Source organism: Saccopteryx bilineata, chromosome 2 (genome assembly GCF_036850765.1).
Source record: "Saccopteryx bilineata isolate mSacBil1 chromosome 2, mSacBil1_pri_phased_curated, whole genome shotgun sequence".
Taxonomy (NCBI): Eukaryota; Metazoa; Chordata; class Mammalia; order Chiroptera; family Emballonuridae; genus Saccopteryx; species Saccopteryx bilineata.
Window position 1 is genome coordinate 343,811,594 of NC_089491.1, and position 68,995 is coordinate 343,880,588.

At 51.7% G+C, this 68,995-nt stretch overlaps 3 protein-coding genes and 1 pseudogene across 7 annotated transcripts; 1 reads left to right on the forward strand and 3 right to left on the reverse strand.

Moving 5' to 3' along the window:
* Positions 1–5,706: 5,706 nt before the first annotated feature.
* On the reverse strand, positions 5,707–31,413 carry TRPV5 (transient receptor potential cation channel subfamily V member 5). The gene is made up of 15 exons (XM_066255290.1): positions 31,109–31,413; positions 28,723–28,820; positions 28,508–28,630; positions 27,971–28,108; positions 27,603–27,701; positions 27,280–27,455; positions 26,383–26,529; positions 24,594–24,806; positions 13,711–13,797; positions 13,536–13,612; positions 13,146–13,311; positions 12,884–12,950; positions 11,034–11,302; positions 8,014–8,120; positions 5,707–7,288 (listed from the first exon to the last, which is right to left on the reverse strand). Exons 1-15 carry the CDS (start codon positions 31,234–31,236, stop codon positions 6,997–6,999), a joined length of 2,187 nt encoding a protein of 728 aa, XP_066111387.1. The 5' UTR covers positions 31,237–31,413; the 3' UTR covers positions 5,707–6,996.
* Positions 31,414–31,563: 150 nt separating this feature from the next.
* Positions 31,564–36,427, forward strand: LLCFC1 (LLLL and CFNLAS motif containing 1). Of its 4 annotated transcripts, none has more exons than XM_066255291.1 (5): positions 31,564–31,748; positions 32,155–32,220; positions 35,031–35,212; positions 35,328–35,448; positions 36,007–36,427. In XM_066255291.1, the coding sequence occupies exons 3-5, from the start codon at positions 35,177–35,179 to the stop codon at positions 36,183–36,185; spliced, it is 336 nt and encodes a 111-aa protein (XP_066111388.1). In that variant the 5' UTR covers positions 31,564–31,748; positions 32,155–32,220; positions 35,031–35,176; the 3' UTR covers positions 36,186–36,427. The 4 variants fall into 4 exon arrangements, with proteins under 4 accessions (XP_066111388.1, XP_066111389.1, XP_066111390.1 ...); XM_066255292.1 differs by lacking the exons at positions 31,564–31,748; positions 32,155–32,220 and adding exons at positions 32,463–32,548; positions 34,787–34,833; XM_066255293.1 differs by lacking the exons at positions 31,564–31,748; positions 32,155–32,220 and adding an exon at positions 32,468–32,548.
* A 284-nt stretch (positions 36,428–36,711) lies between these two features.
* KEL (Kell metallo-endopeptidase (Kell blood group)) lies at positions 36,712–59,880 on the reverse strand. 2 transcript variants are annotated; one of them, XM_066255297.1, is made up of 19 exons: positions 59,834–59,880; positions 59,226–59,307; positions 58,778–58,922; positions 58,314–58,490; positions 54,329–54,453; positions 53,913–54,059; positions 50,505–50,567; positions 50,223–50,411; positions 49,838–49,986; positions 47,791–47,920; positions 41,256–41,366; positions 39,743–39,841; positions 39,455–39,532; positions 38,968–39,068; positions 38,685–38,795; positions 38,491–38,558; positions 38,098–38,267; positions 37,660–37,755; positions 36,712–36,971 (listed from the first exon to the last, which is right to left on the reverse strand). In XM_066255297.1, the coding sequence occupies exons 2-19, from the start codon at positions 59,247–59,249 to the stop codon at positions 36,810–36,812; spliced, it is 2,145 nt and encodes a 714-aa protein (XP_066111394.1). In that variant the 5' UTR covers positions 59,250–59,307; positions 59,834–59,880; the 3' UTR covers positions 36,712–36,809. The 2 variants fall into 2 exon arrangements, with proteins under 2 accessions (XP_066111394.1, XP_066111393.1); XM_066255296.1 differs by lacking the exon at positions 59,834–59,880 and having other exon boundaries at positions 59,226–59,344.
* Positions 46,280–46,440, reverse strand: LOC136327741 (U2 spliceosomal RNA; annotated as a pseudogene).
* Positions 59,881–68,995: the final 9,115 nt, after the last annotated feature.

Here is a 68,995-nt window from a genome sequence, read left to right on the forward strand (position 1 = left end):
GAAGACTTGGTGTAGAGAGTAGCGCCCCATTTACCTGCGTTGGGACTTGTCCATCTGTCCACACAGGCAGATGAGAGAGCGACGAGGGGACAGGTCCCCCCGGGAGTCCAGGGGCCCTGGGTTGGTATGCTGTCCTGGGCTTCAATAGCACCATCTCTCTGAAAACCAGCTTCCCTGTCTGTGACAGGAGGACCGTCACCCTGCCTTATTTACTCCACAGGATTGTCATCAGTGTTAAAGATAAGGGACGTGAGAAAACTTGATGTGCGGTGCGGTGTTATGTGAGAGCTAGTCATCTGCTTCATGATCTTTGCTTGGGTGGGAGTATTTGAAACCAAATACATCCCGAAAATAACTTTCTGTGGGGGGACTGTGGAGCTGCCACGTCTAGAGGGGCTCTGAATCTTGTCATGGAAGGCGCACAGGGCTGGAGGCCAGACCAGTTTGGGTCCAAAGTCACACTGCTAATTACTAGTCTGGGGCAAGTTAGCCTACCTCTCTGGGCCTCCGTTTTCCGTCTACAGCATGAGCACTGTCACAGCCACTTGACCTTGGGCCAGCTCCTTACCCTCCTTGGGCCTCAGGGGCCTGTCTGGAGAAGTAGACTAGCAGCAGCTGGTGGTGAGGCGGAGATGGGACCGGTGTGGGAGGCACCTGGCCCCATGGCAGGTGCACAGTAACAGCCTCTGTTCTTACTCCCTGGGTCCCCTCTCCTGCTGCTGGTTTGAGGTCTTGGAGCCCCTTCAATGACCAGTGTCCCCGCCCATGGACAAATCCGCCCTGACAGCCAGAGCAGATCCATCCTCAGACTGTTAGCACCTGCCCTCACCCCCTAGCTCTCCCACAGAGACTGTTGAACTCCCGCCCCGTGTCCACTGTGGAAGTGAGTAGGGAGGAGATAGGGTCTCCAGCCTGTCCCCACACTGGGTGCAGTACCATGTCACTCTTGGCCCCAGCACAAGAAGATGGTGCCTGGGAGGTATGAGCTCCAGCTCAGACCTTGAAGCTCAGCTCTACTGCCAAGTTCTCTCTTGTCTTCCCAGGGAACCTGGCCTCACCCGGCCAGGGCTGGTGCCAGCCCCCTCCAGCCCCCTCCCCCTTTCTCCACGCCCCTTGTGTACAGAATAGCACTGTGGTGCCATCGCCCCTTTACCTGCCCGTCGGCCTACCTTGCAGATCCTCAAGGCAGAGGCTCAGCCCCTCTGTGTCCTCCTGGCTGCCTGCCAGGCATCCGCATGGGGGTGATCTGTGCTGAGGGAACTGCAGCTATGTAGTGGGTGCATTTCCCTGCCTGGACCCCAAAGGCAAAGCTGGGCAGGGTACAAGCATGGCCCAGAAGGTGCCAGGGGTGCTGGGGAAGGTGACAAGGAAGTGTGTGTGTGTCCTGGCAGGGGGAGGGAATGGGGTCGTGCACACTTGGTCCCTCCAGCTGCAGCCTGGCCTCGGGTCGGGGCTGTAATCACCGCCCCCTCCACACCAGGATGACTAGGAAGTGGTACATGCCAAGGAAGCAGGTGTGCCCAGTCCACCCCAGGTGACTTCTGCTGGGCTGCCCTCCCCCGGCAGAGAGAGGGGCCATGTGACCCTACCCACTTAGCTTAACATCCGAAAATTTCTTTCTTTGCATATTTCTCCCCCCCCCCCCCCACTGGCTTTGAAGAAGCACACGGCTTGACCCAGAGCAGGAAATGACCCTTGACCCCACATCGAGGAGTTTTCTCAGCTTTCACTGTGTGAACTCAGGTGTGCCAAGGCGCCTTGTGGGTGCCACAGCTGGCTCTTGCTCCAACTCCATGTTTCCACCCTGGTTGTGTCAGCACACCAGCCCCCAGGGACCCACAGGCCTGTCCCTCCTCCCCGGCCTCTCTGGCTTTCCCCCTGCCCACACGCAGGTCCCCTGTCCTTGTTTCCTGAGGTTGCTGCCACCTGGAGCCATGCCTCAGGGGCTCCACAGTCCTCCTTACCAGAACCTGCTCAATAAAATACTTGCAAACAGCGGGGAGGGGACATAATGTGTCAAGTCCAGAACCTCCTGTCACCTCCTTACCTCTGGTATTTGGGGTACCCAGGAGCCAGAATGTCTTGCCTTCTGTATTCTGCAGTGACCAGGGGGTTGGAGGCAGGAGGGGAGAATGGAAACTGTTTGAGGGTGTCCGAAGGACTCCTGAGTTCTAGGAAGAGCAGGCTTTCTCTGTCCCCGGCCGCTGTCTCTGGAGCCCCCTCAATAAGCCTGGCAGCTGCCTGTCAGGACAAGAGCATCTGCCAGCCACCCGATCCCTGTAGCTCGTGGTTCACTCACACATGCTGCTCCCGAGGGCAGACACAGAACCTGTGACACAGATCCTGTGACTGCTCCTGTCAGACAACACCACGCACCAGACAGTTCAGTAAGACCTGTCCTCAAGCTCCACGGCTGGGGTTCTTCCCTTTTCTTTTTCCTCATAATAGTCCACACCTTCTCCCTCTCTCCTTCCTCCTTCTCCCTCTCTCCTTCCTCCTTCTCCCTCTCTCCTTCCTCCTTCTCCCTCTCTCCTTGCTCCTTCTCCCTCTCTCCCTCCTCCTTTTCCTTCTCTCCCTCCTCCTTCTCCCTTTTTCTCTCCATCTTTCTGTCTCTCTCCATCTCTCGCTCATGCACAGAGGTGTATATTTATATATGTACATCCCTAAACTGGAAAATTTTCTCAATAATCCCATTCCTGTTGGTGTTTTCCCTTTTCAAAGTGCTTCCACCCAAATCATCTGCTCATTTTTAATTATCCCAACCCCGCTCAGAGGCAGGTATGTTTTACTTAGAAAAGAAACAGGTCAATCATTGATAGATTCAGATCATGGATATTTACTACCCACGGCATTGTACCAGGAATTGTGCCCTGCATGGACCACACAATGACGACTGGATGGACGTCATCACTGCCTTATAATCTACTAACAAGGATGGACATTTGAACAAGTCAGTACAATAAAGCACGGGGTGTGTAATAAAAGGAAAAGCGAGGTGGCCTGGGAACACAGAGCAGGTGAACTCCAGCCCAGTGTGTCAGGGACACACCTGTACACACACAAACAATGTGTGATCATTGAGGCCAATAGGATGAACACAAGTTACAAAGACGGAACGGGGAATGGGTGTGGAAAGGTAGAAAGGACCAGGAACTGTGATGGTCAAGGAGAAGGAGGACATAGCATGACCGCACGGCTAGTGATAATTCAGCTTGGTGGCAGGGTGCAGGAGGAGAGATGCAAGAAGGGGGAGGTTGCCAGGGGTCAGCTCATGGAAGGGCTTTCAGGAGACCCCAGTTGGAGGCAGAAGTTGCATTCTACGAAGGTCATTTTGGCTGTAGCGTGCACTGTGGATCAGAGCAGACTGAGGCTGCACGCAGGGAGAATGGTGAGGTCTCAGAGCAGGTGGGTGGTAATGGTGGCCCGTTTTATTTATTTATTTTTTTAATTTTTATTTTCTTTACAGGGACAGAGAGAGAGTCAGATAGAGGGATAGATAGGGACAGACAGACAGGAACAGAGAGAGATGAGAAGCATCAATCATCAGTTTTTTGTTGCGACACCTTAGTTGTTCATTGATTGCTTTCTCATATGTGCCATGACCGCGAACCTTCAGCAGACTGAGTAACCCCTTGCTCGAGCCAGTGACCTTGGGTCCATGCTGGTGAGCTTTTTGCTTAAACCAGATGAGCCCATCCTCAAGCTGGCAACCTTGGGGTCTCGAACCTGGGTCCTTCCGCATCCCAGTCCGACGCTCTATCCACTGCGCCACCGCCTAGTCAGGCGGTGACCCATTTTAGAATGCCCATAGGGACCAGAGAGGCAGAGACCTATGGAAGGGGTTGTTTTTAGGTTCTGTTGACATGAAACAGTCTTCAAAATATATTGATAAGAGCAAAAATTGTTCCTGTAGTACACTGTACTATTATATAGGTGTTTTTAAGAGAACTGTATACTCACATATGCTTGGATAGGCATCGAGTAATTTTGGAAGGATAAATAGCAAACTTTTAGAAAGGGATGACCCTGAAAAGGGCTGGGACAGAGGTAGGAAAGTTTTTTCTCCCCAAATACCTCGTGGGCTCTTTCAATTCTGTTCCATGAGATGTATTCTTCATCACTCTTAGTTACTTTTCCAAGGGGATATTTTAGGCACTAGAATCCATAAGACTTCAGATTTATTGGAGCTTCATGAAGGTATAGATGACGCTTAAGATTCTGGCTTGGGCAATTTTGCCTATGATTTGGTTGGAAACATTGGTGGAGAAGCAGGTTGAGCAAGGAGGAAAAGCTGTTTGGTTTGGGGACATGTTGAATCTAAGGTGTTCATGAAATACCCAGGAACAGCTGTCCAACAGAGAGGCGTTCTAGCTGTCCACGCCTCGGGCTCAGAAGACAGATCTAAACTGAAGATAGGGGGCTGGGAATTGAGAGTGTGTCCGTGTGTGAACACCGCCTGTGAAGTGCATGGGACTGCCCAGCTGGGGGAGCCGCAGAGCCCGTTGACTGAAACTGTCAAAGAGGTTGGTAGGGGAGAAGCAGGGTGGGAGTCCATGGCTGTGGCCATGCCGATGGGTGGCGAGTGTTTGCCTGTCATCTCCCAGATCCTACAGAGTTCAAGCAAGACTGGGCCGTCCAGTGGCCCTGAGGAGGGCGTGGGATGAGGCAGAGTCACTGAAAGGCAGGGGTGGGTGCAGGGTGTCTGCTCTCTGCTTGGAGTGGTTATGTGCCAACTGGAGCTGGAGGGTAGGGAGGGGCTGAAGGCACGCACATGAGGACAGCAGAGAAGATGGTGACAGGCACTGATGACAGAGGAGACGAAAGGAAAGTGGACCTGGAACACAGGTGGGAGGCTAGCTATCCCCAGGAGAGGGTGTGCTTCCATGATGTAAGAAAATGTGGGGGGACCGCGGCAACTGAGCGTCTTCAGGACACATGCCACCTGTGTCCCCGCGGTTGTACATGTGTGCGTGTGCGCTGATGTGACCCCTCACTGTCCCGCACTCTCCTGTACTCTGCACGAGAATCCGGGTGAACCCATCTACGGTTCTCTTTGCGACCGGAGATCACAGCATGGCTTCTTGGTGAAGGAGCTGGTGGGGTTGAAATGAGAAGCACAGAGCTGGAGACCAGAGGCGGGCTGTACCTGAATTCCTGTGAGGGGTGCTCTGGACACCCGGTTCCCAGATGGTCCCCCTTCTGCTCCTGTCATTGACCCAACAACTGAGCACGGGGGCAACGGGAGGTGGGGTGGCAGGAGACACGGCCGGGAGCCACCTCCAGGCACAAGGATGATTAGTTGCTAATGAGACACCTGAGGGACAGACCAGGGATGCCCCATAAAAATAAAAAATGATTGGGCCATTCAAGCATAGAAAGGCATAATTTACCTCATAGACTTCAAAACGCACCAGGATGCAAATGAGATGCAAACACGTTAGACTTTGAGCCTCACAAAGCAGTAATAAGACAATTCAGATACAATAACAAAAATATCAACACAATTCCAACATGGGCAAAGGACTTCAATAGACAGTTCTAAAAACAAAAATGATTTACAGATGGCCAAGAAGCACACAAAAGGTGTTTGGTGTCCTTGGGCATTAGGGAAATGCAAGTCAAAACCACAATGAGACCCCACTTCACAGCCGTTAGGACAGCTACTGACAACAGCAGCAGCAGAAAGTGACGAGTTTTGGTGGGAAGGCGGAGAAACAGGACTGCTTGCATATTGCTGGAGGAAATGCAAAATAGCACAGCCTCTGCGGAAAAGAGGATGGCACTTCCTTTAACAATTGAGCAAAGGTTACCAGAAGATCCAGCCAGTCCACTTGTAGGTACATCCCGAAGGAACTTAAAACAGGGCTCAGATAACTGTACACCAATATTCATGTGTGTTCCTCACACCAGCCAAGAGCTGGAAAGAACCCAACTGTCCAACAATGGAAGAAGGAATAAACAAAATCCATATGCACACGATTAAATTATTATTTGGTCTTTAAAATGAATGAGTTTCTCTTTTTTAATTTTATTGATTTTAGAGAGAGAGAGAGAGAAATATCAATTCGTTTCTGTATGTGCCCTGACCGGGGATCAAACCGACAATGTCTGCGTGTTGGGACGATGCCATAACCAATGGAGCCATCCACCCAGGGTGAAAAGTACACGCTACAACATGGATGAATCTTGAAAGCACTGTGCTAAGTGAAATACAATGGACACAACAGAATATTGTATGACTCCACTTTTATGAGGTGCCTAGAGTAGTCAAATTAGTAACTGAAAGTAGAATATTGGTTATCAGCGGCTGTGGGGAGGGAGATTTGGGAGATCATGTTCAATGGGTACAAGAGTCTCACCTGGATGGAAAAATTCTATAGATAAATACCAGTGATATTGCCCAACAAGGTGAATGGCACTAATACCATGGGATTGTATACCTAAAAATGGTTAAAATGGTCAATTTTATAATTTTATGTGTATATTACCACAATGATCTTTTTAAAAATAAATATAGCAAGGATAAAGAACCTTTCTTGCCATTCTCTAGGTGAGGCTTGGTTGCTGCATGGGGAGAGAACCCTTCAGCGCTGGAGGAAAGGGCGGGACCACAGCCTCCGCCATGCCTGGCTCCGCCCACATTAAGCACGTGGAGGTAGGCAGGCTACACCAGACTCCCTTCCAGTACCTGCAGGGGCAGCGGGGGGACCCAGACATTACTAGTCTTCCCTCCCTACCTCAAGTCTCTGATGGCCAAGTCCAACCTTGCTTGACAAGAAACCTTTGTTTCCCAAGATGTGGGCCTTCCAGATGCGTAGAGCAACACATTCTCATTGCCCATCTCCAGAAACCCTCTGGTGAAGGCTGAGATGCGGCCTTTAAGAATTATTCTGTCTGCCCTGCCCACAATAAACGGCACGAAAAAAGTGCCCTGTCCCCCACTCTGCCTCCCAGCCCGGGCCACCTGGACTATGTCAAGAGTAACGGGGATCCCAGTCATAGATAAATATTGTCCTCTCCATCCCCCTCGCCAAGGTCCAGTCCGAAGTGTCCCAGGGTGTTGCGACGAAGGATCTCCCAGCCCCGGTGACTGCTGCTGCTCTGGGATGTGGTCCGGGACAGGGAGGGTGTTGGGAGGGTCAGGGAGGCTCTGGCTAGAGTCCCACTTCCAACCGCGGAGGGCTGTTTCCCGGAAAGGCGATCTTGTTCGTCCTCCTTGTCTGAGGACTTGAACGCTTCCACATAGCGAAGCACTCGCATGGGGTTCTGATCATGGTGGCTCTCGATCCTGGAAAGGTGAGCACACTCAGTGGAGGTGGGGGAGACAGGCCAGGGGGAGAAACTGAGGTGAATGGGAGGCTTGGTGGGGACTGGCTCAAGGGAAAGGGGAAGGTGGGGAGCAGAGCTGACATAAGAAGAACATTCAAGGTCAAGTGAAGAAAAGTTCAACGGAAAGGAGGACCAAGTGGGGTGGAGACCAAACAGGTCTTGCACTCAGGATGTGGATGTGGGTATGACGGTGGGGGGTGGGGGGGAATGCGGAAGAGAAACAAAGGCAAGTAAGAGATAAGCATGTCTCCAAGATGAAGTGCAATTCAGGACATAAATAAGAGAAGAAGAGAGGTCAGGAGCTAAGAATAGAGCTCAGAATAGGAGGCTAGCTGCAAGGCAAGACTATGCTAGAAATGGGGGTCAGCCGGGAACAGACGAGAACAAGTTGGGTAAGCCATGCCCATAGCCAAGCACAGCCACATGCAGGTAGCCTTTTGCACGTCACCGCCCTGACAGACCCACAGGCTGCACCAGCTGTCGTCATTCTTTCTAGCCCTCCTTGGCCCCCGCCTCCTCCCTCAAACTGGCTGATGCAGGCTCACTTTATAGAGTGACAACGTCTCCTTTGGGTTTGATTTGGGATCTCAAGACTGGAGAGAAGGGTGAGTGTGGAACTGGTCACCCTTGCTCCCATGACATCACACACGTTTCCAGTTCACGCATGTGTGCATTGTCACTCACCGCAGGAACCAGCGGTCCCCCAGCCCGTACTTGCACCCGCAGATCCCAGAGCGAGGCCATAGGAAGCGAGGCATCTTCCTTTCCAGCATCACCGTGGTGGCCACGACCTGGAAGGGGAGAGGGAGAACTCAGAAAAAGCCATGAGGTTCCGAGGACACTGGAGGCCACGGACAGAAAGCCCAAGGGGAACCGTGGATAAAGGACACCAGATGTGAGTGGAGGTGACAGCCTTTAATCCATCCCTTGTCCTGTGCTGGGCACCATGCTCTCTGCTTTACTCATAAAAGGAGAGAGACTATGTTATGAGTGTTGTGAATAGAACAGTGACCTCTACATTACTATTCAGCCATGGAAATATGAGTCACTCCAAAGTAATTTCATTTGCTTTTTCATAGGAAAGCCACAGACCAACTATCTTGATTTAAATAAAATGATTAAATCAAATCTCTGGGATCTAGAGGGTGAGGTAAAGCTGCCAATGTCTGGGGAGTTTGTAGTGAATGAAGTACCCACAATCTAAGATTAAAAAGAGCGAGTTAATAATGGCAAACTTGGCAGGGAAAATTCTAGTGACGTGTCACATGTCCTGCGCCTGGCCCTCATTAATTACTTAGATGAAACAGAAGAAAAATGTATCAAATATGCCTGCCACACAAAATAGGTAGGGAGACGTAATTTGCAAGGTGACAGAAGCAATACACAAATGATCTCAGCAGACTGGAATGCTGGGCAGAAATCAAGTCACATAAGATTTCAGGAAACCAAATGTAAGGTCCTTCGGGTATGTTTAAGACTCAAGCATCGTCCAAGTGCAGGAACACGGAGAAGGGCTGAACTAAGGAAGCTGTGTAACAGAGATGTGGGGTTCTAGTTGATCGTAAACTTAATAAAGGCCAGTTGTAGATGTGCCTAACTCAACTGTAGGTGCTATTTATAGTACAATGTCCCAAGCAAGGAGAGGCATGCCCACGCTTCACACTGCATTCCTCCCGTCCTGGAGGGACCGTTCCAGTTTTGAAAGGACCGTGATTAGGACATGAAGAGAAGAGTGCGGTCAGGATGGCTTGGGGCCAGGAAGCTTTATTAGTTGAAGGGACTGCCAATCCTTTAAAAACAAACCCAAGCCTCCACTTTCCATTCTTGCACTCCCTGTCCTTATAGTCGTCCACACTTCTTCCCATCTCTCCGTTTCTCAGCTGCACCAGGTCCCTCCAACCTCCGGACTTCCGGTCATTCTATCCCCTTTCCCTGGACAGCTCCTTCCCCTCTTTGTCTTGACAAAGACAGTTTATTGTTTCCTCTTGTACCATCTTTCATGCCCCCGTCCCCACCTTCCATGGTCACAGACCCCATCTTTCATTCAGAGAATGACTCCCTCTCTACCCGCGGTCCATCAGTGAGGGCAGACTTGTCTGCACACAGTTCTGGTTAATCAGTCTGCTCTTCTCCTGACTCCTCTTAAATGTCACTCCATCAGAAAAGATTTCCTAACTTTCCCACCGGAATCCTCTGTTGCACCCCGTCCTCAGCATCTGTCTCTATGATGCTTCTGCTACAATTGTACAGCTTCCTGGGAAGTCATTTGTTTACTGTCTGTCTTCCCAAGCAGCCTGTACGCTCCACGAGGGACCAGACTGCTTTGCTGTGTTCATGCGCATGTCCCCCAGCTCCCAGACACTTCTCAACTCACAGTAGGCTCTAAATAATTATTGTTAAACTGCCTGACCTGTGGTGGCACAGTGGACAAAGCACCCGCCTGGAACACTGAGGTCGCTGGTTCCAAATCTCAGGCTTGCCTGGTCAAGGCACATACGAGGAGAAACTACAAGTTGATGATTCCTGTTACTCCCCCTTCCCTTTCTCTCTCTCTCTCTCTCTCTCTCCTCTCTCACTAAAATCAATAAATAAAATCTATTAAAAATAATTATTGTAAAAAAAATAATTATTGTTAAATGACTGAAATTTCTGAGGGATTAAACAATGTCTGTATTCAAATATTTGAACAGTACTCATATGGGAGAGTGTGTTCTGCATTATACAAAAAGAAAAGACTAGGACCAAAGAATGGAATTATAGAAAGATATGTTTCAGCTCAATGTCACATGGGTTTTCCCAATAACAAAAAACATTTCAATGTGAAATAAGCCCTCCTCTTCCCAAACACTGCCCAAAACTCCATGATATTGAATGACCCTCTAACCCAGTGGTAGCCAACCTGGTCCCTACCACCCACTAGTGGGCATTCCAGCTTTCATGGTGGGCAGTAGCGGAGCAACCAAAGTATAAATAAAAAGATAGATTTAACTATAGTAAATTGTTTTATTCTGCCAAACTTAGCGAAAATCTGACATAAAGTACTTGGTAAGTAATTATTATTATATGCTTTAACTTGCTGTAACTCTGCTTTATAAATTTTATAAAGTAAAGTTATTTCTCTACTTTATAAATCACCATTACTGTGGAACCGGTGGGCGGTTAGGAAATTTTACTACTAACAGAGATACAAAAGTGGGCGGTAGGTATAAGAAGGTTGACTATCCCTGCTCTAACCGATGAATGATTATACATTGGGTAGAAACTCAACTGGAGGACCACTGAAGATGTTTTCAACCTTAAAATTTTATTAGCCTAGGATGAGGTAAAAAAAAAACAAAACCAGATCACAGAGAAATGGAGAGTTATAGAAGCCAATGGAAGATAAGGTCCAAGTTAAAAACTAGGATGTATAAGAACAAGATGGTGCCCATTCCCAGGGGACTCAGAGATGACTGCTGGACCTATCTTTCCCCTGTGACCAATACCCTCCGATCTTGGATATTGGTCCTACCCATTGCTACCATTTACCCTCCTTGGTCCCCTCTATCTATCCAAATGTACCTCTGTTGAGGTGACAGCCCTACTGGGTTTCCTGTGACTCTCCTAAGACCCTGTGACACTCTCCTGTGACCCACCATAACTTACCACACTGATTTCCCCCTCCATCCCCTGCTCCTTAGTAAGACTCACAGCAAGGAGCTCACCTGAGCCCTCCACAGCTCATCCCGTTCTTGGGCCACCCGCCAGTGAGTGTCGCCCATCATGGCGATGAACAGGTTGAGCATGAGCAGCGTGGCGATGATGGCGAAGGCCGCGTAGGTGATGCTGTACATGAAGGGCAGGTCCACGTCATAGTTGGCGGGGCCATCGATGATGGTGAGGAAAAGCTCAAAGGTGCTGAACAATGACGTGGGGTAGTTGTAGAATTCCCCCAGCTTGCTCGGATCCTCTGTCTGGAAGATGATAAAGAATGCTGCTCCGCCCAAGAAGAGAAGAAAGCATGGGAATGGGGGGGAAGAGTGTTATCACAATAAGCCTTCCTTCTACTCCCAACATATATCCTCACACACATATACACACGTACACAAACTCACATCCCCACAAATGTAGGTGTGTGAGTATATACATGGTAGTTTCATTTTGCCTGTGGACCTGGCTAATCCTGAGATGTTCTACGGCCAAGTCCATCATTCTGGATAATGTTAATACTCACCCATTTAGCAAAAGAGTGCATATTTAGTATTTTACAGTTTTACCTTTTTTTTTTTTTTTTTTTTTTTTTTTTTTTTTTTTTTTTTTACAAAGACAGAGAGAGAGAGAGAGGGACAGATAGGGACAGACAGACAGGAACCAAGAAAGATGAGAAGCATCAATCATCAGTTTTTTGTTGTGGCACTTTTTTAGTTGTTCATTGATTGCTTTCTCATATGTGCCCTGACCATGGGGCTACAGCAGACCGAGTAACCCCTTGCTCGAGCCAGCGACCTTGGGTCCAAGCTGGTGAGCTTTACTCAAACCAGATGAGCCTGTGCTCAAGCTGGCGACCTTGGGGTCTCGAACCTGGGTCCTCTGCATCCCAGTCCGATGCTCTATCCACTGCACTACCATCTGGTCAGGCCAGTTTTACCCTTTTATAGTTCATCTGTTGGTGCAGTTTTTTGGTGTACTGTTTTATGGGATCCCTGTTCAACAGGAAATTCCCAGGACAGAAATAGTGTCCTTTGTACTGAGCCCTGGTCTACTAGAATTGGGGGGGGGGAGTGTCTTCAAATACCATCTAGTATACCCCCCTTGTCTTATAAATGTTCAGTTGCAGACATTGAAGACTGGATCAGAGTTGTTGCCACCCTTCACTCTTCCTTCCTCTTTCTGCCTTTCCGTAAGAACTTCCTTCTACTCATTTACTTTCCCCGCCCTCCCCCATCCTTCCCCATCTGCCACTCCCGTGCTGTGACCCCCTCTCTCCTCCCTGGCATGTCCCCACAGTGCCCCAGGCCCTCAGTGGGTCCCTGACTGCCTCTCCTCCCAACTCTCCCACCTGTTTCTTCTCTCATCCTTCAAACTCTGCAAACTGTTTTTGTACCTCCTTTGGAAAATTCTTTCCCTTTTTTTTTCCAACTTAGCCCAGGTGTCGTCGTTACGTGGTATTGAAGGCTGTGTGTCTCCTCCATCTGTGTGTAAACACAGAAGGCTGAAGCACGACACTGTCGCCATTTGCCTACACTGTTTTCTCAGACCCACAAGCGGCCAGTCTTTCCTGTTTAATGTCCCCCTTGCTCCAAAGCCCTGTTTCTGTGTGTCCTTTAAAGATCTTGCAAGGCAGGTAGTCAACACGAATGTTACTGGCTCAGAAATTCAGAGCACACGGGTCTACCTTCCAGGCCAAACTAAGTGACCCAGCGTCTACAGATGTCAGTGTGTATTTTTTGCCTCACTTTCTGCTGGGGGGGGGGGGAGCAAATGGGACTGCAAATGAGAACTGAGAGCAAGAGTAGGAGTGAATGTTCTGGAGAACTAGACCAGGCTCTAGTGGGGGAAGGGTTAGTGCTCTCACCTGAGGCAAACCCCAGAATGACCACGGCCATCAGCCAGCAGAAACGCAGCAGGTCTCCAAAAATCATCTACAGGAAACAGAGAAGGGAGAGAGGGCGGGTTGAGCCTTTTCCCATCTGTCTCTCAGCAGCGATCGCTGGTCATCAGGAGGTCCCTGTAGCCCCACCAGATCCGCCCTGAGTAGCATTTTCCTTATTGCCCCCACCTCCTCCCTCTGTCGCGGAGGGCTGAAGCCAGAGGAAGCTTGCAGGGGAGGCACGGACCTTCTGGATCATGATGGTGAAGGGGCCCAGCATCTGGAATCCTCGGGCGAAGTACATGACGCTGCACCAGCCCAGCAACAGGGCGAAGGACATGGGCACCACCTCCCCGCCGGTGTTGGTGAGTCGCATCACCATGGTCACCAGCACCAGGGAGGCAGAGGTGATGCTGGGGGGAGGGGAGCAGGGAGCAGGGAGTGAGAAGAGGGCTGGGAATGTTCTAGGTCCCCTCCAGCACAGTCATGACTTGGGCGGTACCCACACACTCAGGCTTGGTCTTTGTTTGAATCTGAAGCGCATGTACAGGGAGGGTCAGCCAAGGTCTGGGTCCCAGAGAGACCCAGGACAATTCTGGCGAGGGAGAGCATGGGGCCGGAAGGAAGGGACACTCACATGATGACATGGAACGGCCCCCCAAGGACGGTCTGTCCAAAATAGCGAGACGCACCAACCCTGAAGATGTCCGGGATCTGGGAGGAGGCCAGGAAAACCCAAAGACCATGGAGAATGCGGGTCAGGTGAGGGCCTCGGGCAGACGGCCTCGGCCTGGACCCCTCCTGGGCCTCACCTCTAGGAACAGCATGATCACAGCCCCGATGATGGTCACCAGCTCCCCCACCAGCCGGATTTTATCCTGTTCCGTGACATAGGCCTCCTACGAGGGGAAATTAGGGATGAGAGATGCTTTCGGGGCAAGTGGTCTAAAGCAAAGTCCCTCCAGGACAAAGAAATGCTCCCCTTACCCTCCTTGGTGGTATCTGTCACTGTGCCGACTCTGTCACACTAGTCTGTGCACCCTGGGTCCCACATATGCTGCTGATGCCGATCATTTGAGCTATCACCTTGCAAGTCAACTTTAAGCGATACGTTGCGAGCAGTAATCTATGACAGGGGCACTGAGGGGCTGAGCTCACATTTCAGAACAGCAAGGTAGGAAAGTTACTGTGGCAGGAAGAAGAATTAGTGGCTTGGAGTGGTTTCAGCAATGCAGAAAGTCCAGCTTTTCCAACCTCACTGTGGTTCCTGGCAGGTAGAACAGACTATAGACATCAAACAGCGTTCAATTTCCGGCATGGAGCCAGAAGCCACCGGCTCTGGGGAAACCTTAAAGCTGTCGCTAAGCCTCCCTGCACTTGAAGTTTCTCGTCTGTAAAATGAAAGTCCGATGTTTACCTCCCTGGGGAGGTATTGGGAAGATTGAATTAGATGATGTATTTGGATGGACCTCATAAATCATAAAGCACCGTAGAAATGTGTATGGTGGATTTATTATGACTTAGCCGTTGAGAAAAGGGCAGACAAGATGTGGGAGACACCAGCTAGATTTTAGTTCTGAGGAAGAGCCCCCACCTTGTCCTGAGCAGTGAGTGTAGGTCAACTAAAAAGACCATCCTTCTGTGCCTATTACTTCACAGGAAAAACTTTTGCAACATCATGCAGATGTAGGGATAGAATTCTATAACCAACATCCGTAACTCTTTTTGAAGTTCTGAGCCCGTCTGAGCAGAAAGATTACAGACCCTCCTTCCAGAAGACTGTCTGCATGTCTGTAATCCCCACATCAGATTGTATAACTCTTTTTAAAACACTGAAGTCCCCTCTAGGCTTTTGCGAACCATGTTCTCCAAGGTCACATCTGTGAATAGTGCACTCAAGACGGGACTTGATGGTCCCCGGGCCAGTGGGAAAGTCCATGGTTTCAAACGAGGAGGATGCGATTGCTCGTGAGGCACAAGGAACGCCAGGCATCTCTACTTGGCCAATAAACTGGAGCCTCTGAGCATCGCTCTGCCGGCCACGTCGGGGGTGCACTCACTGGTCCAGGGAGAGGTACGGCTTTTGAAATAGGAAGAGATGCCACATGGTAGGAGGGGCTCTATGGTAGAAAGAAGGTGCCCACCCAGTGCCCTACGGCTGCTCAGAAGGAGCCAAGGAGCTAGCCTTGAAGAGCAGGGCCAACGCGACCAGCAGATGGTAGAAATGTTTCAGGTCCACCATGTGGGGCCAGGGAAGACCAAGAAAAAAGTCGGTGTCCGTGTGCCTGGTGAACAATGCGCTCTAACAGCCTCTGACTAGACTTCTGTTCCTTTTTTGTCGTTTAAGGAGTTGATGATGGGTAAACTCCTCTAACATTCATCTCTCTTGAGAAACTGCAGAATGTTATTTGATCATGTAACAGGACATCTCCCTTCTCTCTTGCTTCCAAGGAAGCTCAGTGTTGGTTTTTCCTGCCTAGCTCTAGCAACGAATTGAATAAATACCCTCTCCTCCATCCTGAAATTCGGTTCATGGGCCTCGTCCTGTTTCTTTATTCTCCTGTCCTCATGGCATCTGTCTCCAACTAGAAAACCCACCAGCAGCTTCTTTTGAGATTGGGTAGTAAGAAGTAGGACAAACAAGTATGTTAGTGATGCCAACAAAATATCATTAAGTACAGAAATAATTGCATCTATGCCATATGTGTGTTCGTATACAATTTTCAAATTCATCTTTTTTAGTTTTTTTTTTTAATTTTTAATTGTATTTTGGGGGGTGACATTGGTAATAAATTCATATAGGTTTGTATGTTGGTTGAGTCATGCCTAGAACATGGCCACCAACTTCTTCTTGGCTCGAGGAAGAAGAGAAGGAACTCACTGTGCACAAGTTGGCCGTGTGAACTGTGGGGACTCAGAGTGCCCCTAGGGGAGGCAGGGCAGTGGCACTGGCTATTTCCTCAGGACATAAAAAGACAAAACCGCCTGACCAGGCGGTGGTGCAGTGGATAGAGAGTCAGGCTGGGATGTGGAGGACCCAGGTTCGAGACCCCAAGGTTGCCAGCTCAAACGCGGGCTCATCTGGTTTGAGCAAGACTCACCAGCTTGAGCCCAAAGTTGCTGGCTCAAGTAAGGGGTCACTCGGTCTGCTGTAGCCCCCAGTCAAGGCACATATGAGAAATCAATCAATGAACAACTAAGAAATCTCAACAAAGAATTAATGTTTCTCATCTCTCTCCCTTCCTGTCTGTCTGTTCCTATCTGTCCCTCTCTCTGACTTTCCCTGTCTCTGCCTCAAAAAAAAAAAAAAAAAAAAAAGGCAAAGGCAAAACCCCTTTTCCTGAGAAGGTTGGGGACAGTTTCCGTCACTGCAACCCCCTTCTGGGGTTTGCCCTCACCAGCACCCTTTGCTTGTTCAACAGGTTCCGCTATAGTTAGGAGCTCCCCCGCATGAGTTCATTCATGAGAAACAGAGGTGTCCGGCGACCCCAAGCTTTTGTGTCAGCTCCACCTGTGACCCGACTGTCCTAAAGTCACTCTGTTGCCAAAGTTCTTGTTCCTCAAACCAGGCAGCAGGGTGCCGCAGTCACCCTCCTCAACTGCATTTTTCTGGTTCAGCCTTACTTAATCCTCAGGACTTAAGGTGCAACACTCCTCCTGGGTCAGGTGTCTCTTCTGTGGGTTCCTGGTGCCAATCTCAGCCGTGGTCCTCAACAGCACACTGAAATCCTCTGGGTACCCCAGGTCTCACCAGTAATCTTAGAGCGCCCTGAGAGTGGGAACATCTAACTCCACCTTTTCATCCACATCCACACACACAGTAGGTGTTTCCAGAGTAAGAAAGGAAAGCAGGAAGGAGGGAGTAGAGAGGCGAGCAGGCAGGTTCAAGCTGAGCACGACCCGAAGAGCGACAGAAGGGGGACTTAGGAAGTGAGACTCGGGAAAAGGGTGGCCAAGCACTGGGCTTTTCGGGCACTTCCAGATCCGAGCTCAAGGTCACCGAAGCAGGCTTAGCTAATATTACCCTGAGAAAATATTCCACCCCACCTCTTTCAATACAAATGCCTGCCAGCAATGACCAGAAGTCTCGACATCATCACATGGCTTGAAATTTCGGGAGCTGTCAACAGCTGACGCCCCTGCAGAAGCTGACTTCAGTGAGAACTGGCCAGGTAGGGGAGCAGCTCTCACTTATCACGGGCTGAGCTTGGTGCCTTGAAGGAAATGCCCAGAAGGCTTGTGTGCAGGCGCAACTGTGTATCACTGCAGGGGTGGGCGGGGAGCACAGTGACCCCAGCGGAAGCTGGGAGGGCACCAGAAAGGTTATCAAAGCCCGGTCTTAGACCCACTTTTCCTCCCCAAGATCCCAGTCTTGCAAAGGAATGAAGCCACCAGAGAGAGTTTTACTGACTCATAATGAAGAGTTACTCTGATCCTAAACTATGCGGGGGTTTCTAACCAGGCTGCCCATCAGAAGCAAGGGGAAGTTTTTGTCACAACGCCTTTGCCAGGGCAAAGCCTGGAGACTCGCACTGAATTGGTTTGGATCAGAGAGACCTAGCCTTTTTTATTTTTATTTTTTGATGTACATAGTTGTTTCTGCTCTGTGCCTCAAGCTGAGAATAACTGGGCCGAAAAGCTAAAAATAAAAAGGAAAATTTCCTGGTCTCCATCTAAGGCTACTTTCCAAAGATTTATTTCATGTCCCGGTCTCCGCATTTTCTCGGGAGGATTAACCTGGGAAATGTCTACTCTCTACAAGAGGAGTCCTTACCACAGAAGTAGGGCTTACCCTATATACCAAGAGGTTAACCACATCAAAAACAGTGCCTATCATCAAATCTGGAAACAGACAGCAGTTCTGGTAGCTGGGGGTGGGGGCATGCCGCCCCCAGCCGCCCCCATCCTGTCCAGGAAAGATTAGATGCAGCCAGATAAAGTGAGCGCGTAGCCTGGAGACATGCGTTTCTTATGCAATGGGTCCACTCAGAAGGAAGACTGAAGCCCAGCACGTTACCCTGGTTACCCTGGAGGAAGAAACGGACTGGCTTTCTGTTAAAGGGGAAGGTTCTGAGCAAAGCAGACCAGAACCCGAGCCCAAGACCCAGCACTGCACTTGGTGGAGGGTCTTTGCCAAGGTTCTTTCCCCTTCTTGACTTCAGATTCACTGTCTCTGAAATGATGATAACAATTTTATTTATGAGGATATCTTTGAGGCTCAAAGGGCTTTGTCATCCAAAATGGGCTCTGCATAATCATCCAGCCTTGCCCCAAAGTGAGTCAGAAACCCAGGACCTCGGTCCCGCCCCAGCCTGGCTTCCTGAATCTGCATGTGATAGCCCCTCCTGGGCGCTGGCGAATGCACGTCAGTGCGCAGAGCCAGCACTGGCAGGTGTGGTTTTTACCCAGCGGCTCCCTGCCTCTCCTCATCCCCTTCCCCACCTTTCACTTGCTGGGATTGTTCCACATGAAGCCCGTCAGGACCCCTGAGCAAGTCCTGAGCAAAGCAGCGCAGCACTGGAGATCAGCTGGGCTTCCAAATAGCTGGGTGCTCTGGGTCGTGGTGAGCTCATGAGAAACAATGACATGGGGACAAATGGATGCACAGACTGTGGCAGGCAGGGGATAATTTGAAACGAATGGAGACCTACCTGCCATGTCCCTCCTGCTTCAGTCCACTCCCTTGCTCCTTGTCTGACCCATTGCAGGGTCAGTCTCAATCATCTTTCCATCAATAGTCAATAGGCCTCCCGACACCAGCCCTTTCTCTCGGTCTGCCCATCACAGCCCAAGGACAATCAGCCATTGTCTCTTGTTTGCTGACTTGCAATTACCTCTGAACTGGTCTCCCTACATCCTCCCTGGCCCCCCTCAAAGCTGTTCTCCACCCTAAAAACAGACATTTTTTAAAAAGTCTCGCCAAGGCACTCCCTTGCTTAAAACCCTCCCAAGTTTCCCATCACCTCTGGGATAAAGAGATGGCTTCTTTATCAGCAGAGCCTGCAAAGTCCTGAATGACATGGGAAGGACCTGCCTGGACAACCCCATGGAGGCTCCGGCCTGGCTCCCTGGGCTCTGGCCAGTCTTCCTCCAGGGCCTCAGTGCTGGTGAGGCACTTCCCGCGTTTGCAAATGAGCGTTCTTTCTGCCCAGAACCCACTTTTCACCTATAACTTTTCCCCAAGTCTCAGCTCAGTCACCTTCCTCGGGGAGGGCTTCCCTGGCCCGCCACACCTCTCATTTCTTTCTCTTGACCTAGGAAAAAATTAATGTAAATTGCAACACTCACACTGAAATGACCTATCTATGCATTTAATTAGTGTAAATGTTGGTCAAATAAGTTTGTAAATAATGATATATATGTTTGCTCGCTTATAGTCTGCATTGGATGTGGGGGGACAGGCTGTAAGCAGGCAGCCTAAGGCTTAGTTTTAAGACTAAGCCTTTCCCACCCTTTTTGATGTAGGGTGGTGCACCCTCATGAGGAATCCCATTATGCTTCAGATAAGTGACTGTATCAGAGACTTCCTTGTTTGTATATTGGATTAAAGGTTTTGATTTCTACACTATAAAATGGGGCAAACCAGGAGCTTGCTCTCTCTAGGTTCCTGAGATTATAGCATTAGAAGAGAGAGCAGAGAAAGGCCACGTGGAGGAGAGGAGATGCAGCCAAGATGGCAGAGTTCTGAAGGAGAAGCCAGTTAGTGCAGTTTGTGCAGAGAGGAGATGGGGAACAGAGGTGAATAAGGCTGGTGAGGTAGACACCTTTGATCCTAGGAAAACTCAGATAAGTCAGTAGCTTTGGGAGCCCTGAATGGAAAGGGAAGTGTTTTCCCATTGTATTTCTTGCCCACCGGGCACGAGCTAAGATTAAAGCTAATGGCCCACCAGTTCTTGGCTCCGTTGTTTCATTACCAAATGTCTGAATTAAATGCGAACCTGCATGGCCAGGCAGCTGTGATGGTGGCCGTGGCTACTGGCTTTACAGTATACCAGTCTGCAACCTTTCAAAGGGCAGAGAGAGCTCATGTGCTTGGCTCAGACCACGTTGCGTTTCTAATACCTAGAATAATATTGAGGTCCCATGAGGTTCTTGATGACTATTTGTTTAATGAATAAATTTGTGAAATTTTTTGGGGGGAGAAAGGGCGAAGGAGCAATGGAGAAAAATTTCAAGAGACAAAAAGGAAATTTGATGGTGAGTGATCCACCATTTTGCTGACCAGCACAGCGAGAGTCTGATGATCTGTTGGTCAAATAAGTTTTTAAATGATATATGTTTGCTCGCTTATAGTTTGCATTGGGTGTGGGGGACAGGCTATAAGCAGGCAGGGTAGTTATAGCCTAAGGCAGGGGTCCCCAAACTACGGCCCGCAGGCCGCATCCGGCCCCTGCCGTGCTTCCGGAAGGGGCAGCTTTTTCATTGGTGGTCAGTGAGACCGCAAAGCGTGGCATCACTCATGTACAGTACTACTTCCAGTGACGCGGGATGCACACGTCACGGCTCCAGAAGCCCGTCATATCACTTGTTACGGCTAGCAGTGACAAATATGGAACCGGACATTGACCATCTCATAAGCCAAAAGCAGGCCCATAGTTCCAATTAAAATACTGGTCAGTTTGTTGATTTAAATTTACTTGTTCTTTATTTTAAATATTGTATTTGTTCCCGTTTTGTTTTTTTTACTTTAAAATAAGATATGTGCAGTGTGCATAGGGTTTTGTTCATAGTTTTTTTATAGTCTGGCCCTCCCACGGTCTGAGGGACAGTGAACTGGCCCCATGTGTATAAAAAGTTTGGGGACCCCTGGCCCAAGGCTTAGTTTTAAGACTAAGCTTTTCCCCATACCCTTGACTGTTGCTTGATGTAGGGTGGTGCACTCTTGTGAGGAATCCCATTATGCTTCAGATAAGTGACTGTATCAGAGACTTCCTTGTTTGTATATTGGATTAAAGGTTTTGATTTCTACACTATAAAATGGGGCAGACTGGGAACTTGCTTTCTCTCAGTTCCTGAGATTAGCATTAGAGAGGAGAGCAGAGAAAGGCCATGTGGAGGAGCGGAGAGTTAGCCAAAATGGCGGAGTGCTGAAAGAGAAGCCAGTTTGTGTAGAGTTTGTGCAGAGAGGAGATGGGAAACAGAGGTGAATAAAGCTGGTGAGGCAGATATCTTTGATTCTAGGAAACTTGGATAAGTCAGTAGCTTTGTGAGCACTGAATGGGTGGGTTTTGGAGCCCAGTGTGTGTTTTTACTTGCCCACTGGGTGCAAAACGCTAGGATTAAAGGTAATGGCCCACCAGTTCTTGGCTCCGTTGTCTGTCCGAATCTAATGCCAACCTGCATGGGCCAGGCGGCTGTGATGGTGACCATGGCTACTGGCTTTATATGATCCGAGTGAGCAACTTAAGACTGGAGAGTTGGGCTCGGTCAATTTAAAGATGGAAGCCGTAGTTCTCAGCCTCAGCTATCTGGATTCCTTAAAGAGTCTCTTAAAAATACCAGTGCCAGGGCCCCGGCTTTGGACATTTTGATGGATTAGGTGTGACATGGCTGAGAACTAGTCGCTTGACCAGCTTCCCATGTTTCTAACCTGTTGTCTTGGTTAAAGACCCTAGATCTAGCCCGGAGGTAGGCTCTGTTAGGACGAACACCCAAGCTGCCTGACTCCCAGACTTTGAACTGCCACCTCACCTGGAAGCCTAAGAGAACCAGTACTGTGGCGGATATTGTTCTGTCTAAACCCAAATAGACACTGAACGGAGAGAGGACATGAACTCCAGTTAATTCACAGGGTCCTCAGGAAACACTGAAAAGTGTAACTCTCATGGCTGAACAGTGAGGCAACTGAGACTGAGGGCACTCACTAAGGAGTCTCCCAGAGCTAGGTGGAGGCTGACTCTGGCCTCACATACGTCTGCTTTTCTGCAGTTTGTACTTTCTCTTCCACTTGAACTGTCTCAAGATGGTGCTCTGGGCTGCACCCACAGAGCCCAGGGACCGCCCCAGATCCCACGAGATCCACTGAAGATATCGTACAGTGATTGAGAGCCCTGTGTGTCCAGCTTGATTAAAATAATTAGATACTAAAATACTCATTTATCTAAAAAAAAGCTTCCTGGGCTAACTAATTCTTAAGCAACAATTATATTAATCAAGTCAACACACTGTATTTCCATTTTTTCCAAGACTTTCAAGTAATAAAAAAGCAGGAAAAAAAAAGAGAATTTCCCTAGTTAACTCATCCAGTGCATCATGAAGGCAGAATCCTTCCAAACATGGTGATAAGGGTGGGAGCCCCTGATCTCACCCACACAGACTACTACTGAGAGAGGAACAGAAACGGCCCCTAAACTCAGGGCCAAGTCTCAAGGGCATGGCCAAAGAGCAGGAGCCTCTCACTGGCGTACATTGCTATCCAAACCCCTCACATTGGCATTCTCAACCTTCTTAGTCCCCCTTTCCCCGGCAAGAAAAAGATATTTGAAAGTTAAGAGTCTTGTGTTTGGGCCAAAGTGGCTTTTACCTACATAGAAAGCAAAGGGTAAAACACGCTAAAGAGGAAAAGGAAGGAGGAGCAGGAAAGAAAAAGGACGGGGAGGTGCACTCAGCCGTCCTTATGTGTCTCCAAGTCCTGAGGCCAGGGGAGGGGGTTTTAAAATATAATTTAGACTCTCAGGGTCAAAGAAACATGTTTGTACATCATTCGTCCTGCCCCAGAGAGACAGAGTCGCAGAGGGAGGAGACCCAGTGCTAATACATTGCCTGGCATCACCCAGCTCTTGGGCCAGAAGGCTATATCCAGACCCCAGATCGGGAGCACCCCTCAATGAGCGTGGGATACAGGAGGCCCGGGGAGGAGCCTCAGACCCCAGATTGGAGCACCCCTCAGTGAGCGTGGGACACAGGAGGCCCGGGGAGGAGCCTCAGACCCCAGATTGGGAGCACCCCTCAGTAAGCGTGGGACACAGGAGGCCTGGGGAGGAGCCTCAGACCCCAGATCGGGAGCACCCCTCAGTGAGCATGGGACACAGGAGGCCTGGGGAGGAGCCTCAGACCCTCAGACCCCAGATCGGGAGCACCCCTCAGTGAGCGTGGGACACAAGAGGCCCAGGGAGGAGCCTCAGACCCCAGATCGGGAGCACCCCTCAGTGAGCGTGGGACACAGGAGGCCCAGGGAGGAGCCTCAGACCCCAGATCGGGAGCACCTCTCAGTGAGCGTGGGACACAGGGGGCCCGGGGAGGAGCCTCAGACCCCAGATCGGGAGCACCCCTCAGTGAGCGTGGGACACAGGAGGCCTGGGGAGGAGCCTCAGACCCCAGATCGGGAGCACCCCTCAGTGAGCATGGCACATAGGAGGCCTGGGGAGGAGCATCTTTGTGGAAAGAGGGCCAGGCTGTTGGAAAAGCCCAGCCACCCGCAACTCATTCATGCTTATACCTTTCCCCAGTTTTGGCCACTCACCCATCCCGCCTGACCATCTTCTATGTGGGCAAACCTCATGCCCAGTTTGAGATACACGGGGCACAACCTCTCCTGAGCACCCACGACCTCTGCTAACAAGCCAGTAAATCCTTCTTTGGGAGAGACAGTGGCTCTGGACACACCAGCACCTATCAATGTATTGAGAGGCAGTGATAGAAGGAGAGATGGAGTGTCTTGACCTACTTTGGGGTGAGTGACGCACACAGCCCTGTCCTTCTCTGAGCATATCTTCGCCCTGGGTCTAACTTGGGGCCCTGACCAGCAGGCAGTTTCTGTTCCCTTTCTGACGCAGGTCCCAGATGAACTGTACTCACGGACGGCCCATCCTGCACACGGCACGAACGCGCTGTCACCTCGCTCCCCCTCGCTTGGCTAACGCCTTCTTCCTGTATCCTTCACCTTCTGCCCCCCCACGCCTGCGGCCCCTTCCAGCTCTTTTCAGGTCACCACCAGGACAAAAAAACTGTCCTATGATCAAGCAGCCCAGCGAGCGTAGCTATGCTGGTTGAACGTCTGCACTCAGAAATACTTGTGAGAGTCTACACAGTCTGTTCAGGCGCAGGAGGTTTGCTCCCTTCAAGACGAGACGCGTACATTTCCTCCGCACCTCGGCTCAGCGTCCCCGCCGCCCAGGCCTCTGAAGGACACCACCGCACGCAAGGCCACCAGAGCAAAAGGGGCCTGAGGCTATCTGCCTCAGCCTCCTACCAACCCCGGCAGCCTCCTGCGGCACGTGGGACGGGGCCGGGGGCCAGCGGGCACCTTCCTGCCAATGTGCCCCGACAGCGGCGCGCAGAATGGGCCGCGAGCCAGGAGGCCGCGGCTGCCGCACAGACCGGAAGCAGACTCAGACCGGAAGCAGACTCAGACACGGCCCTGGAGCACGAGGCCCCGCCCTTCCGAACCACCGCCTCTGCCTCCCCATTACAGGAGAGGGTCCCCTCTGCAAACTGAAAGGAGTTTCACCAGTGTCCACGCAGCGTCCCAGACACCACGCATTCTCCCAGACTGAACCAAAGAAGCCACAGCTGCCCGGACCAGTGGATTTTTACTCGGTGAACCCCCTCCCTGGTGCCCTTGTCTCACGCCCAGTATCTGTCTGGGGAGGTCAGGAGCCCCGCGAGGGAGGGGCATCTTTCCTGGGAAGTATCACTGGTCCCCGGAGCCACCGGCCCGCGTTTCCATCCCCTTTCCTCCCCTCGGGTAAGTCACCTGTAGCAGCTTCTGCTCCAGCAGGGTGATGTCTCGGGAGGCCGTGCGATTGCCGCTCCGGAACTTGAGGGGCCGGTAGACGCAGCACGTGGTGAAGCAGCACATGTAGAGCACGTACAAGGCGCCCAGCAGGCAGAAGTAGGGCCGCCCGTACCGCTGCCACTTGAAGCTCACCAGCTGCTTCACCGGCGTCTGCTCCAGGATCTCGCGAGCCTGCCACGGAAGAACGGGGCTTGAGGTGACCAACGTCCTGGGCAGGGCTGGGTTTCCCCCTGGAGGATGGGGCAACGACCTAAGCCAGATGGGTTCGATGGCTCTAACGTGATTAGACAGTGACAGGTAAAAGATACAGATGAGAGAGGGCGATGGACATCTGAGAAAGTAGCAGAAAACAGCCAATTCAAAGCACAGCTGGAGAGATTAACATCTTTTTCATTGAACCTCGAGAGTGCAGAGTTTCCAAATGTGCTCTGCTGGACAGGGCAGGAAGGTCAAGATGCTCTAGCCATAAGGTGGGAGCCGGCGTCTCCTGATGGAACTGAAGGGGACAGCAGTGAGGAGAATGAGAGAAAGAAATTTGGAAGGGATATTCTGCCCAAGACAAGAATAGAGCCTGCAGGAGAACACTGGGGAGCCAGCTGAAGTCAGAGACGGCGGCTTTGCGGTGGCACAACCCACCGGAGAGGTCAGCGCTCCGGTGCCTATGAAATCCGCCGCGAAGCTTGTCTGTTTCCAGCAGTATGCTCTGAGGAGGCTCACACACACTAGCCAGTCATCTCTTCCTCTATTCCCGAGCACTCAGTCACCTGAGGGTACAGCCCTAGCAGGGTTCCTAGGAAACTGTCAAGTGGCACATAAACAGCAGAAGCTATATCCTGCCATGCTCTTGGAGGTTCTTGGAAGCTCGAAGCATTTGCTCCACTCTATCTGTCTTCAGCAAATGCTCCTTTTCCTCCTACCACTCAGCTTGTTCCTGTCCAGGTAACTGGTGTTTTTCTCTCTCCGGGAAGCTGTCTTTTTTCTCATCTTCCTGGGGATTCTCGACTGCTCCTTGAAGATGCAGCTCAAGCACTCTGGGACACCGTCTCTGGCTCATCTAACCTCAATTTTGCTGCCAGGGTGCCCACGACAACCCCGGAGATAGTGTATGTGGGACTCAACTGTGATGATTGAGGAAAGGGACTGCAATTAAGGAAGCTGACTGACAGGCACTGAACTTAATTTCTGTATTCTCAGTTCATTGTATAGCATCTGAGGCCCAGAAAGTGCTCAATATGCTGAAGGAAGGAAGGAAGGAAGGAAGGGGGAGGGGAGGGGAGGGGAGGGGAGGGGAGGGGAGGGGAGGGGAGGGGAGGGGAGGGGAGGGGAGGGGAGGGGAGGGGAGGGGAGGGGAGGGGAGGGGAGGGGAGGGGAGGGGAGGGGAGGGGAGGGGAGGGGAGGGGAGGGGAGGGGAGGGGAGGGGAGGGGAGGGGAGGGGAGGGGAGGGGAGGGGAGGGGAGGGGAGGGGAGGGGAGGGGAGGGGAGGGGAGGGGAGGGGAGGGGAGATAGGAAGCTATTTCCATTTGGAGAGTCCCTGCCCTGAAATGTCAGTATGAGACAAGTAAGGGAAAGGGACCACAGGGAAAGTGCAGTCAGGAAAGGAGTGCTGATTGGACTTTTCTTTCCAAGGTCCTAGAAGTCTCCCCTCCATCTATTACTAGGCGAGGGAGTGGCTGGAGCCCAGGATCTTAGCAAAGGGACAGGCTCTGCAGGAACACATGACGGTCCCGAGTCCTTGTGGCACCCATACCTCTCGCTTCTTGGAGGAGACCACGAGCTCCAGAAAGGACACCTTCTCTCCCCAGGAGTCGATCTCCGTGAGGTCGTAGAGAGTGGAGGTCAGTGGCCCGCAGGTCCACTGGATGTGTCTCCGCCTCTGCATGAGGTGCTGGAACATCTTTGAGAGCACAGCGGGGAGCAGAGGGTCGGCAGGTGAGAAGCCAGTGCGGGGAATACCCACCACCACTGAAGAGCCCAGTGCCCGTTCGTAGGGACTGACCGACAGTCGGGAGTTGCAAGCCTCTGATTACATGAACCTCTTTATTAATTCTTGGTTATCTTTCCTTCCCACAAACACCCAATATGCCTGAACAGGCAGTGGCGCAGTGGATAGAGCGTTGGACTGGGATGCGGAAGGACCCAGGTTCGAGACCCCGAGGTCGCCAGCTTGAGTGCGGGCTCATCTGGCTTGAGCAAAAAGCTCACCAGCTTGGAACCAAAGTCACTGGCTCCAGCAAGGGGTTACTCGGTCTGCTGAAGGCCCGCGGTCAAGGCACATATGAGAAAGCAATCAATGAACAACTGAGGTGTCGCAGCGAAAAACTGATGATGCTTCTCATCTCTCTCCGTTCCTGTCTGTCTGTCCCTATCTATCCCTCTCTCTGACTCTCTCTATCCCTGTACATAAATAAATAAATAAATAAATAAATAAAACAAAAGGATAATCATTAAAAACAAACAAAACACCCAATAAAGATCTGAAAGAAGAGAACAGGCAAAGGGAGCTGAACTCTGGGCTCTCCGCAGATCTTCTAAGGATGAGTCTCCGTCCTCTGAGCTGAGGCTCTCAGTGATGGACCCGGAAGTGAGGGAGCGCCAGCCTCTGCGGATCAGGAGAACAACACGTGGTTCTGGGGAGTGTCCTCACCACTGTGTTGCCCTCCACTCCAGCCAGCTTGAAGGGGGTGAGCCCCTGGTGATTGGGCACCAGGTCCAGGGACTGCAGGTGGTCCCCGCGCCCGTCGTAGGACAGCAGCAGGTTGTACATCTGGCAGGCAAAGGTTTTGTTGGGCTGGAAGACGAGGATGTGCAGCACCGTGTTTCCTGGGGGAGGACGCGGGTGTCACGGGGCCACTGGACCCGTCTCTGGTGGTCCCCATGCCCACCCCAGGGTGGGCCCGATGGTTGTCCCAGACCCTCCTGTCCCACCCCCTTCCTGTTCCCCGGGTCCTTTCCGCACCCAGGCCTTACCCAGGGAGTCCTGGGCCCGGATGTTAGCTCCGTGTTCAATGAGCAGACGCACGATCTCCTCGCTGCCCACGCAGGCAGCGAAGGACAAAGGGTGCTCCCCTGGGGACAGAGGCTCCAGACATGAGTGCAGGTGCCACAGGCATTCTCCCCAGTGACTGCTGCCTGTTCCTCCCCACATCTCAGCTCTGGGCTTGGGGCCCGTGGGCAGAACCAGAGGCAGGGACGGTGCCGAGGGCCCTGGGGGAATGGCTCTGACCCTGAGCCCTATGAGGGCTGACCTCACCTCCACATTCCCCGGGCCTGGGGCCTAGTGGCCTGCCTGCCCTTTGCTCTTGCCCTCCCTCCCCAGCCCCGGCCCTGGCTCTCACCAAAGTAGATGTGGTTGTGGGGGCTGAGGCGGAAAGCTGTGCCCGTAGCCCTGGCGGAGACGCTGGCCCCGTGGGCGAGCAGGGCTTTCACCAAGTTCACGTTCTGGTTCATGATGGCCACGTGCAGTGCAGTCTGACCTGGTTCAGAGAGAGCCCCCCCATCATGGGTCTGTCCCCACCTCTTCCAGAGGCTCACCACTGGCCTGTCTAGCAGGAGGTCCCTGACAGGTCCTTGAGTAGAAGTTTGCCCCTGGCTCAACAGAGTGGCTTGGGGTTGAGAGCAATTAGTCCCCTGGGGCCATCTGTGTCATTGTCCCTAACTGTTGGCTGTTGGGGGTGGGCATAGTTGTAATCACTTTAGTGTTGCTGTGGAAGAAACAGAGCCCTGTTCTTCATGGACTGTGACAGGAGTCAAAGCAAAATAATAAACAGCTAACAGAAGCCAAGACCAGGACCTTTCTATCCTCCCAACTCAGGGGCCCAGACAAGCTGGCCCCCTGCCTTTTTGCACCTTGAAGAGCTGGGCAGGCTCCTCACCTACAAGCGGCTCGCACAGGGTGGACATGAAGACCAGGTCCGGAGCGGCCTCCATCAGCACCATGGCGGCCTCCAGGTTGTCGTACAGGGCTGCCACGTGCAGTGCAGTCTCCCCCAGGGCTCCTGCAGGGTGGTAAGAACCAGGCCCCATGGCGGAAGCCCTGGGAGCCCCAGGCTGGAGGGGCCATCTCCGGCACACTGGACCCCAAGCCTACCTCTTTGTCGGAAGTCACAGCTTCTGTCCAGCAGGAGTTTCTTCAGGGCACACAGGTCATTCTTCTTGGCTGCCCACAGCAGCGGGGAGTCCTGGATCCTGGGGCAAGAGGACAGGGGTCAGAGGGAGACAGAATGGCAGCAAGGCCCGGGGCAGAGCCATCGCCTCACAGTGGGTCTGCCCACCGGGGGCCTCGGGGCTCACCAAGGGGCCGACTCAGCAGATGGTTGCAAGAAGGGGGCCTGGGCTGTGGAATGGGTGGCTCTAGTGGTCTGGACAGGAGACCATCAGTCTGGCTGAATCAATCTAAGCCGTGGAAATGTTTCGGGAATGTGTGGAGGTGGCACAGGTGGAGGAGGTGGAATTTCTGTCCCCAGTGGACACCCTGGCCTGTTGGACGGGCTCCCTTTGACCAACAAGAGCTCAGACCTGGGTGGAGGAAGGGTGTGGGCCAGGGGTTCCAGCTGCCCACATCTGTGAGTGGCTGAAGGTCTGATTACCCCTCTGGGCTGTTTAGAGACACATCCCTGCAGGGGGCAGGGAGAGTTCAGAGTGGGCTTGGGGGATCTATTCCTTCTGTGTTTTGCCCTCAAATTGAAGGATATAATCTGTGAGTGGCTGAAGGTCTGATTACCCTTCTGGGCTGTTTAGAGACACATCCCTGCAGGGGGCAGGGAGAGTTCAGGGTGGGTTTGGGGGATCTATTCCTTCTGTGTTTTGCCCTCAAATTGAAGGATATACACCCCCAGGTTTTCACGGAGGAGGGGCTCAGCGTGGAGCCTTTCAGACAGTGCCGCTAGGGGTGGGGAAGCCCTGCAGAGATGCCCACTCGGGGCACCTCTCTTGGTTAATCTTTGCTCTCTTCCTGGCCTGGATGAGGCAAACAAGATAAAGCCGACGCCAGTCCCGCTGGGCAGGTGAGGATTAGCTGGCTGCAGAGGTGACCGCGGGGTCTGGCAGGCTGAGGGTCAGGAGAGAGAGACAAAAGGTAGACAAACCGACCAGAGACCGTGATGTCTGCCAGCCCCAAACTCCTCCTTTCCAGGGGTCCCATGTGCCACTGGAAAAGGTGTTTTATTTACAGAAGCAGCTTTTTGTTTTGTTTGTTTTCTTTTTCTCAAGCTGGAGCTCAGGTCTGCCCTTTAGGGAAGACCTCAGGAGGGACCAGGGAGGGAGAGACAGCCCCTGCCCATCTCACTTGGGCCTGTAGTCTCAGGGCACCCAGCTCGAGTGGCCGGGCTGGGCTGCCAGAGTCCGCCCCATATGCAGGACACTGCACGCAGCCTCATCGCCTGGGGCTGCGGCCCACTGCCCCTGCAGGAGGAGGTCCAGGACCCAGCCCTCCCCATTCTGAAGCTGGACAGAGGTGAGGAGGCCAGAGGTCCGGTCATGGGCCCCAGGTGGTAAGCAAGCAGAAAGTGTCTCTCTGGAATGGGGCTCAGGCTGCACGCAGGCCCTGCCACGCAACTGGGGAAGCCCAGTACGACAGGAAAGGGTAGTACCCCTCGTTCAAAGAGCTATCAAGATGTTCAAGTTAAAGAGGTCTGCATGCAACAGAGTGCAGGCTGCCATGATACTAGAACCTCTGTCCTCAGCTCATTCCCCCGCTCTCTGATGGGACAAGCGTCCCCCAAACACTGCCAGGCAGACCCTGCGGGCAGGTCTGGACCTCAGGGCTAACTCGCCAGGGAATGACTAGCCCCAGGTGCATCAGCCCCACCTGGACTGTGTCCCAGGAGCAGATGCAGGCTTTCCGGGTATCTGTGTCCTCCGTTCCCAGCCTGATACCGCACACGGTAGGCTCAGTAAAAGGCAGATGAGCTGAACGGAGGACTCTCCAGTGTCACCTGGGTTTCCCTCCACCGCTGCTCAGCTCCGAATGAGCCAAGTTCTCCTCCTTCCCACCAATCACTTTTCCCGTATACTCACGCTAATTCTTCCCTCTTTCCTCAACCAGCAAGGCCTCTAAAACCCACATGCTCTCTCTCATCCCTCCCCAGCAGCCTGCCCCACCCCAGCCCGCACCTGCCTGCAACCACTGCCCCCCCCAACACACACACACACACACACACACACACACACACACACACACTGGCTTCTTCTATCTGGTCCCTCTGGTGCCCACCCCCCTCTCCCACCAGGCAGGCAGGAGAGATCCTGCGGAGGAATCTATAGAATCCACACTCAAGGCCTCCCTCCCTGCGTGGCCACCCTCCACCACCACTAAGAGGGGCAGCTGGGGTTTTGTGACTGTAACAGGGGGGCTGGGGGCAAAGGGCACCTCTGAGTGCCTGGTGCTGGTGTCTTGGGTCTAGAGTTAGACAGGAGAGGTCGGGCAGGTTTGTGGATCAGCGGGAGGTGGGATGCAGTGTGACCCGCCAGCCTACCTCTTCTGTTGCAGCATGTGGGCCTCGTCCAGACGCTGATCCCAGTTCTTCTCTCTGAACAGCCAGGGGCTCAGAAGTTTCTGGAGGTGGGCCCAGGGCCCTTTTGCCTTGGGTGGTGACACCCCCATGTCTTCTCCTCGCGGGCACTGGCAGGTGATGGGGAGTGGTAAGGCGCAGGTAAGGCGCAGGTCCGGGGCCTCAGCAGCTACTGAGGTGGCAGCAGGGTCGGCTTGGGGCTGGGAGTGAGACTGAGTGTCTCTCCCGAGTGCAGCAGGCAGCGTGTGGCTGTAGGGTGTGTGTGTGAGCGTGCACGTGCACTGGGGACTGGCAGCAGGACTAGGAGACAGTGGCTTTACCTGCAGGGGGAGGAGCTCTTTCCCGAGGGAACCTCTGGGACACTGGGCCTGCCCCCTTCCCTTCCTGAGCCAGGAGGGAAGAGGGGAGGGGGAACTCTGGTCCCGCAGTGGGCTGGGGCTGAGACCTGGACAGGTGAGGGGTGGGGCAGAGCCAGCTGGACAGGGAGCCAGGGGAGACACCTGGAAGCCCGGCCCCACAGCCCGGCAAGCGGAAGGTCCAGTTTTCCAGCTGGGCAATCAGCCTGGTTTGAATCCCGGCTCCGCAGCCCTTGTACACCTGTTAGGTGAGTTTTCTGCACCTCAGTCTGCTGATCTGTAAAATGGGGGTAGCACCTCTGCTCTCTCATGGAAGCAGCTATAAAGCATGATCCTAAGAGCTCAAAGAGGCTGATTCTCCTTCCATAGATGGGCTCAGGAGCGACCTCCTCCTGGGGGGCTGCTTCTTCTCAACCCTGCAGCCCCGCCTCACCCCTCCTCGGTGCGAAACCCACGGGGACTCCTCTCCCCTACCAGCTTCGTGGAGCCCCCGCCAGAGACCTTCCGAGGGCCCTGCGTTCTCACAGAGGCCGAGCAGCAGGAAGTGAGGGCCGATGGAGGAGGAAGACCCACGTTTGGGTCCCTTTCCCGAAATGAAACAGTGGGAGGGTTGAGGAAAACCAAGGGAGCCTTCTGTTATTTTTTATATGACAGCTTCTCCTGATTGTTCTCAAAGTGGTACACACCTGTGACAGAGCTGCAGTTCAATCGCCGGAACAGGTCGGTGGGAAGGAGGGAGGTTCTGTCTGTTTCATAAATGGGAAGACCGAGCCCCACAGCGAGCAGCAAACTGGAACTGGCTTTGTAGTTGAAACCTTAGCTCCAGATCGCACACCAGACCTCGTTGCTTCGTGGGACCCCTCTGCCTATAAAGATGTGAGAGACTTGAGTGGAGCTAGGCTGGGGATCCCTCCCCCTTGGGGGTCTCCAGGAGCAGGGGCGTGCTCCCTTCTTTTGCTGTAAGAATGGGAGCATTTTTTTCTAGCGGTTGAGGCACAAAGAAAATCACCTTTAGAGAAGAACAAGAATTGACAGAGAAATAAACAAGGTGAGGAAGAGTAGAAAGCATGCTCCCCACCCTGGGGAGGCGGGGGCGGGGGAGGAGATGCGGGCTGGGGAAGCGGTGGGAGTCACCTTGAGGGGCATTTTTCTGCTTTGCTGGGGGTCAGGCAGGTGAGGTGGTAATCGCCTCCGAAGCCCTTGGGATTTCCAGCCGAAGGAGATGGAGGGAGCGATAAGGCTGAGGCGGGGGTTGTAGATGAGCTGATAAGCAGGGGCCGGCTTGGGGAAGGAGCGCCCAGCGCATGAAGCTGGTCCCAGCGGGGGTGGGGGGAGGGCCGGCCCGGTCAGAGCCGCACGGAGCAGGTGAGCAGGGGCTCTCGCCAAGGGCAGCGTCCTTGGATCCTTGGGTCCAGGAGGAGGGAAGGGGCGCGGGGTCTCCGCCTTTCACTTGCCCTCTGTGCTTGCACTGTGCTCGCCAGAGGGCGGGGCAGGTACAAACAGCCTGAAGGGGACCAGGTTGTCCCACCTGTCCCGGGTAGACTCAGAGATTTAGAAACTGCTTCCTAATCTTTAAAGCATTCTCTCCTCTTCCCCTCCCCCACCGGCTTTCCTCCCCACCCCTCCTTCCCCTCTGTCACATTCCTCATGGCCTGCCACCCTGTCTGTCCCTTCTCTCCTCATTCTTCTGTGCGCTTTCTCAGCCTTCTGCGGGCAAGGACATCCCCAGCCTCTCCCTCAGGTGGCAGCTTCCCACCCCATGATGATGCCCTGAAGTCCAGTGAGACTCAGTAATGCCCTCAAGCTGCTCAGGAGGAGCGGGCAGGAGCAAGGTCAGGTCCCAGAGCCCATCGGTGCCAAAGCAGCCAGCCTCTCTTTCCGATGCGACAGGGACAAGGGACCCAGGAGACTCCTGGGCTTGGAGCTCAGGAAGTGCACTTCCCTGTGCCCACCGCCACTCAGGGGAAGGATCTGAATACTGTACTTGAAATACAGACAGTGATGCTCCCTGGATGGTGGAGCTATTTGCCCTTTCTGCTTTTCATACTTAAGTACTTCTCAGTAAGAAAAAAAATTAAAAGGATTCCTGGTTCCTTCAAGGACGCATCCTTTTCAGCATGAGGAATCGGGCAGGTGGGGGGGGGGGAGTGACGGTGGCCAGCACAACCCGGTTCTTTCCACTCCCACCTGCCCCCTTGAAACAACCCCCACCCCAGCTGCCCTCCCCACTTACACGCACAGAGCTGCAGATGGCTTCTCCTTTGGCCAGGAACCAAGAGGCTCTGCACCCAAATAGCCAGGAGGACATTAGTGATTTTTCCTTCCCACCCAAGCATCATTCCCTGGACCTGCAGGTCATTGAGTTCAAGGTAGGGGTGAACAGGGCCACCTGCCTACTTGAATGTTTCCACCCGCACTATCAAGTGACTTCCTGGACCATTCCCCAGTCGCTCTTGTCACCTGGCTTGGGTCACCAGGAAGTCTACGGAGTGGGCAAAGTGGGGGTAACGTCAGTGGGAAGATATTTCTGTGTGCAATCCCCTCTCCCAGAAAGGGTGCAAATCCTTGCCCCTGCATTTGGTGGCTCATTCAGGTGGGGAGTGCACGGGAGCTTGTCGGGATGGATCCAGTGTGTCTAAAATCCCCTCCCAACCGGTCCTGTCCTCGTAGCCCTCCTGTCCCTGGTTTTCAGGGTGGGCCTCATCCTGTCTCCTTCACCCACCTCCCCCTTACCCATCATCTGTGTCCCAAGAAGCACATGACCATTAGCCACAGCCTGTTACTGCCCACAGGTATGCACTCACCAGGTTCATGGGCAGGGTGGGCAGCGGGCACCGAGGCAGGTTTCTCGAGATGTTACATGGCTCCTTGCCTCTCGGCCACACTGCTCTTTGTCCGAAGACTACCTCCTTGTACCAAGCATGAAGTTTAGCGCATGAGCCCCTAGCAACATTTCCTCTGTGTCTAAGAGTACAATGAGAGAAGAGGCTGTTCCAGTCCATCAACACAAGAGGGCAAAGGCTAGGGATGAGGACTAGGGAGGAGGAGGGAGAGCACGGGTTCTTCTTGGGCCAGGACACCCTCCTCTCTGTCACTCTGTCCTGTCTCCCTCCGTCCCTCACTCTCTCTCACACACACAGCATGGAAGAACCCTTTTCCCATCCTCCACCTCTGCCCCTCTGTCCTTTTCAATGCACCTGGGTTTCATGCACAGCCCAGGACCTGACGATGCTCATTTCTGCATCTGGTCTGGGCCTCATCCTAACAAGCCACTTTCCTTTGAGAGGGGCTGCATGGAAGAATGGGAAGCTATGACATTTGGAACTAACAGAGGTAACCAGCGGTCCTGCGCTGCCCCTTATTGTCTGTGCGATTGTGTGTGCCTGAGTCGTTTCTTCTGTGAACCTCAGTTCCCTCATCTATATAATGGGCACGATAACACCGTTCCAGTGCAACCTGGTCGCTGGGAGGGTGTAATGGGTGTGAAAGCCCTTTGCGAACTCTTAAGTCACTGGTGTCGCTCTCCACAGGATGACCCACACTGGCCATCCTCCAAGGCTCTGTTGTCCCGGCTGGCTACTCCCCAATCTCTTGCCCAGAGATGGAACTCTCTAGGCAGCTGCAATGAGTCACCCTGTGGCTATGATGTCACAGAGCTCGTGAGGTCAGAGGTCCTATGGGAGAGAAGGGAAGACGATGGTGCCGGCAATGGGTAAAGGCCGGGACAGGGACAAGGGAGGGAGGTGGCGGGGAGCCTGCTGGGCACTGGGGTGTGGGGCAGTCCACGGCGGTGGGTGGGCAGGCCCATGACTTCCCTGGGCTCCCAGCTCCTCTGGGCAGCATTCCTGGCCACCATCTTGCTGCTGCCACGGGCAAGGGGAGTGAAGCCTCAGAGAGGGAGCTCAGGCCCCAGCAACTGGAGTCAGAAGGAGAACATGCTCGCTGCAGGTGAGCTGGAAGGGGCAGTGTCGGGGGCTAGGGACCAGGTCTGCTGGAGTAGGTCCCAGACGACGCATCAGGCCAGGGCGAGAGAGGAGATCGGAATGGGTTGTGGGACAAGACCCCGGTTCCTATTACTGTAGTGTGAGGGTGTCACGGGAAAGTCTCAGGCAGGGGAGAGCCCCACTCGAGTATGCCACGGGCCAGCAGGGAGGGCACCAGGCTGTCACGTGTCTGGGCATAGATGCCTTTGTCTGGGAAGAGAGTCTTTGGTTTTCATCCTTCTCTACAGTCCCTCACTCCCAAACAACGTAACGCTTTGGAGGGAGCAGTTTGAGCTGGAAATGGGGCGTGTGCCCCCTGAGTCAGAGCTGTGCTTGCACACAGACCAAAAGGGGCCTCCAGATGGACCACACCTCTCGGGCCAAGGACAAAGAAAAGGGCAACTGTGTTACAGGCCCCAACTTCTCCCCAGACTTGCCAACTTCCTCCTTTCTGGAGCAGGCCAGGGGCAGGGGCCAGGCCGGTTAGGGTCCATGTTCAAGCACCTTCCTCCCCCCATTCCAGACCAGAATCAAGAGCAGTTCAGAGAGTACTTCGTGGCCTCCTCGGTGGGCGAGATGTGGCAGGAGGTAGACATGGCCCAGCAAGAGGACTACCAGACAGCGGAGAACACAGCCCTTCGCAACCGCCTGCTCAGCCTCGCTTTGTGCTTTAACCTGGCCAACGTTGTGGTTTTTTTATGAGGGAGGTTGAGGACGGGCTGGAGGCCTGGGTCCCAGATGAGGACCTGGATATCTACCTCCGCTTCATGATAGCTTATTGACCCCCTCTCCCCTGGGCTCCAGGTCACCGTGCCCCACAAAGACAACACACAGCTTCCCGCCCCTTGCCTCCCATTGCTCTGAACGCCACCTCCCGGGCCAGACACACCAGACCCTTCCCTCTTCCAGCCTCTCCTGGCTTCGTTTGGCACTGCAGACGAGGGGCAGGAGGCAGCCACAATAAAAGGAATAGTACTAAAATCCTGAAAGTAACTGGAGGCAGATTTCTGAGACGTCACCAAAGCCCTCTTATCTAAGTCGTCTGTTTAATCACCCCGCCTCTGCCCCATGGACCTGCAGACCTACCGGTTCACCAGTCTCTGGTTCTTTCCTTTTCTGTGTCTGTGGGACTCTGCCCGGAAGGCCTCCCCTGATCTGCTCTGACTTTTGGGCACAGAGCACAGCGGGAAGGGTCCTTAAAAGACGGGCAGAAGCCAAGCGCCAGAGTTTATTTTTGGAAAAGAAGGGGTGATGAGAGGCTGCCCCAAGGCTCTGGCCGGGGCAGGGGGAGACGACACATCTGGACTGAGATCTCTGGTGGCCCAGTCACCACAGCTGGCAGCGGCGGGAGGGGTTCAGGAGGGCGCCGTGTGGGCAGTGGAAATGTCTGGCGAAGGCTGGGGTGTTGCTGAGGGGCCCATGGACTCGCAGGGCGGGAGGGCTGTGAGTATCCTGAGAATCCTGTGCACTGAGCTCCCGACACATCACCTGGGTAGAGAGAGGCCCGCCAAGGGTGAGGGGAACGACAGGGCGGACAAGGCAGTGACCAGGGACAGCAGGCAAAGACGAGGGGGGTGATGGGAATGAGCAGGGCCCACGGGAGAGAAGACGCGTATATGCCAGCTGTGGGTCACTGGACCCGGCACTGGGCAGTCGAGGCGGAGCCAGGGCTGTGGCGCCAGACCCTGTGGAAGTGACCGAGAGGTGGGGTCTGCTGGGAGAACCGTGGGAGGGCGTCCTTGAGGATCCTGAGGAACTGGGGCGGTGTCTGCAGAGGGAGCACGTAGTATTTAGGGGGTCACCTCAGATGGGGACCACACCTGGCAGGAGAGGTCTCTAAGGAAAAACACAGTCTATAGACAATCTATTAAGGCTTGTTTTTAAGGGGTTTGTATTTCTAAGAGAAGAAATGAGAGAAGAAACTGAGCTCACCTCAGGGCAGGATTTAGGAGTAGTGTGTTGTTGTTGTTTGTAGGGGATGCTAACTTCGGTAGAAGAGTTTGTTGTAATACAAAAGGATGGGCCCATGGGGACATGTGTGGAAGGATGACAGGGACCTCTGCGCAGATGGGGACATTTGGGGGAGGGCGTATCGGGGGAAGAGATTCTTCAGGCATTAGCAACGGGGTATTTTGTCTGACACAGAGCAAGCCCCAGGGAGGCAGCGGCGGCCTACCTGGGCATAGCTCCGGAAGAAGAGCTGCTGGGGGCTGAGGCCCAGGTTGGGCATGGTGGTCTCCCCACGGTGCCATAAGAGCCTCCTGTTGTACGCCTATACATGGGGGTGGGGTGGAGAGAGCCCTTCGGCTCCAGACCTGTGGCCATGTGGGATTTTGACGTTCCATACGCGACACCCCAGACCAGTCCGTGGCCCCCTTTCCCAAGTCTTGCACTAGTCTGAGCCAGGAGTAAACATACTTGTCAGAAAATCTACAGATATCCTAGAAAAGAGGGGCCTATTAGGAGGCGATCCCGGGAGCCATCTGTCCAGTGGGGATGTGAATGACGGAAAGCTTTGCAACTATGTTGGCATGAGGGATAACAGAAGGAAAAGTCGGGGACAGGGCATCTATGCTACTGGTCAGAAGATCCTGGCCCCTGGAATGTGAGCTACCTGCAGGGCAATGGCCAGCGCCCCCACGTCTGCCGTGTTCTCCAGTAACGTGTGGGAACCATTGAAGGAAGCGCCACCAGGTAAGGAGAAGGCAGCGTAGAGGTGCTCCAGGCACAGCAGTGCCCCCTGCAGGGCACGGGTGTCACAGGCCGGGCACCCCCCGGGGCGTACTGTTGAAAAGGGAGCAAGGGAACAAAATGGTGAGGCATGGTCCAGGGGTGGGCACATGGGGGTGCCCCCAACGGGGCCAGCCCCCCAGAGCATCGCAGAAGCTTTAGGACTGTCCCACCTGGAGCCCTCGCATACCCTCCCTTTCTCCTCCTCTAGGCCTCCTTTGGGGCCTTCGCCTGGGGTCCCAATGGCCCCACCTCCCCATGGCCCGCTGTTACCCACAGAGCTGGTGGAAGATGTGCAACAGCTCATGGGCCATGATGCTGCCTGCAGCGCCAAAGTTCACGGCCCTAAGGAGACAGGGCTTGTCTGACCCAGAACCCTTCCGCAGCCCTCCACCGCAAGTCCCATCCACCAGGACATCCACCCACTGCCTGCAGGAAGCCTCCTGTCCACCCTCACGGAATGGCCCGTACCTGGGGTAGGCCGGGTGGAAGAAGGGGGGTTGGAGGAGTCCGGCAGGGAAGACCACCACGTGGTCAGAGTCTGAATAGTAAGCTCTGACCTCCCAGGGAGGCACCTGCCACCTGTGGGAAGAGTACATCTGAACACCAGCTCCATCATTTACTGTGCCGCTGACGTGAGCGGTCGCCCCCAACTACGTCACTGTCCCTGTCTCCCCGAGCCCCGCTCGCGCTCTCACCAACCATGGACGTGCGTCCCCAGGACGCAGCGTCTGTGCCCGCTCTGCTTCCATACCTGTGGTGGGCGGAAGGCTGCAGGGAGCGCTGCACAGTTCTAGCTCGGCGGGACCGAACGCCACTCAGGAAGGACTGCAGGAAGCTGGGCCCGAGGTGCACCTGGGAGGAGGCAGGTGACAGGTGTCCGTGCACACTGACATACCCTGAATGCTACCTCTGAACCCAGACAGGTAAGCCCTGACACATGGCCGTCCTCAGTGCAGTGGGAAGCAGCACAAGCCCTCTGCACAGGTGGGCGAGACAAGCTTCTCATGTGTCAGCACGCAGATGGACATCATCGGGCCAGTTACAGAATGCGCGTGTGCACGCACACACACACACAAATCCTGACCTGAAAAGCATGGCTCCTTGCCCGTAAAACCCAGCCAGCAGCAGGGCAGGAAGGTGTTGATTCAAATCCCCCAGGGAAAATGGATTGTCTGCCATGTGGGTGGGTGAGGGGAAGGCTGAGGACTAGGGCGGGGCTGGGAGGGGCAGGGACCCACGTCATCATATTCCTGTCTGGCCAGCGCCGGCTCCATGGCCCATTCTGGGGCCCCCATCTTCACCTGCAGCTGGGTGACCTGGGGGGACACAGGGAGAAGGAACCTAGCTGCCCGAGTCTATCAGAGGGAACCTCCCTGCCCCCACCTTTCACTTTGTGACCAGGGTGTGAGTGACACAGGCCGTGTGCCCTTGTGCCTTCTACACTCTCCTCCAGCCACTGGAATCTGTTGATCCAACGTTCAGTCCCACCTGCCGCGTGTCCCTACCCCGTCCTCTCCTGGCCTCACCCTATCCTGGGCCTTTCTCCGGGTCTCCTCATCCAGCCAGGGCAGCCTTCTGAGGCGGGCCACGAAGGCATCCTTGATAGCGGTGAACAAGTCCATGGCCTGTGGGTGGGAGGCAGGGACGGGGAAGCAGGATGAGGCTCAGCCTCAGTCTCGTGTCCTGCCCACTGGGCTGCTAGGAAGGGGTCTTGGCCCTGAAGAGCTGCCAGGGATGAGGGAAGGTCTCAGAAAGATAGAGTGGTTTTCTAGGTGACCAAAGACCCAGGGTAGAAAGGCCTGTGAAGACAGACAGGGGAAGTGGGGGCTGGTCACTCTTGCGTGGTCGACAGAAGAGCCCATTTCTTTCTGTGGGGGGCTTTCAGCCTGCCGAGGGAGGGAGTCCCCGTCCTTACTCGTGGCAAGGTGATCCTCTCAGAGAGCAGAAGGGAGATGAGGACCATCGTTCTGCCTCTACTCTGAGGGACCTTGTCTGCACACCCTCTTTCTTAAGGCATGCGTCTCCTCTCTCCCTCTTCCTGGGTGCTTCAGCATCCCAACCCACTGAAACCTCCCAGCCTCGCTGCTTGTCTGTAGGGCTATTGCTCGCCCAGCCATCTACCATCTTGTGTATATCATCATTTCTTTTTTTTTTTTTTTTGAGAGTCAGAGGGATAGACAGGGACAGACAGACAGGAACGGAGAGATAAGAAGCATCAATCATTAGTTTTTCATTGTACATTGCGACACCTTAGTTGTTCATTGATTGCTTTCTCATAGGTGCCTTGACCATGGGCCTTCAGCAGACCGAGTAACCCCTTGCTCGAGCCAGTGATCTTGGGTCCAAGCTGGTGAGCTTTTGCTCAAACCAGATGACCCCATGCTCAAGCTGGCGACCTCGGGGTCTCGAACCTGGGTCCTCGGTATCCTAGTCCGACACTCTATCCACTGCACCACCACCCGGTCAAGCTGTATATCAGCATTTCTTGATAGAGGAAAATGAATGGCAATACCAGGAGTCTGAGTTCAAGTCCTGAGTCTGCTGTGTGGTGGCTTGGGCAAGTTACTTAGCCTCTCTCTGCTTCCGTTCTCTTTCCTACATGATTGAGACGATGTGAGGAATTAAAGCAGTTCAAGAGACATGCTTACAAGTGTATGGGGCACATGGTAGGCACTCCAAAAGCCTTCAGTTCTTCTTTATTTTCACTTAAGATTATATCATTCCATCCTCACGTCGTCTCATGTGTTGTTAAAAAATCGTAAACAGGGAGTAGGCTCACAGGTCATGGAGTTCAGCTGTCTCGTTTTATGGTTGAGGAAACACAAGGGCAAGGAAATCGGGTGGCTTGTATATTGTGTACCTTTGTGTCACACAGCTACACCAGGGGGACAGGGCATGTGTGTCTCTGGGTTCTCTCTCTGCGACTCTCTGACTCCTAAGTACACGAATCCTCGAGAAGGGCCCAGTCAACAGAACGAGGACCAAGTGCGCTGGGTGGGGAGGGTGGGGGGCACGGGCCAGGGAGGGGCCCTCACATACTGCACTCTGGGTGCTCAGGCTGAAGGCCTCGTGAATGAAGAGGGCTGCCAGGGTGGGCTCGAAGAAGGCTCCGGTCTCCTCCACACACGTCATCCATCGCGGGGGGGCGGGCTATGGAGAGAAAGCTGGAATGAGTGGTTCCGGCCAAGGGTCTTCCTCATCTGCTGTCCCAGGACAGTCTCGTCGAGTCCTCCCCTCCCCTGAGGTTGCTTTCTTCTCTGGACATTCTGGGTTTGTCTCACTTGACTCTATTGTCTCTTTTGGCGGTACACAAGGGCTCACTGCTGCTCTTGAGGCTCAGTTCTCTGGGGCAAGCCTCATGAGCCTGGCTCGGGCAAAGTGCCCTCGTTCATTGTCTCTCGGATCTGACAGCGAGGCCTCGGGGGGACGCCCTTCCGGGGACTGGGCAGGCTCCTGGGAAGGACCAGACTAGATGCCAACCCTCTCAGGCCAGCTCTCTGGTAGCCACCCCATTGCCACCCACCACAGGCACCACCCGGGGAGCCCAGCAGTGACTCCCCTTCCCATATTTCTTTGTTTAAAATGCAAATTAATAAAAGTCATTCCTCCCGCCCCCACCCCACCCCCCTTCCCCTACTCTCCAAATGGGCGACATGGATCACAGAGCAAGATCCAGTCTTTGAAGAAGAAAGATATCAGAGGGAAACTGGGCTTCAGGTGCCATAGTGTTGTTTAGTAGGAGAAAAGGATGAAAGAAAAGAAGCAAGATGTGAATTTAGAGCGCTAAGACACCTGCGGCCAAAGCCAGAGGAAACAGAAAATAGGTTGAGATGGGGGACCTCTCCAACCTCAAAGGTGGAGAGACACTTAGGCAAAAACCCAAGAGGGCCTCGGTGGCGGGGTTGTTTTCTAACAGCAGGACAGAAAGAATAAGGAAAAGGAGATGCTGGGGAGGGTTCGGCAGTGGGCTTGGGCGTCCTGAGGAGCTGGCCAGAGGGCTGGCCTGGAGATGACGGCAGACTCAGAGACATGTTCCAGACCAGGGCCCGGGAGGGACACTGTCAAGGCCAGGGTGGGAACCAGGGAGCCGCTCTCAGGGGAAGCTGAGCAGGGACTTCGGAAAACCAGCTCATATGCTAATGTGGGCCCAGTGGGATGAAGTCACAAGACTTCATTCCTGTAACTTATTTACTTCCCTCAGACCTCTTCTCAGGAGGGGTAGTTAGGCTGCCGCTAAGCTCTCTGGTCCTATGACCAGACAGGACAGAGAGTTTATGGGGCTCCCACCAAAGAGGGATCAGAAAGAGAAAGCCAGTGTGGCCCTCAGTGAAGAAGAAAGCCCTGGGCCTGCCTTTCAGGACGTTTATCATTTTGGATAACGTTATTGCGGCTGCAGAGCTGGTTGCCACAGTATGTGTGCCAGTCCCCTCACCATGAAACCTGTTTAAGGACCTTGTGAGGAGCAGGGACTCAGACTCTTTCTCTGAAGCACAGTGTTGAAAGCAAACACACATAGGAAGGGAACGTGGGTCTGAGAATGGTGACGGGGTCCCCGTGCGGACTCTGCTGCGGTGACGCCAGGGGCGGCAGTGAGCAGCATGGGCCTTGCGCTGGGTGGTGCCTGTCCCTCTCACACCTCCTGGTGCTTGAATTGTTTCCCGATCCCTTTTGCTGGTGCCTGTCCCTTCCGCCAACAGCCTTTGCCTGCTCCACGCCCGTCCCCACAGCCTGGGCCATGGTCAGCCTTGACCTGCTCCTGGAGAGTATAGATGCCACCTAACACATCTCACTGCTCACTCCTGGGCTACTCTGGGAATCACTAAAACGACTAATTTTTAATACTTGGAAAATAATGTGTAATGACTAAGGGCCAACGTAGGATCACCGAGGGACAGACAGGGGCAGTATGATAGCGATTTCTCTGGTTAATAGTTTCTCCACAAGACAGACCACAGACCAGGAGTCACACACTCAGATAGGGGCAATGAGGTGACATGGCTGAGGGAAGCTGTCCAACATCAGAGCCACAGGGTGCAGGGGGCGATGGCAAGTGGGAGAGAGTGCCCAGTGCCAACCAGCGACGTCACAAGGCTGTGGTAAGCTGTGGCCCACCGGTGCCCACGCTGCACGCTTACCACAACCACGGGCCGAAACTCGGATTATTGGCATGCCACCTCCTAATTTTTTTTAAACATTTTTTAAAGACTTTATTCATTTTTAAAGAGGAGAGGAGAGGAAAGAGAGAGAGAGAGAGAGAGAGAGAAGGCGAGGAGGAACAGGAAGCATCAACTCCCATAGGTGCCTTGACCAGGCAAGCCCAGGGTTTCGAACCGGCAACCTCAGTGTTCCAGGTCAATGTTTATCCACTGCGCCACCACAGGTCAGGCACCACCTCCTAATTTTTGAAGGTGATTAATGAAACAGTTACAAAAAGCTTTAAAGGCCAACAAAACACATCCATAGGTTAAATTCATCCTCAAGGACCACTTCAACACTACCTCCACACAGAGAATTCAGCATTTAATAAAGTGTCAGATTGTAACTCAACCGCAGAACTTCAGAAACACCAGCTATAAAAAATGAGATAGCCCTGGCCGGTTGGCTCAGCGGTAGAGCGTCGGCCTAGCGTGCGGAGGACCCGGGTTCGATTCCCGGCCAGGGCACACAGGAGAAGCGCCCATTTGCTTCTCCACCCCTCCGCCACGCTTTCCTCTCTGTCTCTCTCTTCCCCTCCCGCAGCCGAGGCTCCATTGGAGCAAACATGGCCCGGGCGCTGGGGATGGCTCTGTGGCCTCTGCCTCAGGCGCTAGAGTGGCTCTGGTCGCAACATGGCGACGCCCAGGATGGGCAGAGCATCGCCCCCTGGTGGGCAGAGCGTCGCCCCACGGTGGGCGTGCCGGGTGGATCCCGGTTGGGCGCATGCGGGAGTCTGTCTGACTGTCTCTCCCTGTTTCCAGCTTCAGAAAAATACAAAAAACAACAACAACAACAACAAAAAATGAGATAAATACCTGTTTCAACTTCCATACAGAGTTGCTTGGAAAGTGAGGCCAAATAACCCAGGGAAAATACCCCGGAAATTCTAAACCATTGCTCTACTGGCATTATTTGGATTTCAAGAAGGCATTTGGTAAAACCACAAATTAAATCCTTGTGGATGAGATGGAGAAATCTAGGTTGGATGATGGTGTGATCTGAGTGGATGCTCAGTTGGCCAACCCCTAACAAAACATCAAAGTTTAATGGCGCCAAGTTTGTATGTGCTGTTCTGAGCAGGGCTGCCGAAAATCGTGAGATGCCCCCCACCTAACAAGTCCTCTCTCCTTCTCCTGTTTGGTATCTCCACAGCATTTCTCACCACCTAAGACATTTTATCTAGTTCGCTGTCTGTCTGCATCCATTGGAATGTAAGTGTCTCAGGGCAGAGCCTTTTGTCTGTTTTGTTTACTGCAGTCTGCAGTGCCTAGAGCAGGGTCTGGTATCTAGTAGGTGCTCAATAAACATGTGCTGCATGAATTAAATGGACAAATCCATAGCCAGGTCTTCAATAGCCTGACCCAAGGCTCCTCCTTCTTCAGGATCTTAACAGTAGTCTTGAAGAAGATACACTATACAACTGTTAATGACCCAAGGTAAAAAGAAAAGGTAATGTAATGGATGACTGATAAAAAGGTTGAAGTTATCTGAGTAAATTGAGATGTTGGACTAAACATAAATAGTTCACATTTAACAGGTACAAATGTGAAGTCTGACTTCTACTTTGCCAAGCTCAGCTTCTCAAATTTAATAATACTTGCCTTTATAGCCATTGTTATTGACTATATATTCAAAATTAATCAACAAAACACAGTCCTACCATGAGACTCAGCAGTCTTTCTGAATAAGGACACTATAAAGTAGAATGCATTCCAAAGAATACGGTTAGAAACCTGGACTTAATAACCATTGAGGAGAACCATAAATTCTAGTCAAATCGTTTTAGCCGACCTGTCCCAGTGAAATGGTAGGCCTTTCTTTGCTAGAAAACTTTAACTCTCTGGACCTCGCTTCCATCCTACTTCTTGAGCTGATCAGTCACACCCACCCAGATCTCTCCCTCTTGGGAACTCTCAGAGCATCTATTGTCTAAATCAGTGTTTTTTTCAACCACTGGTCTGCGGACAAGTGCCGGTTTGCCAGAAATTTTGTGATGGTTCATGAAAGAGTTAACTACCCTGGTGTTGGATGAAGATTATAGACCCCAATGATCTTAGTCAAGTTTGCTTATGCTCAGGTGATTGCCACTTATCAGCCTGTATCACCAATGAAAATACTACTGAGGTTGTCTTATATATCTTTGGAACTTACAGGCTCATTTCAACAACCTTCTGCACCATGCAGAGCATTTACAAATCACGCACAATAGACAAAAAGCATTCGGACAAACTTATGTAGTGTTCAGTGCATTGTACAGGCGGAGTTTGGAAATCAAGCATCAGCTTGTACTGTGTTGCACTGTTATGCGTAATAAGATAAACCTTTATTCATTCTGTGTTTCTGTTTCTGGCCCGCTAGGCCTCTGGTCCCCGAGTATAAAACGGTTGAGAACCACTGGCCTAAGCCAGAGTTCCCTCGGAATGCAGCTACACCCTTTCCCTTATTTGCTGTACATCTCCTTTTGTGTTACAAGGATAGAGTCGAGTGGTTGCAACACAAACCATCTGGACCACAAAGTCAAAAATCTTACTTGACCTTTCTAGAAAGGATCTGCCAACCCATTTTCTGTCCCGCCCACTTATTTCTCAATCCTGCATAGCACTGGCTGACAACACGGCCTCGTGTGCCAGGCAGATTGTTTTGGTGTCTGTGCCTTTATGTATGAGCTGAGCGGTCTTACAAAAGTTACTTGTTCTTTCTGAGGTCCTCAGAGTGTTTCTGGGAGGGTTAAATAAAATCACTGATGCTAGAAATTGCATGTAATGAAACTGCAAAACAGTAGCTAGACAGTGTGTATCAGCTATTATTGTTATTATTATTATTATTATTATTATTACGTGCATCCCATCCTGGGTCCTGTGCCTTCGGAGGGGTGAAGCAGCCTCCCCAAAGTCTCTCCACCACCTGTCGGAGCTTCATTCAGCTTTTAATCCTCAAATCAATGATATATCCTAACAAAATTATTATTTTATTGAGCTGATCAGAGCAGATACTACACACGCTCTTAGCCAAAAGGCCGAGAAGCAGTAAATAAATGTATTCGATCTAGAAAGGATGGAGACTCTAACAATTTGTAAGCCTCCTAAATTCAAGTGTGAGTTTCAATGTTGACACTCTTCCTCCTTGTGTTCTGGGATTTATAAGAAGCTGTTTGTCGCCAGAGATTATGTAGCAACCCAACTGAAAACAGTGAGAACTGTTCCTCTTATCTAAGTCAAAAGAAAGGCTGAGCAGAAGGAATCTACTTGGGGCCTTGTCCTCCTGAGAGTCCTAAGGACTTTTCACTTGATAACTTTAGAGTTCTACACTAAACTTGAATACTCAGCAACAGGCCATAAGAATGTTTTTCAGCACAATGATTAAGGACACAGACTTTAGCTCTACCCACTTACCAGATGCGCTACCTTGAGCAAGTTCCATCACTCATGTACCTCAGTGTCCCTGCCTATAAAACGGACAGAATGGTGTGCCACCTCGTGGAAACGTGGTGAGGATTACACCAGCTCATCTATCGAGAGGGCTGAGAAAAATGTCTGCCACGTCATAAATTCTCAGTGAGCAATAACTGCATTCCAGTTCCTGTGCATACATTCCCCTCCTCCCCGAATTCCACAGATATTTCAGGGTGCAAAAGCAGTGTGTTTCTCCAGGGCAGAGAAACTGTTCATAAATTACTAAGAAAAGACAAAAAACCACTGAATAGAGGCCTTCACCGAGGTTGGGGTGCCTGTAGCGTACCAGATACCTCCATTTGCATTTGGATTTGCCCAACCCAGGAGGACTTCAAAGTCCTCGGTAAAGGAGCCAATCCAAAACTTCTCTAGCGTGGTAGACTGCAGCTAGTGAAGTGCGCTCGCTACCCAGTCCCTCCTCAGATATACCGGGGTCTGCAACACAAAGCCCACAGGGTGGCCCGCCAGATCCCACTGAGTGTTAGAGGTAAATTCTTGGTAAGAACTTGAGTATCAGACCCTGGAATCCCCTGGACAGAGGGAAAGCCGCTGCGTGCTACCTCTGTCTCTCATCCCATCCTCAATCACAGAGCTCAGGAGTGCTGGGTAAATAGTTTAAGCATCAGGACAAAGAAGAGAGCAGTTCTTGGGTCATTTGAGAGCTCTACATTTGAACTTCAACACTCAGCAAAAGGTCAGAGACATAGCCAGATGTGTGTGCCTAAAAGAGCCAGTACCTGGTACCTCCATTCTCAAGGTAAGTGCTGCATGCCCAAGCTGCCTGCTTTCATGAAAACCCAGACATCGGGGGGGGGGGGCATCCACCCCCAAACCCCTTACCTGACAGCAACAGGCCCCAGTTTACTCTTCGAAAGGACAGGTGTGCCTGCAGCCCCCAATCTGGACAGCGCATCCCCTCTCCTCACCATGGGTGGCCGCTCAGTCAGCTTCCGCAGCTGCCGGATCAGCTCCTGGCGTGCCTTCTGGAACTCGCTGTCCAGGGCTGGGGACAGGGTCCCCACCAGCCCAAAGATCATGTGGCTCTGCAGAAAGTCCCTGCGGAGAGGAGGAGACCCACACTTGCACCCCGGGGCTCTGGGGGTCCCTAAAGCAAAGCCTCCCCTTGCAGAAGTCACCTGGACTCTGGGGAGAAGCCACTGCTCTGTGTTGGGAGAGAATGCTGAGTGTGAAACGGTGGAGGACAGCTCTGCTGGTGTGCACCGGAGAGCGATGGAAAAAAGAATGAGACAAAGTGACAGGCTTCTCAGGACACAGGGAGAGGGGTCCGGACTAGATGGAGGCTGGATCTAGATTTCACCAAACACTGATTAATCTCCTTCCACAGCCAGGAACTCATCACTCATCTTAAGGTGTATCTTCTAAGAGCCACAAAGCAGGGATGGGACCCGTCCCTGCCCTGCTAGCAACCCTCTCACCAGGCTGCCTTTGGGCCCTGATGTAGCCTGCTCCCGCCTGCGAGTGCCCGTCTGTTCCACTCAGAAAGCATCTCTAGATGCTGTTGCTGCTGTGTTACCAGGAAGAAGGGCCCAGGCCCTGGAAGGAAGCCCCTTTCCGGGGGTGAACACACAGGTGCCAGCGATGACAGAGAGCCTCGCACGAAGCCTCACCTGCACATCCCCACCTTCCTCGACTTCCTGTTCTCTCCAGGTCTCCAGGGTCCTCTCATCACAGCTGAGACACGCCTCTCATTCAGCTCCTCCCCGCCCCCAGCACCCCAGCCCTCGCCTCCTCCGTAGGCCATCTGTGTGCCTCCTCCGCCTCCCGCCACGCCCGGCCCACGCTGTCCTCCTGGCTGGCCTCCCTGCATCTCCTATGGCTCAGGGGCTCTCCACAGTCTGGGTCCTCCGCCCCCCACACACACCCGGCCCACGCTGTCCTCCTGGCTGGCCTCCCTGCATCTCCTATGGCTCAGGGGCTCTCCACAGTCTGGGTCCTCCTCCGCCTCCCCCACGCCCAGCCCACGCTGTCCTCCTGGCTGGCCTCCCTGCATCTCCTATGGCTCAGGGGCTCTCCACAGTCTGGGTCCTCCTCCGCCCCCGCCCCCACGCCCGGCCCACGCTGTCCTCCTGGCTGGCCTCCCTGCATCTCCTATGGCTCAGGGGCTCTCCACAGTCTGGGTCCTCCTCTGCCCCCCCCCACGCCCAGCCCATGCTGTCCTCCTGGCTGGCCTCCCTGCATCTCCTATGGCTCAGGGGCTCTCCACAGTCTGGGTCCTCCTCTGCCCCCCCCACGCCCGGCCCACGCTGTCCTCCTGGCTGGCCTCCCTGCATCTCCTATGGCTCAGGGGCTCTCCACAGTCTGGGTCCTCCTCTGCCCCCCCCCCCACGCCCAGCCCATGCTGTCCTGGCTGGCCTCCCTGCATCTCCTATGGCTCAGGGGCTCTCCACAGTCTGGGTCCTCCTCTGCCCCCCCCACGCCCGGCCCACGCTGTCCTCCTGGCTGGCCTCCCTGCATCTCCTATGGCTCAGGGGCTCTCCACAGTCTGGGTCCTCCTCTGCCCCCCCCACGCCCGGCCCACGCTGTCCTCCTGGCTGGCCTCCCTGCATCTCCTATGGCTCAGGGGCTCTCCACAGTCTGGGTCCTCCTCTGCCCCCCCCCACGCCCGGCCCACGCTGTCCTCCTGGCTGGCCTCCCTGCATTTCCTATGGCTCAGGGGCTCTCCACAGCCTGGGTCCTCCTCCCAGCAAACCCTGTGTCTCGCTGGGCACCCATGTCCCTCATTTCACGAGTGTTTTCCCTTCCCCACGCCCCCAAGCCTCTCATCCTTCCTCCACTTCCTCTTGGGCTGCCCAGCCCAGCCCTTCTCTGTCTCATGGGTCTGGGCATCCCTCCCATCTTCCTGGGAGATCCTTACCAGCCTTCATTTTCCAAAGTCGCCTGTGTCCCTGAGACCTCTGGGTCCTCAGACGCATTCCTCCACCCAGACCCTCCCCAACCCTACCTGGGGCAAACCTGTGCCTCAACGCCTCCTCTTCCACCAGCTGCGACATGTTTTTCAAATAATCCAGGTCATGGACCACGACGGCCTGGGAGGGGCTCAGGGACATCGGGGTGAATGTCGCTTGCAGACAGGAGAACCAGTCAATGGCAGGGGCCACCTCCTTAGAAGAGGGACACAAAGGCTGAGAGGGACAGCCAAGGAGGAGTGGGAAGGAGAAGGGTTTCCCTACCTTCAGGGTTTGAGGGGGAGTGGAGGGTATGGGTGGGGGACAGGATGGAGCCAAAAACGTTAGGGATGGGAAGGAATTAGGGAATGAGGAGAAAGAAAACAAGGAGGTCAGGAAAGTTTGGGAGAGACCCTCACGCCCACCCTCCTCCAGTTCCCGGTCCAAGACACCTGCAGTTGGTCTATGGTGACAATCTGGAAGAGGTGTCCCTGTGCCCGCTGCTGGCCCAGGGGTCTCAGAAACTGGAACAGCCGCGAGGTGATGGAGATGGACAAGTAGGCGTGTTCTTGCACCTTGCTTGGGTCTCCCCCCAGCAAGATCCCCAGCTGGTTCAGGTAAGTCAGGTATTCCCGCAGGATCTGGGGACGGGGTGAACTTCAGTTCCGGCCACTAGGGGCCTGCCTTGCTCTGAGAGTCAGAGGTCAGGACCTTTGTCCACTGCTCCATCTCACCTGGGCGTAGGTCTTCTGTTCCTGCTCTTGCTTGAGAGGAATGTCAAACTCTGGCTGGTCTATCTGGACACAAGAGAGACTGGAGAGAAGTGGGTAGTGTGGAGGAAGGAGAGGACGGGCGTGGGTAGGTGGGGCTGTGCCGGGGCTGGCGGCCTCGGGAGTGGGACAAGGAGGGCACCGAGAAGGAGCGAGGGGACAAAGAAAGGAAGGGACTGGGCGCAAGGGGCATAGAAAGGGGGAGCCCAGACAAGGGAATGTGAAGATAAAGTGGGTATTTCAACCAGTTTGGGGGTGCTCAGTGAGAGAAGCATGTAACCCACGTCCTGAAGGGAACCATTTCTGTGCTAGGGCCAGGTCTGGGGCATAGGGGTGAGATGCCCACCTCAGAGGCAAACTTTAAGAGCTACTAAAAACTCAGTCATCCAGATAACTAATGTCCAAATTGATAGTTTTCAAAATCAAAACAAATGCTAACAATTCATGCTGAATAAAATAAGGCTTTGTTCACCGTGCATCCCCCCCCCCCCAAATCCACAATAAACAGAAATTTGATATTTTGTTCATCGTGGATCTTTGCATTGACAGACTTTTTTATAAAATACTCATTACAATATGATTCATCTTCACTATGGAGTTTCGGGTGCCCTCTTGAATGGTGCACACAGGCCAGGTGGCTCGCTCACCTCCCCTGCCTCTTAGCTCGGGCGTGGGCGCGTCCTCGATTCTATTCTGCAGAGTGTTTCCTGCGTGCTTTACCTTTTCCTTTTCCAACTTCAATACCTCACTCCCACCTTGAGCCATGTGCCTCTCCCCTACCTTGAGAAATCTTCCCCCTGCCTCCTTTGTCACACTGATGTCCGAGCTGAAGAACTGAGTCGCCTGTCCCCTGCCTTACCTTCCTCCTAGGCTCGGTATGGTGTGTGGCCATGTCCATACCCGTTCTGGGATTATCTTTAGGAGGTTACCAATGTGGTCTTCTCCTTCCTTAGTCTCTGAGCTCAGCCATCTGACAACCAAAGATGGCCCCTCTCTCCTGAAACTGACTTTGTCCTGTTCTTTGTGGTTCCTCCGGCCCTCCCCATGCTGGTCTGCCCCCACCTGGTGGCCTGTTCTTGTTCCTCCCTGCCCTCACTCTCATTGGGGTGCTTCCTCTGCAGTCCGTTCTCTCTCTCCATCCTTGTCCCTAGAGTCTGTCCAGTCTCAAGTTGATAGCAATCACCCTCCTCACATTCAGACCAAATCAAAACTGGGGGGGGGGTCGTTTCCCCATTTCTTCATTTTCTGTATGTATATTTCATCAGTCATCACGTCCTCTGGTCATGACCACAGGGATGAAGTCCCCTGCGCCATCACGCCTGGCCCGGCCTTTCCATTTCTGCCATGAGCGTCTTAATTCAGAACCTTAGAAACACTGACCGTGACCCCTCAGCACCTCCAGGCCAGCCTCCCAAACCACTGTCTCTATTTAAGCTTACTGACAACCAGTCTATCTGAGACACCTCAGTAGCTCTTTCTTTTTCTATTATGTAAAAAAGTTACCACATCCATCTGGCTCCTTAGGTGTGAAGTAACCAGCCCAGCCTCGTGCACCCAGGCTCACATTTCCCTCCAACTGCACCCCTACCCCACATCCTCTGGTCGCCAGACCCATCCTCCCCCACCCCACAGAGGAGCCACACCTCGGCTCTTCCCTCAGCTTAAGACCCCCCACCACCCTGCTCAAGCCCCTTAGCTTCAGCTTCCCTGTGCGAATCAACCCGCCTCAGGGCTCAGCTCCCAGCCCCCTCTCTGAACCTTCCCTAACCACTCCAGATCTTAACTAACCCCCAGAGGCACCAAACCCCTGAGCACGCCCTTTAGAACTGAGGCCTGGAATATAGAATACTGATGATGGGTTCTTCTTATATAAATATATTTATCCTCTTATAAATCTGTGAAGTTTTTGAGAATGGGGTTGTGGGTCAAATAAGTTTGTAAATATGATGTATGTTTGCTCGCTTATAGTTTGCATTGGGTGGGGGTCAGGCTGTAAGCAGGCAGGGTGGTTATAGCCTAAGGCTTAGTTTTAAAGCTAAGCTTTTCCCCACACCCTTGACAGTTGCATGATAGGGGGTGGTGCACTCTCATGAGGAATCCCATTATGCCTCAGATAAGTGACTTTGTATCAAAGAATTCCTTGTTTGTATATTGGATTAAAGGTTTTGATTTCTACACTATAAAATGGAGCAGAGGAACACATGCTGGAGGAGAGAGGAGAAAGGCCATGTGGAGGAGAAGAGAAACAGCCAAGATGGCAGAGTGCTGAAGGAGAAGCCAGTTTGTGCAGAGTTTGTGCAGAGAGAAGGAGATGGGGAACAGAGGTGAATAAGGCTGGTGAGGCACAAACCTTTGATTCTAGGAAACTCAGATAAGTCAGTGGCTTTGGGAGCCCTGAATGGAAAGGGAAGTGTTTTCCAACTGTGTGTATTTCTTGCCTGTCGAGTACAAGCTAGGATTAAAGCTAATGGCCCACCAGTTCTTGGCTCTGTTGTTTCATTACTGTCTGTCCGAATCAAATGTGAACCAGCATGGGCCGGGTGGCTCTGATGGTGGCCGTGGCAACTGGCTTTACAGGGGTCATAACATTGCCTACCACAGTACTAATGCCTCCCGTGTGTTTATTTATTTAGTTGCTCAACAAACACCCAGTGTGGGCTCCTAGATGCCTGGCCTTGTGCTGAGTCCTGAAAAACAAAGGTAGGTGAGGGGTAGCCTGTTTTTAAGGGGCTTCAACACAGTGTTCAATGCTGACAGCACGGGAAAGGGGGGGACTGAGGGGCTCCCCGGCCCTAGCCAGGGTGTCAGTGAAGACTTTTTAAAAGAGATAATAATGTAAAGCAGAATTTGAAAAATATGTAAGATTCCCAGAATGAGTGTGGAGGATTAGGGGGTAGTGTGGCAGGCAAAGGACTGAGGAGCTAGCTGTAAGTAAGGGAGTGTGGCTTTGGGTTGGAGGGGCAGAGGGATGTGGCAGGAGGGAAGGTTGGAGGAGTCTGCAGGGACGAGACTGGAAAAAGACTTGCAAGGTTTTGTGAAAGATCACGAGCTGAATTCTGATGACCAGGTGAGTCAGTGAAGGCACTTGGGCAGAGGTAATAGAATTAGGGCATGATAGAGAAAGGTCCCGCAGAAGAAAATAAAGAGTAAATAAGACAGGGGTAATACTGGGAGGCAGGGGCTTAGCCAAGAGGCTCTGGGGTAATCAGAAAAGCAAGAAGGAAGACCGGGACTACTTCTGTCTTCCCGACACTGGCCCTTTCCCTACATTGCACATTCATCCCATCTCCCCAACCTGCAACCTAACAGACAACAGGCTAGAATTCCAGACACGCCCAGGTCTCACTGTGTTTTTGCCAGTAAGTCCCTCACCTGGATGACTGGCATGTGCGGAGGGGTGGGATGAGGTCCCAGATAAGTTCTGAAGAATGGAAAGTGACCATACTGACTCATCAGCAGTCTCAGAGTTCGGTTAAAGTCTAAGGAAGTCCAGTTACTGGAGATTGGCCAGCCTCCAAGCTGGGAAGAAGAGAGACAGGGCTCAGCCTGAGGATGTCGTCCCTGACACCGGTGCCCCATTGTTGCTATTGCTGACTGCTGCTCTGAGTGCTTTGATCTCTTGGGAACTCCATCCCTTGCCTTCTTTCTCCAGCCTCACCCAAGGTCCTAACACTTCTGCAGGGCACTGCCTTCTCCATCTCCCTCCTAGGATCTGGGGATCCCTAGGAGAGAGACCCGCCCACTAGAAAATACAATGGCAGCCCTGAGCATACATTGGTCCATCTCACCTCCTCGATCACTTGTCTGAGGGGACCGGCCCCTGCGGCCTCGATGGCACCTGTGTCCATGCAGGAGTTGTAGAACTGGAAAGCTTTCTCCTCTCCAAATCCCAGGTGCCAGGACCCTGGGGCCTCTAGAAAGCAGCATGGGTGAATTAAAGGAGCGTGGCCAGTTAGAGACCAGCAGGAAAGGTGTAAGCCGGGGAGCTCACAGGGGAGAAAGGAAGATGCATGGGGGAAGGGGGGAAGGAGAGGGATGGAAAGATGAGTGATAGGCCGCCCTGTATCCTCCTTCCTCCCCTAAATGCCTTTAAAATTGCTGTACTAACAATAAACTGGGCTGCTCTCCCTTACGAAACAGCCGGCAGGATTTCTCTCAATAAAGCCTGTTACACTGGTCTTTCGGACTCCAATTGACTCTATCATTTAGTGCTGAAACCCAGGAAGGGGCTCTGGTTGCCTGGACGATCCCCCAGCTCTCACCCAAGCTTACTACCAGGGAAGCGGTGGACAGCGGCAGCTCATTCCGGGCTTGATTCAGCTCATACTCCTTGATTCAGCTTGGTCCTAGGAGTGGGGTAGATTGGCCAGCTCCGTGACCCTGTTCTGAGGGTCCCTGTTCTTGCCGGACCAAGATTAGGGATCCTTCTACACCTCCCCTTCCTCAGATTTTCTAGGACTGGTGACTAAGGATTGAAGGGGCCCTGGGCAGCTGGCCTTGGTACTCATCACACACCACGATCCCAGGGTAAAATTTCGTGTGGCAGGTAAGCCTATCTCCTTTCCTGTAGACACTGGGGCCACCTTTTCCACCCTCCCTGAAATTTCCGGCCCTCTCACCACCTCCAACACAACAATTATTGGAGTCTCAAGAATTAAAACCAATCCCTTAATAACTCAACCCTTTCTGCTCAAGATCAGTCACTTTAAATACCCCTCTCCTTTCACCTGCTCCCCTATGCTTCAAGGCTTAGGGTGATATCCCAGTTGGTCACCTCTCCTCTAACCTCTGCAATACCACAATAACTATTCAATTTCCCAAAGACCACCAAAACCATCAAGTTAACTATCCAATCTCTCCAGAAGTAAACAGATTGTTTTCTAACCCTGTTCGATTCACAGGACCCCCTACTCTTACAGCTTCACAACATAAATGCTCCTATCCCACCACACGACTCTATCCCTGGCTCACTACCCCTTCCACACGGTTGCAATGCTCAGAGCAGGCCTCTGACCATGTCTCCCCCCCTAATTGGGGCTGCACTTTCCTCCACCTTGACCATCTGGAGTTTAGAGACGGACGGATGAAACCAACCCCTTGTCCATCTATTCTCTATTCATTTCTCAGCCTGTCTCACTCAGTCAGGGGCTTTCTATATGTGTGGGACCAACACCTATATGGGCCTCCCCACTAATTGGATGGAAACCTGTACCCTAGTCTATCTTACCCAAATATCAACATAATCCCACCCCATGAGCCTCTCCCAGTTCCTAGTACTCTACCGTCAATCAAAGGACCAGATGAGCCATATAGGTAATCCTTCTTCTTATTGCCTTAGGAATCTCTACAGGAGTAGGTCTGGGGTGAGGGGTTGGCCACTTCTGTCTTATTTCCACTCTCTCTCTGAAGACCTCCAAAACTCCCTAAAAGAAATTGCCTCTACTCTAGTAAGACCCCAAGATCAACTTGTTTCCCTAGCTGCTGTCACACTACAAAATCGCCAAGGCCTTGATCTCTCACTGGCAGAAAAAGGAGGTATTTGTGTCTTTCTAGGGGAAGAGTGTTGCTACTACCTCAACCAGTCAGGGCTGGTTAGAGACGCGGCAACCAAATTGAAGGAACAAGCTCAACGAATCTGTGAAAAACAAGCCAAATCTTGGAATCAGTGGCTCCGCACAAACTGGGTGTCTTGGCTACTACCATTTATTGGTCCACTCACTCTCATATTTGTCATTTAAGCTTTTGGGTCCTGTCTCCTAGGCCCATTTTCTAGCTTCTTACAGAACTGCATGCAGGCTTTCACCAACCAGAAAACTGGTGAAATCTACCTAGCTCTACACACCAACCCTGAAACCTACAATTGCTGGGCAGGAAAATCCGAGCCCCTATGACTATGCCCCTAAACAGCAGGAAGAAGTTACAGAAGAGAGACCACCGCCCCTATAACCCTCCCCTGCCTTCTGCCTTCTCAGTTTTCTTGTATATTATACAAGGGTCGAAAATAATAGGTTTCAGTCCTTCAGGCTACAACATAAGTTTCGTTTCCTTAAGTTTGATTTGTCTTTCCCCACCATTTTGTATATTCCAACCGTTTGTTCTACTCTATCACCTTTTGACGTCTACTTCTATATAAGGCAATAATCCGTACTAAGCTAACACTTCCGCACAACTGCGTAACTACTCCTACCAATGATAGGCCGCCCCGTATCCTCCTTCCTCCTCTAAATGCCTTTAAAATTGCTGTACCAACCATAAACCGGGCTGCTCTCCCTTACGAGACAGCCCAGCAGGTTCTCTCTCAATAAAGCCTGTTACACTGGTCTTTCAGACTCTAATTGATTCTATCAATGAGGAAATTTGGGAATACAGGAGGGCCGTCCGGTTTGAACCAGATCATCCAGATAAAAGAATAAGAGCAGGGAAAATGAGTGTGGAGGAGACGATGAGGGAAGTAAAGGGAAGGTGAGAAAGAAAATAAGGAGGAATTGGGAGGAAAGAAAAGGAAGAGAGGAACGAGTGGGTTGTGGATGAAGGAGAAAGAATAGAAATGGACGGCAGGAGGGACATGAATACAAGAGTTAGAAAAATTCAGGACATCAGAGAACTTGGAGGGACTGAAGAGAGGAAAGGTTTAGCAAAGAGAAGAAAGAAGTGGGCTCCCTTCCTGCAGACTCCTCACTCTTTGATGCCCCAAAATAAACAAACACACGACAATAACCGAAACACATATCCCCTGGAATCATCCACCCTCCAAAATCTAACACCCCTCCGTCGGTTCCCCGAAACCTCTCCGTTTCATTGTGGGCCACAGAATGTATCTGAAGATTATTGTCTCCTCTCATCTCTGCACCTGAACAGAAAGCACAGCCCCCACCGAGGGTGAGCCCACTTCTACGTTTTCTGCATCACAAGGAGGGCAGAGTGCTTCATTTCTGTCCCCTAAAAGTCCATGGGCGCTTTATCAACACTCTCCCGGCTCCCTCACACTGCCAATGCATGCCTACCTTAAAGTTCATATTCCCAAACCCTCACCACCATCCACCAACCTCCTGGGACCCACCTCCGCCCCTTTAGATGGCCTCAGTTCCGCCCTCAGTCTCCCTCTCGGGCCCTTCCTCTTCTCCACGGCCACTGCCTATAGGAACGTTCTTACCTGCGGGGTGTTGTTGGGCCCTCCTCTCCGTGCCCATGCACACTCAGTCCCTGACATGCGGCCGTGTGAGTCCCCGCTAGCACACTCACCCCGCTCTGTCTCCCATCACCCACCACAAAGTCAGCCAGCCCCCCAGGGCCCCTCAGAGGACAGGAGCTCCTCCTCGGAGAGCGGGGAGCTGTGGGAAGGGCGAGGGCAGCACCAACAAGTGGGCGTCAGAGACAAGAAGGACCGGAAGGCTGGAGACGGCGGCGATGCAGAGAACTCAAGCACAGAGCTCTGGAGGAGAGGCCGGTGGGGATGAGGGCCCCGGGCAGAAATGGAAAGTGGCTGGGAGACGGCAAAGGAGACAGAGCTTGTGAAAGGGGGAACCTGGAGAGAGCAGAGCAATCATGGATAAACGGGGGAGGAAAGAAAAATGAAGAGAAGGACCAGAGAGACGGACGAGAGGAGAGCCCGATGCAAAGGTGCGGTGAGAGATGCACACATGGGCGGCGTCCTGAGAGCCTGCTCGCCAGACGGCGTGGACCAGCAATCCAGCAGCCACACAGGCTTGGGAGTCACGATGGTTCTAGCTCCGAGTCACCGTCGGCACAGAGTCTCCGCCTGGCGTCCCTTACCCAGTATCCCGCGAAGCCGGCTCTTGTTCTCCTCAGCCAGGGCCTGAAAAGAACTGCTGGCGCCCTCGGCCTTTCCACAGGCAAAGCTGAAGAAGTCGGTGCAGGGGGCCACACTGCTGTTCCCAGAGGCCAGGTAATGATCCAGGAGGTGCCAGCACGCGGGCACCTCGCAAGGGCCTGTGGGGAAAAGCTCAGAGCTGGGGAAACAGGGAGAGCCGAGGGCTCCCCCGAGGGACTGTGCAAAGGAACAGCTGCTGAGGACCAAGGAGAGACCCTGGTGAGAGGGAAAGGATCGTACTGGTGTCCAGGGGTGGGGTGCAGGGGGAAAGAACTGGGAAGGGGGCTGAGGGGAGGGTCAGGACGGGCAGTGAATCCAGTCAGGGGCATGAAGCCTCAGGGTGATGGACAGATGGGGCCCATGACTGAGGAAGGGCTGGTGGGGCTGGGTCCAGGATCCTGCTTACGAGGCCCACAGCTCCGGAGGATGTAGACCAGAAGCACAGAAGAACCAAGGAACAGGCCTAAGAGCAGGACAGCTGTGAGCAGCCGCCTGGCCGCGGTCCACCATCTGCTCGGCTCCGGGGGCTGCTGCCCCTCCTCCGGGGGTCTCTGTGCACGTGGGACCAGGGAGGGGGAAACACAGGATGGAGGGCAGTGCGAGAGGCAGGTGGGGGAAAGGAAAGGGAGATGAGAGAATAAATAAGTTAGTGCGAGGGCCCCCTTGTTCGGAGATCTTTCTCCTGTTATCCCTCAGCTCAGCCTTACACGGACCGCTAGGGGGTGCTCAGAGGAGGGACGCTGCCTGTCTCCTGGGTGAGGACCATGCAGGCCAAGGCAGGGGGTTGCAGGGAAGGACCTTAGAGCTAGAAGGTGTCATAAACCTGCCCAGCACAGGTCGAGGACCTCACTTACCTCCTGGCTCCAGAGAGTCCCCATTCCACTCGCCCAGCTGGGTCCCTGTGGTCCTCACCACAGTCGTCCCCACCCTCCAGAACTGAGTCAGCAGGAGGAGAAGAGAGAAGCCGATTCAGGACGGGGTACATTAAAGAGTTATATTGGCTCATTTGGACACCTCTGCCCACTCAGCAACCCTGCCTCACACATATCTTCATCTCTGAGCAATGTTCCCAGACGGGCTTCAGAATGAACCTTGTACCTCTGCTCCCCACTCCCATCACTCCTGTCCCTTCTGCTCCCTGCTCTCCAAGCCTCTCACACCCTCCCCTCCTCTGGGGGGGAGGGGGGCAGGGCGTTCTCTCACAGCCGCCTCCCCACACCCCAGTGGAGGCCCCTAACTTCGAAAAGAAATGGTTTTCTCCAGGGGACTTGCCGTCTGTGTGCCTGTCCGTCCGTCTGTCTGTCCTTCTCTCTGGCTCCCCAAATCTTTCCTGGTTCTGGTCTGGGTGCTGAGTCTAAGGTCTAAGATTCAGAAAATGGCCTCCCTCCTCCTCCCACCCAAGTTGGTTGGTCCGGAAGAAGGGGCACCCTGCCTCTCGACCCCCCTGTCCCTGTACACACACCATCGGCCTCTGGGTGGAGCCTGGTTATCAGCCAGGAGACAGCCCAGCCTCCCCTCCTTTATCTCCGTGTCCCAGGGAGGCCCTGCGGGAGTGCACGCCCCCAGCAATCCTGCCCTAGGGCGGCTCCACTTGCCCTGCGCCCTGCGCCTTTGCCAGAGTCTCTTGTCTTTATAACTTTCAGACACAAGTCGCGTGCTACTTCCTGATATGTCACATTTCCCAGATTAGTCTCTTGAACTTCCCTGTCTGCTGCAAAGTGAGTGGCAAACACAAGTCACTGAGAGGGAAAGGGGAACCACAGGAGTCCCTAACTCTCCCTAAAAAGTCCCCCTGCTCCAGCATCTAGCAACTTCTTAGCCTTCCCTTGTATCCCATGGAGATGTGGGACAAGCCTGAAGTGGAAAAACCAGGTTCGCCATCTCTCATCCTTCACTGCATAGATGTTCTGATAGGACTGCGCTGCTTTTAGAAACTTGGGAACATGAACAAACACACGCAAGTGACGATGGCTATCATTTGTTGCCAGCCTACCAAATACAAGGCAATGTACAAGACATGCCTGGTCTTATTGAGTCCTGCGCCCATCTGTTGAAGAAGGCATGCTTATTTTGTTTCCCAGATGAGGAAATGAGAGGTGCAGACTCCTTGAGAGACCTTCCCAAGATCACATGACTACCAAGTGGTAGAACCCAGGTGGAGATCAACTCCAGGCTGTCTACATCTGAAATTCCTGCTCTACGCTAGACCACGTGATTTCTATCTGTGACATGCAGAGTCTATGTGCTGAGTCTATCAGGTGGAGAAGTGTAGAGCCAAGACTGATAAGGTACGGAGGGCTGGAGGAGGTTGGAGCACAGGGAAGATGTGGCCAGGTGAGGTGTGAAGACCTCTGATTGCCCTGCTGTTGGGAAGGAGAAAGAGAAAGAAGACCAACAGTCTGTCTTAACAGTCCCAGGGTAAGGCAAACATTTGAAAATAAATAAGGCAGAAAATGACAACCAAGGATGCAATATTTTCTAGATAAGGTACTGTCTGAGTGTGTGCTTGTATGTGTGTGTGTGTATATGTGTGTGTGTGTGTGTTTAAATAGAGGTAAGGGAATTAAAGAATTGGATTTGAGCAGTGGTGGGATTCAAATAATTTAAGAACTGGTTCTCTGCCCTAATGACCATTTTAAGTATTAAAAAAACAATATACTGAGAGATAGTTTATTATTTCATGCATTTAATACTTAAATAAGAAAAATAAAAGGGGTACACAAAACTAGATTATAAGAGTTTTAAAATATTAATAAAAATATTAAATAAGCCTGACCAGGCAGTGGCACAGTAAATAGAGTGTCGGACTGGGATGCCGAGGACCCAGGTTCGAGACCCCAAGGTCGCCAGCTTGAGCGCGGGCTCATCTGGTTTGAGCAAAAGCTCACCAGCTTGGACCCAAGGTCGCTGCTTGAGCAAGGGTCACTCGGTCTGCTGTAGCCCCACAGTCAAAGCACATATGAGAAAGCAGTCAATGAACAACGAAGGTGTCGCAATGTGCAATGAAAAACTAATGATTGATGCTTCTCATCTCTCCGTTCCTGTCTGTCTGTCCCTATCCCTCTCTCTGACTCTCTCTCTGTCTCTGTACAAATTAATTAATTAATTAATTAAGGGGGATATTAAATAGTACCTTACAAAAAACAATAAAACTGTTATTTAAGATATTTCCATAGTGCTTCTTGACATTCTCACTTGCAATTATTTTCACCTAGGGACGGAATGAACATTACTACGAGCACTTAAAATGCGCTGTTGCACAGATGAACATGAAAAAAGAGTGAGGAATGTAAATGTGCAATTTTCACATTGGTGGCTGCCCAGGTGCTCACCTTAGAGAGAATCCTGATCACAAGTGCCATTTTAACAACCACTTCACTGAACTCAACAAAAAATTAGGTATCAGTTCTGGCGAATTGGTGTAAAAGGCTGAAACCCACCACTGGATTTGGGGGTTGGGAGAAGTAAAAGGAACAGCTTCCCAGGTTGAAGATATGACTGAGATGCCCTATTTCAATTCAGAGCAAGCTTGCCCTGTTGTGTGACGACACAATGAATCAGTAACTCGCAAATGTTATTGGTACCAGATGCTCTAAAAATGAGGACATCAGGCCAGGTGAAGATGTGACTCTTTGGACTCCATGGAGACCAGATATAGCTAATAGCTATCTATGCAAATTGTAACATCCCCATGCTCTAATATAGGATATCTTCTTCCTGAGTCTGTGCCAACATCTGATAGCTTCATTCATATCTCGTTCCTGATCTCAACACATGCTGATGACTTAGTATCTGATACTCAGCGTTGATTTTTGAGTTTTCCTATTCATGCTACCCAAAGGATATCTACCTCCTGTGATGGCCCACCTGGGGCATTAGCAAGCTAGTGCTGGAGACTGAGAATAAGGCTCTGTGGGTATAAAGCTGGATTATAGGCCCTTACCTGGAGTTGAAGATCCCAGGTGTGAAATTAAGGCAAAATCCTTAGAGTGTACACAAGCCCAAATCTGTGGGCACAAGCAAGCTCGGGCGCAGACTCTGACGGATAAGTGCTCGGCCTAAAAGAGGGGGCGGAGCCAACTGTCAGATGTATAACCAGGAAGAAGTCCAGCGGTCAAGGTCAATCTTAAAACTATTAGAGTTTTGGGGAAAAAAATTCTTTTTATGCAAAAGTAAGGTGGCATCGTGACCATCTGCAGGAGTGAAAATGCTGGTTTAAAGTTCATAGATGAGAAAATGCCACATAGCCAAGTGGCTTGAGATGCCCCACAATGCTTGAGGGTACATGTGACAAGGGTCACCATTGATGTGATGTAAGTAGTTGTGGGCGTTCCCCATATAAAAGACTGACCCAGTTGGGTTCCTGCCATTTCTTGTCTATGTAGTTTTCTACTGGTCTCATATAAGGTGCCAATATTTTTGCTGCCACACGGGTGGACCAAGTGCCCCTCATCCTAGCTAAAGTGGGTGTGATGGTTAGGGTGTATTATCTAGCAACTGTTCACTACCCTTCACCTCCCACTATGAACAAAACACTTCTCCTGGTCCACTGATGTTGGGCTCGGCCATCTGACCACTTTGGCCAATGGAACATTTACTAAACACAAAAATTAAAACTGGGTCTTAAAATCACTTGCATGGTTTAGTTTGACTCTTGTATTCAGGTGATCCTTTATGGGGAAACATGGCTTGTTTAGTACCTGTTCTTTCAGCTGAGGTCCCTGAGTAAATATGGGCAGCAGATCTGCATCACTCTATGTCCTAGATTCAAGCCCATCCAAATGCAACCGGAAGCATGACTGAACACAGCCTGCATCAGCTGCACAAAAGTCTACGCACAGATCTTTAGACACGAAAAGGCTTGTTTTTGGAACTGTAAAGCCAGTAGCCACAGCCACCATCACAGCCACCTGGCCCATGCAGGTTCACATTTTATTCGGACAGACAGACGGTAATGAAACAACGAAGCCAAGAACTGGTGGGCCATCATTTTATTCTAGCTTGCACCCAGTGGGCAAGAAATACACACAGTGGGAAAATACTTCCCTTTCCATTCAGGGCTCCGAAAGCCACTGCCTTATCCAAGTTTCCTAGAATCAAAGTTTTCTACCTCACCAGCTTTATTCACCTCTGTTCCCCATCTCCTTCTCTCTGCACAAACTGGCTTCTCCTTCAGCACTCCACCATCTTGGCTGCTTTTCCTCTTCTCCACATGGCCTTTCTCTGCTCTCTCCTCTAATGCTAATCTCAGGAACCGAGAAAAAGCAAGCTCCTGGTCTGCCCCATTTTACAGTGTAGAAATCAAAACCTTTAACCCAATATACAAACAAGGAAGTCTCTGATACAAAGTCACTTAGGGTGGGAAAGGCTTAGTCTTAAAACTAAGCCTTAGGGTATAACAACCCTGCCTGCTTACAGCCTGTCCCCCACACCCAATGCAAACAATAAGCAAGCAAAACTATATATCATATTTACAAATTTATTTGACCAACAGTGACCATTGAGTTTTGAGTAATGAGTTAGAAAGCATTATTTTTTTAAATTTTTATTTATTTATTCATTCATTTTAGAGAGGAGAGAGAGAGAGAGGAGAGACAGAGAGAGAGAAGAGGGGGAGGAGCTAGAAGCATCAACTCCCATATGTGCCTTGACCAGGCAAGCCCAGGGTTTCGAACCGGCAACCTCAGCATTTCTAGGTCGACGCTTTATCCACTGCGCCACCACAGGTCAGGCTAGAAAGCATTATTATGGCAGTAGTTGACAAAGACTGTGGGCTTAGCAAGACCTTACAGAAATTCTTTGTCAGGACACATTGCGGAAGTGATACTTGTGTCAATTGGAGTTTCCTGCATTCAGGGTATATCCCTGGACCCATTAGATTGGGAAGAAAGGAGTGGTCACATGGGAAAATACCAAGAAGAATCACGGACAGGGGTGCTCCCATTGACACACATCAGCACGCACGCATTCACATTTCAGTCCAGTGTTTGCCACAATCAAGTACCAACCCAACTATTATCTAATAGTGTTTGATATGGACTTACTAATTTAATTAAGCAGCGATGACGTGTTCTTGTTCTAATTTTACATTTATAAAAAAGTGCACATGGTAATAAAAATATTGATAGTAGTCCTTCTGCTTGTTACTTAAATTCTTTTCTAAAAACCATAAACTCTTCTTTCTCAAAGGTGGCCCCCCCCCTCAACTCTTAACATGATTTTCTTTCAAAAAGCAATTAGGAGGTCCCCGAACTGACTCCAGTGATCTGTTTCTTCCTCCTCTCATCAAGCCCTGCCCCCAGCATCGCTGGACATCAAGTTTACTCTGGCTCATTCATATGGGGTGTACTGCTCCCCAGGAGGTAGCTCCTTAGCCGTTGTCACTGAAATCCAGTGATCTTCAAGGGGAATTGCCAGTGATGTATACACCCATGCAAATAAAATCCCATCCCTGGTTTTGATATCTTAACCACTGCAGATGGCAGCTGATTATACGGACAGACAACAAAGGCCACAATCATCAAAAGTTGAAATTGGATGTTCAAGAGCTGGGAGAACAGTCCCAAGGCAGTTACATAACATGATTGAGCAGTGAAGAATAGTTTAAAGAGTTTAGATAAAAGAAGATTCTGACTAGGAAGCGACTTCTGAAAACAGACTCTTCATGACCGAGGCTCAATGGTTAAGGCTTTGGGTTGAGTCCTAGTTCTGATCATTATTGACTTTATACCTTTGCCCAAGTGTCTTGTACTTGCATGTTTCTGCATCCCTACACCGGGGGGAAATAACAGCTCTTGGAACTATTGTGAAGCCTGAATTCGCTGAGACGGTGGGGCATGGGGAATTTTAAAAGAGTGTTTGGGGAGACTATGTTTTCCCTCCCCCATGGGGCTTACCACTCACTCTGAGGCAAATGAGGAGGTTCAAAAGATGAATTTGGAGAACCTGACATATCAGGAAGTAGCACACGACCTGGGTCTGAACGTTGTAGGGACAGAGACTCTGGCTGGGTGGCTGCCCGGAGGTGCACAGCTCTGACACGAGGTGCTCTTCTGTGGACACACGCCGCTGGGTACTTGTGCTCCATGGATCGCGTGGAATATGCTGGCCCTGAGCTGATTTGAAGTGTACATGCGGTCGGGCCTCCTGCCAGAGGAGGGGCTCTCCAGAAGGAAGAGGCTGGATTCACACCTTGGGAGAGAAAATTAAGTCAAAATTAAGAACGGTAAACCAGAGGAAGCATAATCCAATTTGGAGGACTTGAGTCAGATGTTCTAGTGAGAATAATTCTGGAGAGCCCACAAGAGAGGGAGACAACTTTGTACATCGGTCTCATCCCAAGGGTTCCAGCACCAGATTAAAAGTAACATGTTTTCTATCCTCACTTCTCCCCACTTCCTGAGCATCAACCCAGAAGGAACCAAAACTGCAGCTGTAAGTTAGAAAGAAGATGGGGAGAGGGTGGTGGTGGGGGGGGGTTCTGAATGACCTGCCTTTCCCATTGCAGCCTTCAGGCTTGAGCCAAGTGCAAACAGGGAAGGTGGGAGATGTTGAAAGAGGCATGATCCAGAGTTTTGGTGGCAGACAGCCCTCCCCCCCCCCAGAAATGATGGGGGGACTTCTTATTAGCTGAAGTGCCTGGGAAAAGCTCCTGAACTTGCCTAAGGTCTCCCTCACAGGTTGTGGACAAGCTGTCAGAACAGGTTTTTGCAAGAATAGTTTTAGGAAAGAATAAAGATGATTGTGCTTGTACCTTGCTGGATCTGGCTCCATTGTTAAACCAGTCACATTAAGTTCATGGTCAAGGACAAGGAACTTCAGTTGTTTCATCATGTGGAAAAATGAGAGAGAAATACTTAGACATTATTTCAATTAAATCTATCTTGTGAATACAAACGTCACAAAACATTTAGCACTGGATTGTCCTGTTTCATGTTCTGTAGGTCTTGTGTGTTGTATAAAGGATTAATGAACAGTTTTCCCACTTGGAACAATAGGATACCAAAGAATAGGACAAATCGTGTGGTCACCTTCTGTGAAGCTTAAAAAACAAAACAAAAACTATACACAAGAAATGTGATTGACTCGTTTGGAAGTATACCAATTATTTATTGCTTCATAGTAATCCCCAAATTTGGTGCCTTAAAAAATAATGTTTTTGGCTCTCCAGTTGAAGGCTTGGCAAATTAAGTACAGCTAGAGTGCCAGCTGTGCTCCTGGGTGTGTTTGGTTTCAAATGACAGACCCACTCAAGGCCACCTGGTCCAGAATGGTCTCAGAAATCTCAACACAGACCTTAATACCCTTCACAGACTTTAACCTAAAATGAATCACAGGTCTAAATATAAAACTCAAAATTATAAAATGCCAAGAAGGTGACATAGGAGAAAACCTAGACAACCTTGAATATGGAGATGACTCTTTTAGATAAAACACCAAAGGCGTGATCCATGAAGGAAATAATTGATAAGCTGGGCTTCATTAAAATTAAAACTTCTGCTCTGTGAAATACAAAGTCAGGAGACTGACTGGGAGAAAATATTTGCAAAAGACACAGTTGATAAAGGACTGTTATACAAAAAAAAATAAAATAAAACCTCTTAAAACTCAGCAAAAGAAAATAACCCAATTTTTAAAAAATGGCCCAAAGACCTTAACACATACCTCACCAAAGAAGATATGTAGATGGCAAATAAGCCTATGAAAAGATGCTCTACATCATAGGTCATTAGGGCAATGCAAATTAAACAGTGAGATACTACTACACATCTGTTAGAATGGCCAAAACCCAGAACACTGACAACACCAAATGCTGGTGAGGATGTGGAGCAACAGGAACTCTCATTAATTACTTGTGTGAACGCAAAAGAGCGCAGCCACTTGGAAGACAGTTTGGTGGTGTCTAAGAAAACTAAACATACTCTTATTATATAATCCAGACATCGAGCTCCTTAGTATTTACCCAAGGAGTTAAAAACTATGTCCACATGAAAACATGCACACAGATGTTTACAACAGCTTTATTCATAATTGCCAAAACATGGATGTAACCAAGATGCTGTTTAGTGGGAGGATGGATAAATCACGGTACATCCAGACGATGCAATATTACCCAGTGCTGTAAAGAACTAAGCTGTCAAGCCATGAAAAGACATAGAGGAAACTTAAATGAGTGTTACTAAGTAAAGGAAGCCAATCTGAAAAGGCTACCTACTGTATGATTCTAACTGTAGGACATTAGAAAAGACTAAACTATGGAGACCATGAAAAGATGAGTGGTTGTCAGGATTGTAGGGGAGGGAGGATACAGCTTAATAAGTAGAGCACACAGGAATTTGAGGGCAGTCAAACTACTCTGTAGGATATTATAATGATGGGTATATGCGATTATACATTTGTGCAAACCTACAGAATGTATAGCAAGAGCACATCTTAATGTAAGCTAGGACCTCGGGTGATGTTGATGTGTCATTGTAGGCTTATCCATTGTAACAAATGTACCACTGTGGTAGGGGGTGTTGAAAATGCATATGTAGGGGAAGAAAGTATATAAGAAATCTCTGTACTGTCATCTTAATTTTACTGTGAAACTAAAACTGCTCTAAAAAAATAAAGTCTTAAAAAAAACAACAGTATGGTACTGGCATAGAGACATACAGAGAAACCAATGGAACAGAATAGAGAGCCCAGAATAAACATACACATATATAGTCAACTGATCACAGACAAGAGAGCCAAGAATCCACAGTGTAGGAAGAATAGTCCCTTCCACAAATGCTGCTGGGAAACTGGATCTCCACATGCAAAATAATAAAACTGAACCTTTAGCTTATACCACACACAAAAATCGACTCAAAATGGATTAAAAAGTTAAATATAAGACCTGAAACTGTGAAACTCCCAGAAGAAGACAGAGGAGAAAAGCTTCCCGACAGTGATATTGACAGTAATGTCCTAGATATTTTGCCAAAAGCACAGGCAACAACAGCAAAAATAAACAAGTGAGACTACGTCAAAATACAATGCTTCCACATAGCAAAGGAAACCATCAACAACAGGAAAAGAAAACCTACAGAATGGGAGAGAATATGTGTAAACAAAACATCAGCTAAGGGGCTAATATCCAAGCTATATAAGAAACTCATACAATTCAATAGCAAAAATAAATGAATGAATGAATGAAGAAATAAATAAATAAAACAATCTGATTATAAAATGGACAGAGGAGCTGAATAGACACTTTCCCAAAGACATACAAAAGGGCAACAGGTACTTGAAACAATGCTCTACACTCTCGACATCACTAATCATCAGGGGAATGCAAATCAAAACCACAATGAAACTTCACTTTACACCTGTCAGAAGGGCTCTTATCAAAAAGACGAGACGAGAGCTGGTTCCCTCACACACTGTTGCTGGGAATGTAAATTGGTGCAGCCACCAGGGAAAACAGTACGGATGTTCCTCCAAAACATCAAAAATAGAACTACCATATGATCCAGCAATCCCACTTCTGGGTATATGTCCAAAAAGAAAAGAAAGAAAGAGAGAAATCAGGATCTTGAAGGGATATCTGCACTCCAATGTCCATTGTCATTATTCTCAATAGATAGAAAGATATAGA

Excerpts from the sequence above, each read along its gene's own strand:
- TRPV5 (XM_066255290.1), bottom strand. The coding sequence starts at position 31,236 with ATGGGGGTGTCACCACCCAAGGCAAAAGGGCCCTGGGCCCACCTCCAG. Across the intron at positions 27,702-27,970 it reads CCACAACCACATCTACTTTG|GGGAGCACCCTTTGTCCTTC; the intron begins GTGAGAGCCAGG and ends CTCTGTCCCCAG. Across the intron at positions 11,303-12,883 it reads CATTCTGGGGTTTGCCTCAG|CATTCTTTATCATCTTCCAG; the intron begins GTGAGAGCACTA and ends TGGGCGGAGCAG.
- LLCFC1 (XM_066255291.1), top strand. The coding sequence starts at position 35,177 with ATGGGAGAGAAGGGAAGACGATGGTGCCGGCAATGG. Across the intron at positions 35,213-35,327 it reads GACGATGGTGCCGGCAATGG|CTCCTCTGGGCAGCATTCCT; the intron begins GTAAAGGCCGGG and ends CTGGGCTCCCAG. Across the intron at positions 35,449-36,006 it reads GGAGAACATGCTCGCTGCAG|ACCAGAATCAAGAGCAGTTC; the intron begins GTGAGCTGGAAG and ends CCCCCATTCCAG.
- KEL (XM_066255297.1), bottom strand. The coding sequence starts at position 59,249 with ATGGGGACTCTCTGGAGCCAGGAG. Across the intron at positions 50,568-53,912 it reads CGCACATGCCAGTCATCCAG|ATAGACCAGCCAGAGTTTGA; the intron begins GTGAGGGACTTA and ends TCTTGTGTCCAG. Across the intron at positions 37,756-38,097 it reads CGCTGGCCATTGCCCTGCAG|GCGTACAACAGGAGGCTCTT; the intron begins GTAGCTCACATT and ends CCCCATGTATAG.